Consider the following 72,089-nt stretch of genomic DNA (forward strand, 5'->3'; position numbering starts at 1 on the left):
TCCTTTTTTCTGCCTCCTCCTCCTCTTCCTTCTCTTTTTTTGTCATAAATAGATCCCATTTGTACATTCCTTCCTGTTGTTTCCAGAAGATTCCAAATTTTGTGTATTTTTTATTGGCTAGATTTCCTGTAGACCCATCCATAAAAATATTTTGGAATAATCATCACTTTCTTTGACAGCCATTTACCAAGAGTCATCTGAGAGGTCTGGTGATTTGACAATTAGACAATTAGGATCTGTCCTGTCTAATATGGTGGCCACTAGCCACACTGAGCTGTTGAGCACTTCATGTGAAATGATGAGTTTAGATATATTGGATTATTTAAAACTAATTTTCCTATTTTTTTCCTTTTTAATATGGCTGCCAAAAATTTAAATTATATATATGGTTGATCTTATATTTCTATTGGAAAATGACGACCTACACAGACCAGTTTCTCTACTATCCTTTGGAGTAGCAACAGGAAAGAGTCCCAAACTGAGAGAGGGCAGGGCATGAACACTGCAGTGAGAATTTATGACAGTTTCATTTCTTATTAATTTGGTGATCTTGGGAATGTTAGTTATCTAATCTCACACTTAGTATCTTCCTCTGTAAAATGAGGGTAATTAGAATTCTGATCTTTAACAATTGTTATAAGGATGAAATGAGATGATAGCTATGTATTAATTATTTTGGCATGGAATCTAGCTCTAGATAAGTGCACATTAAAGAAAAAGTATTTTTACATGAGTTATTAAGTTCTGAGATAAGAGTCTTCCTTGTATCCACCAACTGGTTTTAAGAAAACAATAGAAACTCAGCAACATCACTGTTCTGTCTAGACTCGGCTCCACCATGAGACCCTTATCATCAAATGTTCATCTTAGATATCTCATTTCAGGGTCTACCTTTTGAAAGATTTTCTTTACCTGTGAGTTTTGCTGTCTTTTACCTTCTGTCTCCTATCTTCATGCTTTTTAAGAAAAAAAATACAAATTATAAAATTGAGCAATGGCTAGCCAAGTGTCTTAAGGACATTCAATTAAAAACTGATATTTCACTTTCCTTAGTTGATTTGAACATTGATTTGAATATTATGAATTCTCTCTGAAAGAACAAATATAGTGCACTCATAACGTTCTTAGAAAATAAGCAGCAAATATTCAGTAGCTCTGTGTGACTGTATATGCATAATGTATTACACAGCGAATAAACACACGAGGGTACCCATCAACATTGTGCAATATGGCCTTCATTATGAGTCCAGATATATTTTCAGTTTCAAGGATTTGAAGATTTTCGGGATACCCTCCTCCCTGTATCCCACCCATCCACCCAGGTTTCTTGCCGTCTTTAGATGATCTGTGCTTTTAAGTAAGTGAAGCAGGGAAAGGGAACCGGGAATTATCCCTTTTTATACAAGAATTTAATGGATTCACCTACTTTCCAGTTATATTAGAATTTTTTTTTTACAAATAGTTTATTGTCAAATTAGTTTCCACATAACACCCAGTGCTCATCTCCACAAGTGTCCTCCTCCATGCCCATCCCCCCCTACCCCCCACATCCATCAGTCCTCAGTTTGTGTCAGCATTCAAGAGTCTCTCATGCTTTGCCTCCCTCCCTTTCCCCCACCATTTCCCCCCTTCTTCTCCCCCTTGTTCCTCAGTTAACTTCCTCCTAATCCTCCTATACGTGCAAACATATGATATTTGTCCTTCTCTGCCTGACTTACTTCGCTCAGCATAACACCCNTCTTGTTGGGGCCTTGGTTATTTTGTTTTCTTATTCTTGGTGATATTTGGGACTCTCCACCTTGTGTACTCTAGCTTGTTTCTTGAGGTAGCCCTGGATAAGAAAATANACCAGTTGGCGCAAGGGGACCTGGCGTGCAGGTATTTGGAAAGTACGGTCTTTCTGTGCCCCGAGCGGAGGTTTTTCTGTTTCGGACTGTCTCCTTTTCCCCTCTCACTCCCCGTGGAGGGTAAAGGGGGATCGCCTCCCACCCTGGAGTCTCCAATCCCGGCCCAATTTTATCTTCCCCAGTTCGCACTCACGTTAGAAGGCTTTCTCAGTGGATTCGGCGTCCTTTTTCTCTCAATCTCTCAGGTTTTGTAAGGTTTCCAATGGTTTCAGAGCTTTTCCGTGTGATGTATGGGCGCGAGTGCAAGTACGGAGCTCCTTACTTCTCTGCCATCTTGTCCCCTCCCTACATTAGAATTTTTAGGCTCAAGCCAATGGTTGTCATAAGATAACATGTTTGGCAAGCCTAACTATATTTTACACTATAAATAATTCTGCACACGCATACACACATGTGCACATTTAACACGAATTGGCATATTTATGTAACACTAACTTTACATGGGCTACTTCCTTGGTTGGATTCTTCCTTATCTTTTTTCCTCATCAGAAGTGATCTTATCTAAAAAGGTTTATTAAAAAAAACCCTATGCTACATCAAGTCTTCCCAGCTGAGCACTTTGCAGCCAGTATGTTTTTTTTCACTGTAAGAACTGTAGGCAGAAAAGGGCCTCTAAAATCATTCTAAAGTGAGACAGACAGTCAATGTCTGGACAGATATTTTTCAATGGTCTTTCAGCTGCTCAGTGTAACACGCTGAGGTCTTATTAGCATGTTGTCACTGCTTGCTGTATCGTTGTGTCTGGTGGCTTGTAAACAGACCAGGCACACTGAAACTTCAAATTTAATTCCCTTCCAACATTACTTCCTAAGAGGGTTTATAATAGTTTTGACAGTTACTATACCCAAACGGAAACTGTCTGAGGCTCTTCAGAATCATCACATCAGGCAAATTTCACCTGCCGTGGGATTGAATTACCAGCCTTTACCATTTCCCGGGGCACTTGGGTGCAGAGTATTTTGCAGAAGAGTGAAACCTGAAGAGGTAAAGCCTTGACATTTGAAAAACAAGCTGCTTCATCTGGCAAGATGACATTAATCAGTTGCTCCCTTCAGTCACTGTTTCTCTTTCATGCTGGAAATGTCAGCGAGGGGCCAAGAACAGGGTCACGCAGTGAGCTGCGAAGTGGAGCTTGTGTGGTATCAGCAGGAACAGTAGCGGCAGTTACATAATTTTTGCCATTTCCTGGTGATGCTTTCAAATGTCTATCTTCCTAGACGCCACGCAGCAGAAGAGTAGCTTATAAAGTCAGACATCCAAGCGGGGAAAGGATATAACTTGCCATGGAGTAGATGTGGTGGCAAAGATTGGTCAACTGGCTCAACAGAGCCAAATGGCAAAAGGCAGTGGTTGCAGGCAGGAGGTGCATTGCAGAGCCTGGCTCAGTTTGGTGAACAGCAGGCTGACAATGACCTCAAGGAGATGGAATACAGCCACCGTGGAGGGCACCAGGCCGACGAGTTGCCAAGTCAATGAAACTGCCAGCTGTGGCCTGGGCCTTTTGTCTGCCAGGTTCATGCTACCCTGAAAAGCACAGAAGCCCAGGGGGACAAACAGTGAGCTGGCACTAGGAAGATTTCAAAAGCACCATCTTGAGGGAAAGGGGAGAAGAGAGTACGTATTGAAGGAACGATAAAGGATACAGCCCATAGCAGGTACCCGCCTACTTGCAGACAAACAATACATGTTGAAATTATGCAAATGGCAATGACCCCTAATGACAGAGCTAGGCAAACAGACTCTCCAAATGTTTAAGTCTCCACCAGTCTCCTAGTCCAATCTCTCCTTTCTGCTACATTCTAGGAACATGCACTTGCTCAGGGGGTTTTTAGGATTTAGTAGTATAAGCCCTCCCCTCCCTTAACTTCCCTTGCGTGGTTTGAGTTCAGTTTATTTCTACTCCCATTTTTGCTTTTTCATGCTTTTTTTTGGACCACCATCCTAGTTCATCCAATTGAACTCCACATGTGGCCTGTTACCTCTCCTTGGAATTGACACCCTGTATTCTAGCCTCAGCTTGGCCTTTGGGATCCAGAACATTCTTATCTTTCCTTTCTCCACTCATTCTTACCCATTCTTTATTTCTCCATAGATAATGGTTTCTTTATAGTAGAAGCTCCTTACAGTTATTCATTTAAGTTTGGGGAAATTTTTTTAATAACTGTAAAAATCATTGTGAGGAAAGTCAGCTGCATTTTGTTTTATTTTGTCTACTTGGTTTAAGAAAAGCTAATGGCTCTAAAATATTAGTTTTGCCCGTGTTTGGTGAATCCACTAACCTGAAAATTCCATAAAATCATGAGCAGATTATATTTTTTCATCACTATATTTCTGTGCCTACTGGAAAAATTATTTGTTGAATGAATATTTTGCAAAGCAATATGCCCTTATGACAGTAGGCTTGTCTTAAAGAAAACTTTGAGAACAATAGGCTGTGACATAAAGGTATGATATGGTTTTAAAGGAATTTATATTCTAAGTGCTCAGAGCCAAACCATTTAGAGCAGAGAAAACAGTATGTCCTCTTTGGTGTGGTCATTTGACTTTGGACTTGGCACCTGCTACTGATGCCTTAGCAAAGGACATTCAAGGTTATTACTACCAACATGCAACCTTCTTCAGTAAGCAGAACAAATGATTTTGCCATACTTTGGTTGACATTACCATACATTCATTTTTTAATTATCTGATGATAGCCACATCAAACAGCTTTCTCCCTGTTATTTTGTTTGAAATAGTAATACGTGATTGATGATACAAATAAAATGATCACTGAAATTCCATCAGAGCTCCTTAAACTAGTGTCCATGGATGGTCTCTAAAGGTCCTGTAAACACTCTACAAAATATTGAATGTATGTTCCTTACATTTTCCAGAGAGAAAGATTTATGGTGTGAAAGGAGTCCTTGTATTTATGGGTTTGTTTCTGCTTTTGTTTGTTTTGTGTTTTAGATTTCACCCATGAGTAAAAGCATACAGTGGTTGCCAGAAGGGATGGAGGTGGGGGGATGGGCAAAATGGATGAAAAGGAGTGGGAAGTAAAGGTACAGCATAGGGAATGTTGCCAATGGCATTGTAATAGTGTTGTATGGTGACAGGTGGTAGCCTCACTTGCAGTGAGCACAGGAGAACATATAGACTTGTGGAGCCACTATGTTGTACACCTGAAACTAATATGACATTGTGTGTCAACTATACATCAATAAAAAAAAGATTCCCAAAGGAACTTGTGATCCTCAGATAGGTTAAGCATTATTTCTCAATGTAAACTGCTAAGTTGTAATCTTGGTTATTAACTATTTACTAGATGGATGCTGTGATTTAGTATGTCCCACATTTCTGTCACAGTGCTAGATATAATGAGAGATGCTAAGACTTGCAAACCAGTTCATTATAAATTTGATTCATAAAATGATTTCCTGTGGATTTAACCTCCTTCAGGTTAGCTGGCAATTAAATTTCTGGTCTATAAAACAGAAACTTAGTTATCTTGTCCAGAACCAACAAATCCCAAATCCTTCCCACCATCTTCTAGAAGTGTGGGGCATTGCCAAGCCATAGTCCTGGATCCCTGCATATGAGCTGTTTTTTACATGTTCTGATGCTGGTAATAATTGTTTAGCTGTTTTGCCATTTCTTTGAATTAAATTAGATTTACCATCAACAATCCACCATCTCTTCTAGTCATTTGTGGATCATGAACATCCAAGAGCAAGGTGCCTAACCAGGTTTATAAGTAAGGTCAATAGGGGGCGCCTGGGTGGCTTAGTCGGTTAAGCGTCTGACTTTCACTTAGGTCATGATCTCGCGGTTCAAGGGTTCGAGCCCCGCGTCGGGCTCTGTGCTGACTGCCAGCTCAGAGCCTGGAGCCTGTTTCAGAGTCTGTGACTCCCTCTCTCTCTGACCCTCCCCTGCTCACGCTGTCTCTCTCTCTCCTAGAAATAAATAAAAATATTTAATAAAAAAAATAATAAGTAAGGTCAATGGCCATGACCTAGAGAGAAACCAACCAATCCACATAAAATGGAATCTATAGGTTTAACACTCTACAGACATTAAGATAACTGGGTCTTTGATACCCCTGCAGGGTTCCTATAACTCAGTGGGGAATTTTATATAGTTAATACATTTGACCTTCTGTAAAATTGCTAATTGTTTTAATTATCATATTTAAGGACCCAATTCTCTTCTTTTCCTCTATTGCTGAATTATATTTTCATCATCACTTAGTAACAGTGCGTTTATTCCAGTGCAATAGCTACACCACAACAAAGAAATAATTGCAAGTCTTATCTCCTATAGGCAGGAAATACATTTCTCTTATTTTTTCATGCTAAGGAAAGGACTACAAACAAAGATTTTCATCATAATTTCAACAGTTTTCCAACTTTAAGTTTAACCTACTAATATTCAAACCTTAATTTTTCATTCTCTTCTTCTTCCCTGTCACTCTATTCTCCCTTCTTTAGAAGACCCAAACAACAATTCTTAACTATAAGCTTATATAAAAGAATTTCATTTTCTTGTTGCCTTCTTTAGGAACACTATCATCCATCTGATTAAAGTTATGGATTTTTTTTCATGTAAGTTTTCTGTGCTGTAAAAAATAAATAAATAAAAGAACTGACTTGTCACAACTATCTCTTCCCATGAAATCTCTGGTTTCAGTAATTTGCAGCGAAAAAAAAGGGTAAAATAAATAATATGAATTAGTAAGGATGCATCTTGTTTACATTTCTAGTGACACAAAAAGAGACTAGCAAAGAAGTTGGGACTTTTTATGCTCAGCCAACAATTTCCTTTGAAAACTGTTTTTGAATTGAGAAGAACTTAAGGATTTTGTGGACTGCCTCTCTCATAAAATATTGAAGACCCTAAGTTAGTTCACCTTGCACCCCCTGGTGGGTTAGAGACTAGAGAAACACATGATAATTAATACCATTTTGTTGATTTTAAAAAATGTCTATAGATATTTCTGAAAACATTGCTGTGGTTGGTAAAAACTAAAGTCCCAAAACTTCCTTGTAACTGGGTAAAAAAAGTCAAATCTTTAATGTTTACCAAGTTAAAGAATCTGATTATAGAAAAAGAGTCCATTTTTCTGTTTTTTTTAAATACATTTTGTCTAGGAGAATTTTTGCCTAAATATCAGTGAAGTCTCGGTCTCCTATGGAGTAAAAATTCCAGAAAAATTAATGATTCCAGAGCAGGCTGACTGGCTATAACTCTTAGCTGGAGGTAGAGTGATAAAGCAGAAAAATATGGGGTTTGGACCTGAAAGGTTCAATTCAATTTCCAATATTAGTTCCTTGTAGGTACATGAACTTATATAAGTTGCTTATCCCTCTTGAACTTCAATTTTACAGCAAAACAATTTGAACAATAAAATAAACTTCCTTGGATCATTTTTAATGATGAAAGATACCACATGTAAATTGTTTAATATAACATGAAACTCTGTTATGTGCAGGATTGTATCTTTCCCACATTCAAATGTTGAAGCTCTAACCCCCACTGACTCAGAATGTGACTGTTTTGGAGACAGGGCCTCTAAAGAGGTAGCCAAGGTAAAATAAAGTCATTTGGATGGGCTCAAATCAATATGACTGTGTCCTATAAGAAGAGGAGATTAGGACACAGACATGGGTATGCACCAAGGAAAGACCGTGTGAGGGCACAACAAGATGTCCACCTGCAAGAAAAGGAAAGAGTCCTCAGAAGAAACCAACCCTTCAGACAACTTGATCTTGGGATTTTAGTCTCCAAGACTGTGAGAAAATAAATTTCTGTTGTTTAAGCATCTAGTGTGTGATATATTTTATAGCAAACTAGTTCAGGGTCATAATGGACTCTTGACAGATACAAGTTATTGTTGTTAGTTTGTTTGTTTTTTTCACTGAGGTACCAGATATAAGCATCTAACCTGGATGAACAGAGCTGGCTCATAATTGATGTTAAGTGACCGTCCACTAAGTGAATTATAGGCATGCATTGCAAAGTATGAATGATGAAAACGTTCCCAGCCAGCATACCACAGTGCTAGAAATTCCCAGCTTATTCAGGTTAGAACACTAAAGAGTCTTTTTAAGATATACATTAAGCCATTATCATCCATTAACAACTTCAGACAAATAATTTAGAAGATTATCTCTAGTCTTAGAGACATGGATTTTGAGAGCATAATATCCAGAGAAAGTTTATTTTCAAAGGGGAGAAAGAGAAGGAAAGACACAGGCCACTGTGGGTGAGGAAAATGCTCCATAGAGTTGCCAAAGAAATAACAGAGACAATGAGTTTAGAAGAGACACTCAAACCAAATTAAGGTGCTGATAAAGGGATTCTGGAGACAAATTTTCTCATACCATAGTTTGCCTATGAAGGAGAATTGTTTATTCCTAGGAGACAATATCGGGGTGTGTGTGTGGGTGTGGGTGTGTGTGTGCAGGCGCACGCGTACGCCTGCATTCTCATTCAAATTTCTGCTGCAGAATCAGAACAGTCACACAGGACCATGAGTTTAAAGTTAATTCAGATGTCAAAAGTTAAATTACATTGCGGCATGGCTACCATTGAGACACAAATGATGAGAAGAAAGGTAAGTTTGTAGGAGGTGAAGAAGAGAATTGAAGAAGGGAGTGAGGAAATAAAATGGAAATACAAAGACATATGAAGACTAGCCACAAGATAATTTAAACAAAGGAGATCTAAGCACAGAAGAAATATAGACTCAGAAAACTCAAAATACTTCTTTAAAAGCTGTTGTCATTGTTATTCATTTCTTCATCATATTGAACACAAATCCCAATCAGTGCAATTTAAGATCATCTCACCCTGGAGAATACTAGTTAAGGGCTTTCTCTCTTAATAAGTTTTCATGAAGTTTAACCACCTCTGACTTGGAGGAAAACAACAAAACAAAATGAAGAAAAATAGAAAGAAATTAAAGGGGGAGAATCAAATGATCCTACTGAAGGCTGACAACTTCTATTTGACTAGAAGTGAATACCAACGCCAACTAGTTAGTTTGGTTGTCTGGTCAAGAAATATTAAATCTAAAATTTTAAACTAGAAGGGAACTTAGAGAGATATTTATGTCCTCATTTACAAAACGATGGGGTTGGACTACATGAATGTAATATCCATTCCAGCCATATTATTTTTGTGATTTGGCAACACAGCCAATTTCTTTCATTTCTTCTGCTTATATGGCATTAGCAAAGATTGCAATGGACAAGTGAGCATAAAATTAAATGACATGAGGCTCATAATTGTAAATTATCAAAAGGATAAATCAGTGCTGAATCAGATCATTTTCCAGTAAGTTCAGGGTTGGGCATTTGGCTTTTACTTTTCATATGATCAGCCCAGAGTTTAGGTGTGAAGTCATTTCTTGGACAAGGACAACTTTAACGTTTCGTTCACCAAATCTGAGTTTCATTTAAAATTTCTTTGTTGCCCATTGTTTGACAGTTCCAAGTCACTCACCAGCAACACTTTCTTTATCTGGTACAGACTATGGAAACAAAGATGCCAGAACGTGAATAACCATGATTCTTACGACAGAACTTTCCATCCCAGTAAAAGGTCTAAGATGCCATTTTGTAAACTGGTGATAAAAACAAATTCTCAGCTGAATAAATTCTCAGCCTATACATGACTGCAAAATGCCTATGACAAAATATGTCTTGAACACAATAGCTTGCTTTAAAAATTGTTTTTAGGGGCACTTGGGTGGCTCAGTTGGTTGAGTGTCTGACTTCACTCAGGTCCCCATCTCACAGTTCATGAGTTCAAGTCCACATCAGGCTCTGTGCTGACAGCTCAGAGCCTGGAGCCTTCTTCAGATTCTGTGTCTCCTCTCCCTCTTCTCCTCTTCTCCTCCCCCATTCACTCCCTGTTTTCTCTCTGTCTCTGTCTCTCTCTCTTTCCCTCTCTCTCAAAAATAAACATTAAAAAAGTTAAAAAAAATTAAAACTGCTTCAGATCAAAGGGTTAACAAAATAAATCAACACATGAACCAACACATGAACCTGTAAAGTCCATAAGGAGTAAACTTCCAGTTCTCCTTGAGTTTTGTCAGAAATGAAAATCAGAGGGTTCGTGGCTTTAAATTATTGCTTCAGATGACACCAAAAATGAAGATTCTTTTCTCTTTTTTAATGTTTACTTATTATTGAGAGAGAGAGAGAAGAAACAGAGTGTGCGTGTGGTGGGAAGAGTGGACAGGGCTCGATGCAGGGCTCGAACTCACAAACTGTGAGACCATGATCTGAGCCGGAGTCAGCAGCTTAATCAACTGAGCCACCCAGGTGTCCCTAGTTTGCAAGTTTCTTGAGAGCAAGAGCCATTTCCTGTTCATATTTGTACCTTTGATGGCATTTCACTTAATACATAACAGGTATTTTATATACATAAGTAGAATATATAAAACAAAGAGGTACTTTTGTGAACTGAGACAGATTAGAAGCATTAGAAATGCATCCAGCCAGAGCTCATTTATAAAGCATAATTTTCCTTCGGGAGTTCTGGTCTTATACTGGCCTGGAACAGGAACAGCACTAGATCAGGATGAACCAAAAAATGACTTGAAAAAAGATAAATGTAATTCAAATAGCATTAAAAGCTTAATTTTGAGCTTTTTTATGTAGGAGGTATGCTATGAAGTATAAAATAGTTCAGATAAACAACAAGAGTCAGATGCATGCAGATGGAAAACTCATTTGATTTGTTATTACATTTTTGCATATGGAATTATGGAATCATAGGTGATATATCCATAAATAGCTAGTAAAGTTTAACTGAAAGGTGGATAACTTATGTCCTTTTTATGAATGGATTGCCTCACCTGGATTTTCCATTTCATGCCTTGGAGCTTGTTAAATTGAACATAAACATAGAGGTTTGAGGGCTATCATTTGCTAGCTCAGGTTTAGGAAGGAAGTATTCAGGTCAAGTCATAAGTCTTTCAAAGACATTGCAGGCCAGGTATAGATTGAATTATGATTGGTTTTTTGCCACTTTAACCTCGGAGTAACATAGGAATTGGTACTGTTCCTTATTACCATCTTCCAGGAGAGGAAAACATGCAACAAAACAGATGCAAATATTTTTCCAGGGCTCCTGGGGTTTCCAATCTATGTCACTGAAGGGAAATCTACATATTTTACTCTGCTGATATGTTTAGTAATCACAACATTCACAACATGCGTGTTGTATGGTCTGCTTTTGTAACAATGCCCTAGATAATTGAAATCGGCAATCTAGTTTCAAAAAACCCTGCCACTTCATCGATCAAACTAGAATAAGGACTCACTTGGCTTGAGTAATCTAAGCATGACATTTAAATAAGGGTACATTATGAACAGTTTTCCTTCCCTGCTGAGTGGCACGTGCACTTGGAAGAACAGACAGATCTTGTTGCTCCCTGATAAGGTCAGAGAAGCTTAGCTAGAATGTAGTGATGCTTAAAGCTCATTGGTTTTGCCTCTGGAGCACAAGGCTGTTACTATGACTACAAAGCTGTGGTTGCTGCCGTTGCTACGGCATCCACAGCCTTTTCCAGTGTCAAGGCTTCCGGGTGGCCCAGCACAAAAGCTATTACTTTATGCTGTTTTCAAGAAGTCTTTGAATAGTAGTCCAGAGCCAAAATAATTCCAGGTAAACAAGATTTTCTATACTTTCCGATGTAAACAGAAGGCTGGTCTTCAAAGTAGGAGTAAATGATGGGAAACAAATCCATTTCTCCCAATGAGCTCATGAGAGAAATAAATTAGAATTGAAAGGAGGGAAAAAATGTGTGCCACCAGTACTAAAGTACTGCTTTACTTTCCACTTCTAAATGTGGATTTAAAATGTCTGGAGAATTTTTAAATAATCTCACACAAATCTGTAAATTATTTAGATAGGAAAGCCATATCAGCCAACTCAATGTTTGGTAAGAAAGATCAGCAGTGTCACAAAGCAGGAAAACAGAGTCACAGAATGCACCAGAATGGGAAACTCATTCACAATCTTGACTCTAGAATAGCTAGTATCAATTCTTTTTTATTTGTTTGCTCATTTCAGCTTTGTTGAGGTATAATGAACAAATAATCATTGTCAAAAGTGAATGAAAAAATATATAAATCATATATATTGAAGATAGGCAATGTGATGTTTTGATATATGTATACACTGGGAAATGAAGTAATATTTATGATCTACTCTTTTAGCAAAAGTAAAGAGTACAATACACTATTATTAATTATAGTCACCATGCTGTAGACCAGATCTTCAGAATTTATTAATCTTATAACTGAAATTTATTTTTTATGGACACTTTTCCTGACACCCATACCAGATTGCTTCTCTATGTTATAGACTCCTAGAGTGTTCTGTCCTTCGTTCAACTCAACACTCCTGTAACAAATGCCACTCTTTCCTTCTAGACTCTACAAGGGCAAGTATGTTATAGATCCATCACCCAACATAATGCCCATAACAGTGCTCAATAAATACATGCTAACTGGCTTAAAAGAAAATGTAAAGCTTGTTGGGAAAGGCAGAAGTTATCCAGTTTGTTTCAAATATAGCGTTTGTATGACTGAGGCGTTTATATATAATTCAGTAGACAAGGGAAGGCAATCAGTGTAGGATTCTGAGCTAGTGTTGACAAAGTCAATGTGGAGTATATTCACATTGCTTCCTACTTGGAACTGAGACAGCCCGAACAGACAAACACCGTGTTTGTTTGTTTTGAGTCTATTACAAAGTCAGCTTACCAGCGTCACAGCCATTGTTACTTATAAACACAGACTTGGTCATAAGCACATTTGGGATCCAGCACTTCTCCATAATGTGATTTACAAATTCAGTCAATGTTACCTGATAACACAGAGTTATGAAATTTTCACTCCTCTTGATGTCACCAATGTTTTACTACCAACTAGCTCTGAACAAGAAAGACCAATTTAAAAATAACTCCAGGAAATGTGCTAAAAAACACACAGCCCCTCTTGGGCACAGCTTTGATTTTGGATGGGGAGCAAAAGCAGAGCGAAAGCAACATTCGTGTCATTTCCCCTGTTTTTACTTAAAGAAAAAAAAACATTATCTTACAAATGTTGGCTGCTCTGAACATCAGAATCAGAGATGATAGTGTAAATGGGTGTGAAAGCAGAAGGAAGATGATTGTTTTTCCTAGTTTTGTAGCTCCTCTCCTGTGAAGCAAGTAGTTCATTGTCAGTCATCTCGTCCCTAAATGTATCTTTCCTCAGAAAATATAGTCTCCTTGGGACTATGAGTCAGTGATTGTCCATTTGTGTCCACCAAGCTCAAGCAGAACTCCAGACACTTGTATTCTGGACATTGTCTGGTCTTCACCGTGTGGTAAGTATCTGGTTCTATGCCATAAATGCTCAATAAACAATGAGTAATAACAACAATTAATACTATTTTAGAGAGTTTTGTGAAACCAAATAAAATGTATACTAATAGTTAGCTAAATGTATTAGAAAGATTATAATCTAATTTATGGTAATACTGGAATATTCTAGTTAAGATTAGAGCTTTGGAATCTGGAAAGAAATCCTGGCTCTGCCATCTACTAGTTGTGTGACCTTGAACAAATTATTATTGAGTAATTCCACCCAATGTCACACACCTATAAGTACTTACTATGCACCAGCTACTTTACCCTGAAGTATCCCCATTATCATTTTCTCCATTGTTTTCATAAGGGAGACTGAAGCAGGAAGGTTGAGTAACTCATCCAAGGTTACAGCTAATAAATTTTATAACCAGAGTTCTAATTCTAGGAATCTGGTTTCTAGACCTTGCTCTTACACTACAGTCTCTATGCCTTAGTTACTTCTGTAAACCAATTACAGTGAGAGCTGCTCCATACTGTTGTTGAGATTTAAGTGAGAAAATATATGTAAAATGTTTAGCACAATGTCAGACAATAGTGGATTCTCATTAAATGCTAGCTATGATAACTAATAATACATGAGATTTATAATCATGAAGAATATTAACTGCATACTCAATTATCAGGTATCCATATATTTTTTTTCCTTTTTGTGTTGTCCACGATTTAATGTTAGTCTTTCACTGGATTTCCTCTTCTAATGAATATAACTCTGGGGGATTGTCCCTTTCTTTGATTGATCTGTGTTTAAGAAATATTCATATTAGTACAGTGTGGTGTTATATTGCTGTGTGTGTGTGTGACAATGGAACAATGTGGTGTTACCCTAGGTACCAAGACTCAACAGTGAATATTTTCAAGTAAGTAGTTGACTTATTTACTTTTTAGCTATATTTTGAAGGTCCTTAAAGCAATGGTATATATCTAAACTTGTTAAGGGAATAGACGGACATTAATAAAAAGGGGAATTTTTTTAATCAAAAGTTTTGGAGTATTCTGAAACAAACAAAGTTAAGCATACTTCTATTCCAACTAGATACTTTTCAGCTCCATGCAAAAGCTTTTTACTGGTTCATAGAACATGGACCCTTTTAAGCTTCCACCTGGAACTTCCTTCCAGTCCTTGTTGATTATCAGATCACTGAAAAAGGTAGAAATAAAATACATCATTTAGTTTGTGGGCACCCATCCTCCTCTGCTGCATTCAGAATCTCTTAACATGCCATCAATCTGCCCCAAACACTGACTCTATTCTTTGTTAATTTTCTTCCTTTGCATAAAGGCCAAGTGTAGTTTGGATGAGAGTCTGCTTTTAGCAGTTGTCAGGGTGGACAAAATGGGAAAACCGGAAAGATCTCAAACATATGGTTCATTGCCTACATAAGATATTTATTTAATTTTGAAGCTGCACAGGAGGCGAAGGTCCACAGCTTCTGAAATACAGAATGAAGCCTCCTTCATTTTCACAAAACAGTGACCTCTGTAAGAGAATGCGTGAACTGGATAATCTGCAGAATATCAAGGCCAAAGAATCAAAGACCACCAGAATCCTAGAGGCTTATGTGCTGGGAATAGTAATAAACTAGAGCTTACCAAAACTATAACCCAGCCCTGATATAGCTTAGTCCTGTTTGGATCATGGTGATGTATGATCTACTTTTCTGTTTATCAGAGGAGAGGCTGAATTCTATTTGGGGATAATGTCATCTGGAAACACTACAGTTCTTTGTACCCAATAAAATTAAGATACTTGACATGAGATGAAGCAAGACCAAAAGGGAAAATGTAGACAATTGAAGCATACCTGACAGTGATTGAGAACTTGAGGTCAGCAGATAACTGAGACTAATATGTTAAAATAAAAAGAGTAAAGGATGGGGGGAAATACATGAAAATATAAAAAATGTTACAGAATTGAAATCTATGGGAAAACACATTTTAGAACTAAAAAATATTATATCTTCAAAAATCTAGTGAATTCATTTAATAGTATAGTGGATACACTGAAAGATTAAATTAATTAACTGGATAATAATTTATGTTTATTTTTAAGAGAAAGAGAGACAGAGCATGAGCAGGGGAGGGGCAGAGAGAGAGGGAGACACAGAATCTGAAGCAGGCTCCAGGCTCAGAGCTGTCAGCACAGAGCCCAGTGTGGGGCTCGAATTCATGAACTGTGAGATCATGACCTGAACCAAAGTCAGATACTTAACTGAATGAGCCACCCAAGCACCCCTGGATAATAGTTATTAAGTACCCAAAGTAGCACACAAAATACAAAGATGAAAAATGAGCAAAAATGTAATAATCATGTGGAACATGTTCAAAAATTCCAAGGTTTATATAATTGGACTCAAAAAAGGGAAAATATATAGACTGAGACAGAAGCAATTTTTGAACAGATAATGGCAGAGAACTTTCCATAACTGATGAAAGACCTCACTCAAGAATCTTAGAGAATTCCAAGCAGCAAAAGTTCAAAGAAAATCATACAAGACACATCATAGTCAAACTGGCTGAAAATTAAAGACCCAGAGAAAATCTTTCAAGGAACAGAGACAAAAGACACTTAAACTTCGAAGAAACCACAATAATACTGACAGTTGACTTCCCATCAGAAATGATAAGACGAGACTTCTGAGTGACATAGTTAAAGTCCTGAAAGAAAACAATCTCCAAATTTGAATTCTATACCCAGAGAAACCATCCTTATCATAACTTCTGAGTTATTCAACCATCAATAGACTGTCTAAACAAACAAAAACAATGAAAGGAGTTCTCTAGGCAGAAATAAAATGAACCTATATGAAAACAGAAATGTCAGTGGGAGGAAAGAATACAAGGAAGAGTACATTTATAGGTAAATATAAATAAAATTGACCATACAAAACATTATATTTTTATAATACAAATATATAAATACAATACAAAATATTATATTTCCATGGAGTTTAAATTATCCATTGCACTAAACTGCATGAAAATAACAACACAAGGCAAGAAGATGATAAGAAGATTTAAAGTATTCTGTGGTAGACTTATGAGAAAAATGGTAAAAGTAATACTTTACATCATTGTCAAGAATGCATGAGCTCACCTCTGAAATTGTGTTCCCTAACCCCCAGGACAATGGCTTGGTATACTAGGCATTAGCTTCCTTCGATATTACAAGTTCCATTACCAAATTGCCACTTTCTTGCAAGGATACTTCCACTTCCATACCTCCAATTAATTTTCCTTGACCAAAATTAAGACCAGAGTAGACCTCGATCTTATTATTTCCCCTAGCTTTGAGCAATTCACTTTCAGCAAGTCAAGACTTCGTTGGGTCCATTACATTTTAGAAGAGCAGGGCTACAGCTGATGTCCAGACTTTTACCCTATCATGTATGTAAGAGTTTGCTTCTATGATACTCATCACTAAAATCTTTTTTATGGCCGGCCGGCTCGTAGCCATTATGCCCATTAATTCTTACCTCAGAGTGCTTCCTCTCACTTTGCAGATCTATTTCACTTACCTATATTCTCTCCTTCAATTTAATCTGTTTCTTTTGAATGAGGAATAAGTTCCCTTCCAGGGACATGTTATCTACCCATTCCATCAGGTCTATGAGATAGTTATGAGCCTCCACTGATGTTTATTTGTTCATATTTATATTTTATCTCATTTATCATCGATACTTGACTTATGGACCATTTTTTTCTCACTCATCTTCCCATTTGTTTTCTACTATAAATTGCAGCCTATTTCTTTCTTTCTCAATAGTAATATAGAAAAAATACAGACTCTGGAACTATAGTGCCTTGCTTCCAAATCCCAGCCCCGCTGAGGGTCACACTGAGCTATGGGGTGCTTCAGGGGTATCTTCAGGAGTCAGCACGAGGGTGGAAGGCATCAAGACCAAAATCAAGAACTACCAGACTGCCCCTTTTGACTGCGCTTCCCCAACCAGAATCAGACCAGGAACCGCTGGCAGAACTCCCTGTGAGACCTCGAAAGGGGGTGGTGTCACTGTGTGTTAATGGTACCTGTGTGTGTACAAGTCCCTCTGCCCCATATCCTGGGCTTCAGCCTGGGAGGACCAGTGGGCAGAAGGCACTTTTCCTGGGAAGGTCTGAACTGGCTCCACCCACCTTGCCGCTCTCCTCCATCCTTCTCCAAGGGTGGTGAACGGGGATCTGGGTACATTGTGATACCCACTCTGGGATCCTGAATCATGGCCTACCTAATAATAAATACTCATTAGAAAGTATAAAAAAAAATCCCAGCTCCAGTAACTACCATGGACATAGTGTTTTGTTTTTCTTTTACCTTTCTTAACTCCTCTTCTTAAGGATCTTCATCTTTTTTTTTTAAATATTTTTATTTATTTCTATGAGAGAGAGAGAGAGAGACAGCGTGAGCAGGGGAGGGTCAGAGAGAGAGGGAGACACAGACTCTGAAACAGGCTCCAGGCTCTGAGCTGGCAGTCAGCACAGAGCCCGACGCGGGGCTCGAACCCACGAACCGCGAGATCATGACCTAAGCGAAAGCCGGTCGCTTAACGGACTAAGCCACCCAGGCGCCCCAAGGATCTTCATCTTTAAAATGACAATAAGGATAATAGTAGTATTTGCTACTATTTGGAATTTGAGTTTAGTGTGAATTAATATAAATGGGATTCTTTAATGTCTATTTATTTTTGAGAGAGAGAGAGAACTAACAGCTCCTGAGCTGTCAGCATAGAGCCCCATGTGGGCTCAAAGCCATCCACCATGAGATCATGACCTGAGCTGAAGTTAGGCACTCAACCAACAGCCACCCAGGCACTCCTAGAAATGGGATTCTTAATCATTTGTGCTGGACAAATAATAAAATGTTAAATAAACCCTAGCTGCTGTTGTTACTATTCTTTATTTATTTTTTTTTTTTCTTTTTGATGTCCTGGTTTATTGTTTTATGCAATGGTTTTTCTTTATTTCCTTTATTTTTAAGTTTAAAGATATTTCCACTCCGGCTAATTTTAACAACAACAACAAAATCTTTCTTTTTTAAGAAATGTTTTTAAAGTTCATTTCTTTTGAGAGAGAGACAGAGAGAGTGAGCAGAGGAGAGGCAGAGAGAGAGGGAGAGAGAGAATTCCACTTGGGGCTCTAACTAAAGAACCAGGAGATCACAACCTGAGCTGAAACCAAGAATCGGATCCTTAACCGACTGAGCCACCCAAGGTCCCACAACAAAATCTTTCTTGTATTGATCTCAACAGTCCTGTCTCCACGCATCTCTTCCACTAGGTTTGCTGCTCAAGGCTTCAGAAATAGCGCGGTTGCATTTTCCTCGTACAAGCCCTTCCAAAGACAACTGTTTTTATCCCCTGAGTGGTCTCGTCTTTAAACTAAACGTCTTCATTTCACGTCTCCGTTCTGGTAAGAAACATGTTTTCTGTTCTAGCACTTTCTTTACTAGCAGGAAAAGGAAATTGTATCTGCAATACTCATCATTTGAGGACAAAAATACACATGGCACAAATGCACACACTTTGCAGTGGAATGCAGAAGACCTGTGATGTCTTTTGTGTTCTTGAGTTAAGAAACCACAATGTCTTAGATCCACAAGATACCCTGGCCGTGTGCAAGCAGCCTAGCCCTGCTGTTTGTGGAAGGGTTGAAGCTCTGATTAGCCCTGGTTAGCAAAAAGATTAGCCTACACCCTACCCAGCAGCGGTAAGCAGGAGGGAGAGCAGGGAAGGGCAAAGCTTGGGAAGGAAGGGATGGTATGGGCCAGAACAAAGAGAAAACGAAATGAGATAGGACAGGGAAAGCGTGTTGTTTTCTCATATCAGCCAGGATCCATCCTTGGTCCGCACAGCTCCACTGAAAATACAATGGGAGGGGTTGATTGATTTAACGACTAATTCAAAAACTATGTTTGGGGTGTAGTTTGGTCAAGTGAAAGCACTATAACAGAATGCGTGTGCCCCTCACTGTAGGCTTTTGATACTTTCTGTATTTCCCTCACCAACACAGTTTCTTAGAAGAGTCCTTTGATGTTAAGGAGGTCTTTCTATGTGACTCTTGAGAGTATTTTTTTTTTCCTTTTTTTTTCCTGAGAAACAGGAAGTTGTTACTTTGTCTGCAGTAAACAAACCAGAATGCTAAGAGCTTCTTGTTTTCGGTTCACAACTTCAATCCCCCAGGTAAAGCAGACCTATTACTCTTTATCTTCTTCTGTACAGAGTCAGCCATCTCAGAAAACGCCCCGCTGCTTCCTTCTTGCCTCCCCTCCGCTGGCTGTAAGCTACTATTTTAGTTTAATCAGAGCTGGTGTGCTTAGGGACAGACTGAGTTCTTGTTTTGACAAACGATTTAGGAATTATTCAGCTGATTTTCCTCTATCAACTCACTAACTTTCAGTTGCAAAATTAGGTAACTTCTGAACCATGATAACATAAAGCAATAGTGTTTCTACACATACATATACATGCACACACGTGCACACACATACACTTATTTTGTATGCTAGAAAGTAGCTAAGTGTTCTTTAATTTTTTTCCTTTTTAATGTTTATTTGTTGAGAGTAAGAGAGAGACGGAGAGCAAATAGGGGCCAGGGGGCAGAGGTAGAGAGAGACACAGAATCCAAAGCAGGCTTTGAGCTGTAAGCACAGAGCCCGATGTGGGGCTTGAACTCATGAAATGTGAGATCATGCCCCGAGCTGAAGGGAGATGCTCAACTGACTGAACCACCCAAGTGCCGCCGTATTCTTTCATCTTTAATATCCATGTGAGGCGGAGGCTTCATGGAGAAATTTATTCATATTCTTTATTTTAAATGTCTGAACATGCAGCTAGCTGGGGAGAGGGTGCATAGTAACATCAGATTCTCAGAAGCATCTTTGAAATGTTATTAGACAGGATAAGCCAGCAATGCTTAAAATGAAACCTGGAATATCAGTGACTTAGCATCTCAAAGTCTTATTTATTGCTCATTCAGTTTGATTAGGGGGAGGAACAAGAGGCTCTCTCTGTTTCTCACACAGTTGCTCAGGGCTCCAGGCTCATACAAGGTTCACCTTCTTATTGCTACACCATATGGACTATGGCCGACTTGGGTGCTATGGCAGGGAGAAAAAGCATGGAGACTTCACCTCTGCTCTTTGCTTCTACCCAGAAGGGACCCACCTCACTTCCACTTACTTTAGTCCATTGGCAACAGCCAGTCACATGGCTTTACTTATGTAATAGGGCTAGGGAGTGTACATTTTTTTAAAGTTTATTTATTTTTGAGAGACAGAGTATGAGTGGGGGAGGGGCAGAGAGAGAGAGTCACAGAATCCAAAGCAGGCACCAGGCTTTGAGCTGTCGGCACAGAGCCAGATGTTGGGCTCAAACTCACAAACCTTGAGATCATGACCTGAGCCAAAGTCAGACACTTACCCAACTGAGCCACCCAGGTGCCCCAAAGTATTTTTTTTTTTTTTTATGTGTAAGAGGAGAGAAAAAGCAGATATTGGTTCTGCAAGAGAAATTTCTATTGTGGACCCTAAAGAGTCCTGGGTTATACTAGATGTTTATCAAGTACTCTTACTTTTTAAGGCCTCTGTTTGGTAGTAGGGACTCTGGAAGACAGAGGCAACATTACCCAAATATGATTGAGAAACAATTATGTAAGGGATTTGAAACATAATCGCAGGGCTTTCGGAGTTTTCTTTCCTAATAATATTTGGACTTGGAAATGAGAAGAGAGAACAAAACATGTAAGTGCAGGACGGGAAGCACTAACAATTATGTCTTTGGTAACATAATTCCGTTGAGGATGGCATGAAAGCTTTCAACAATTTACAGCATTTAAATATAAAAAACCCTCATTTCTTAAAATGAAAGGCTTTAAATGATTTGAATCTTTGAATCACAGTAGAAATAAGTTGTTAGCATGTGGAACTATTTAATATCATTTTGGAATTAAAGCAGAGTTGAGTGCTCTAGGAGAAGGAATTTTCAGGTCCACACAACAGGGCATTTAGCTTTGTTTTCCTCAGGGTTCATTCTCCACACAAGCCCCACAGTTACCTGTCTCCTTGTGTCTCTGAACTGCTCGAAGCCTTTCAGCACCCCCGTCAAGCTCAGAATACAGTGCAAATTTCTGAGCATGTATTACAAGGTCAATACCTTCAACATGGAGCCCCTACCTGCTTCTTTGGTTTAAACCTCTACAATGACCTGTCTCTTACTCCATTCTTTTGGGACCTCAAACTTCTTCACACAGGCTGTGATCTGCTGGCCTCAGATATTCGATACATATTCAGTAACCATGTGGAGGAAAATGGTTAGCAAAAGCAATTAGAATATTCTCATTACAGCCTTGCTGTCCAAGATAAACTTTAACAGCAGTATGTTTTCTTATTTTAAGTAGAAAGAGACAAAAATCATCCTTGAGTTTTCACAGATGCATTTGGATTTCACATTCCATTTTTCGAAAGCAGAGATGTAGACTTACTGATACCAGTAGTCAAAGTGCGTCTTTTGTAAGATTTTTTTTCAGTTTCAAATGTTATACATGCTAATAATGACAAATGAAATCCAAAAGGATGTTAATAATAATAATGTTATTACATATAGTAACATTATACTAATAATATCATTGGTAATACTTGAATAAGCCTCTCTCAACTCCCTCCATTTCTACCCCTTTAGGTAAGCAGTACAAATAATCTGTCTTCCTATTATTTCACAACTTTCTGGTTCAAGTTACCAAAATGTATCAATAAAGACTTTTTTTTTTTTTTTTTTAACAAGTGACAGAAAACCCAGCCCAAACTCATTTGGATTAAAGAGCTGGGGTAGCTCCAAGGTGTAGCTCAGATGATATCTTCAGGATTCAGTTTCTCTGGTCTCTCAGCCCCTTTGTGGGCGGGCTTCATCATGGGGGCTGGTGGAGGCCGCCCTCTGGTCCAAGTCCTGCAGGAAAGCCCTGCCTCACCTGCTATCACCCAGCACTCCTAGGGATCTCAGAACAAAGTGTTTAACTACATTTGATGGGCACTGATCGTACTGACTTTGTGCTCTGGAGCTCCCCATGTTGGCCTGAGATCATATACTCTACCCTGAACTGGGAATGAAAACCCACAGGATGCATAACAGCTGAGATGGGAGCAGTAGAGCCTTGCATGAGATTCAAGTGCCATTGTTCAAGCCGCAGTTGATGAACAGTGGGCACATAAGTAATATAGACCATGGTTTTTTATGGGTCTCCTCAAAGTCAGAAACTATAGCTCCTTCTTTCTAAGAGTTTAATAATTACATTTTGTGGCATAGAATTATCATAATTTTTAAACTACTAGTGGGCATTCAGAATTTTTCTTATATTCTATATACTACAAACAATCTGCAATAAACTTTCTTATATATTGCTGCTTTTATTGTTATTTGCTACATTTTGAAAGTAGGTTTTCTTCATGAATGGCTATGACTACGAATATACACATATGTATATCTTTTTAAAATTTGCTAAAACTTGCCAGGTTGTTTTTCAAAAAGATTCTGACAATTCACACTCAATATTTGAGGGTGTCCATTTCCTTACATATGCATGAGAACTGGATATTTTTTTCTTTTAAATTTTTTAAGCATATTTCTTTTGAGAGAGAGAAAGAGCATGCACACATGCACAAATGCAAGTGGGAGAGGGGCAGGAAGCAAGGGAATCCCAAGCAGGTTCCACACTGTCACTGTTGCACATGAATTTAGCCTCAGTCCTTCCATCTTGACTCAGTTTACCTTCTGGGCCTGCATCCTGCAGGAAAAAACAAATAAGAAAACAAGGGTTAATGTTCCCTGTTAATGGTTATTTATGATACAGTTGTCATACTTTGTCCTTGAGATAATGGCTATTCCCTTCAAACTCCCCAAAACCCTAAGCCAGGCCTTCAGAATGACAAACGTTGTCCTACACACCAGGATGAGGGCTGCTCTCTTTAGCACTTTGTAGCGTTTTTACAGTAACTGTTCAATTTTGCTTCTGTACGGCCCGCTTGCCTGCTTATTATAAAAAGCCCTAAGTCCTTGGACTCGGGGCCGCACATCTAGAGTTCTGTGTTAACTCTGTGTGGTCCCGGCTGGTAATAAAGACTTCCTTAATTCAGCCTCAGTGGTCTCGGTTGGTCTCTGTCTCTCGGCATAACATCACCAGAGAGGCTAATGTGGGGGCTTAATCTCACACACTGTGAAATCAGGACCTGAGCCAAAATCAGGGAGTCTGACAACTGACTGAGCTACCCATGTGCCCCTGTTCTCTTAATTTTTGAGATGAAAATGCCATCTCATTTTTTTCTTTTTTCTACAAATAATGAAACTGATCATCTTTCCAACCATTTATTCAAATAGATTCACATATTTATTTAATTTTCTTTAATTTTCTATTGGCGTGTGTGTGTGTGTGTTAGTGCCTTTAACCAGTTTGTAAACACACTTTTTATTATACAAAAATCAAATATGTGACAGATTTATGTGCTGCAAGCATTTTCTTTTGAAAAGTAGAATGCTACTTTTCCCCCATGGGAAAATTTAAACTTTATGTCGTCAGATATAACTATCTTTACATTTTCTTCTATCTGCAGATCGTGCCCACTGCTGGACTCCTTCACCCGTACTCTACCTACTTGCCTCTAAGTAGCCTCTGCTGCTGCACTTCATGTTCTTGCTGCTGCTTTCAGTACTGCACAAACTGCCTTATACATTGTCCTCTTTTCCAGTGGCATTAATTGTCCTCAAAGCATCTCCACATAGCTACATAAAGCCATCTCTGCCTCAGACTAGACGTCCAGTTTCAAGTCTGGCCCCTCCCATTCTGTGCCTTCTGGACAATCTAACTAGACCCTGCCCAGCCATGTCCAGGATTGTTAACACTAGTACTTTTAGCATGCGTAAGGTCCTCACTTCTCTTTAGAGGCAGAGATTGTGTCTTACCCATTTCTGTATATCTCTTGACCTCCCCTGTGTTGGTTAATTTTATGTGTCAACTTGACTGGATCCTGGGGATGCCCAGATATATGACTAACATTACTCCTGGGTGTGTCTAGGAGGGTGTTTCCTGATGAAATTAACATTTGAATGGGCAGGTTGCCGAGAACAGATTGCTATCACCAGTGTGGGAAGCACATCTAATCCCCTAAGGGCCTGAACAGAACAAAGCGGCAAAGGAAGGTTGGACATGCTCTCTCTGCCTGTTTGGGATGAGACATTGGTCACCAGTTTTCTGGGCCATCCACCACGAAGCTCCTGGTTCATCAGCAAGAAGGCACACACACACAATTACATACACACACATTCATGCACACACTGCTCTAGGAATGACTCTTACGGTTTCTGTTGCCTCTCTCTCTCTCTCTCTACTGCCCCCACATAATGGAAAAACAAACACTTTGGAAAAAATATGAATTTGAAGTCTACACTTTATAAGAATTGTTATAAGTCACCATGTTTTAAAGATTCCTATTGCAATGTGCATGAAAGGTGTAAAGAAGAATCAAATATGTGATACAGATTGCATTTTCAAATTGAGGCAAATATCCAGTTGCTCAAGGGCTGATTTGGTTGTCCAATTTATTTTCTTTCAGGCAGTAGGTTTACGAGCCCATGTTGAGATTCTTGCCCATGTTACAGACAGCTCAGACTCTCCGTCTTTGACCAGGGCGACACAGCCTGCAAGTCTTTGTTCTCTAAGGGCAGGATATTGCATTGCACTCATTATCCAGAAGCTAAGGGCAAAGGTTAGACACAATTATGTTTTGCAAGAAAGTTTCCAAGTCGAACTGTGTAAATTATCTAGACACTTTGTTTAGGTAGAGAATATATTTTGCCCCCGCAGAGCAAATTGCCTTTTCGCTCTTGACTTTTTTCCCCCATTTGTTTACTTTTACTTGGTTTTGTTTATGTCTTTGCCTGCTTAATTTTTGAATAGCTATCAAATTCATATAGGTCAAAAATGTAAAAGCATACGTGCAATGAAACAACTCTTCAATCTCCGAGCTCCAGCTACCCCGCCCCCACCAAAGGTCAAACAGGGGAGCATTATTGTTACTTTCTAGTGTATCCTTCTGCAGGCTTTTGATGCATACACAAAGAAATGTGAACCTGCATTCTAATTTCTTTTTCTTTTTTTTTTTGAGAGAAATAAAGGGGCTAGGCTTACAGGGCCCACCATTGCCTGGTAGTCCAGAACCCAGCATTAGCACTGAAAGTCCCATGTCCTGGGGAAACTTCTTATGCCCGGACAAACCACGGTGGTTGGCCCCTCCAGCTCTTCTCTACACTGTCCGGCATTCATATATTTTGGGGATGATTTCATATCTGTACCAAGATCATTCTCATTCTTTTTTTTAAATAAATGCATAAGTTTTTGGAGGTATCATTCTTCTAGTTCAGCCTTTCTCTGTTGATGGGTATTTGAGGCTTTTCTTTTGTTTTCCTTGATTATGTGTCTGCAGAACGAATCCTAGAAACAAAACAGAAGATAAAAACCAGCTATAACCTATAACTTCACCGCTAAAAGGGGGTCACGAAAAAAGGGGGTGGTATTTTTTCTTTCAGTCCTTTTCCATGCATTTGTTCATCAGTCACTGGCTGACCAACACTATTATATGAGGTAGTAATTCCTCAGTGAAAAAAAAAAAAAACCCAGCTACATGATTGCGTGTTATATTGCATGTGTTTGGGGGGAGGGCATGGAGAACTATAAACAGTAAACATTTAAACAAAAAGATAAGGAAGATTTCGATGTTAACAAGTGGTGTGTGAAATTGAAATAAGTGTTGGCCCCTGGTGGTAGAGGTGAGGGGCAGAACTTTGCCTTCACTAGTGGGCTCATGAAAACACACACACACACACACACGGAATTACAAATATAAATGAAGTATACTAGTGAATGTTTATTTAGAATGGAAAGGAAAATACAGCAATAAGTACCACAGACATCACAAAATCAGAAAAATTTACTTCGTATTTTTATTAATTAGCTGCCAGACACACTCTATATTACTTTTCCCTCTTTGTTTTCTTTCCTACATGCTCTTGACTACTTCTTTCTATAGTATTTTCTATAGCATGAATAGATTTTAAAATATTGTCTACAGAGAAGAAAAAGACAGTGTGGTTTCTTCTAGCATTCTTATTAGCAACTGCTCCTTACTATTTTTCATCCACACAGAAGTTGACCAGCAATGTGATATGAATGTCAAATTTAGAGAAGCCTCTGTTACATGAGCTGTAAGATTTCAGGACATTTCAAATTTGCTTTTGTGTTAGACCCTTGTGAATTAATGACATTCGTTAACCAGTTTCTTGCCAATGTCTTCCTCGCTGTGGCATGAGTTTTATGTTATCTTCATCCAAGACTGCATTTCATGTCAAATCAGCAAACCCCTTAAATAAAGAAACACAATGAATGATTACTATGATTGCATACTCTGTATTATTGAGTAATTCCTTATAGGAAAACATTTCCTCTTTGACCTGGCATTACATCGCAGTATAGTGTCTTACTTATTTTTAAATTTTATGGTACTTAGATTTGTGCAAATTTCTCATGGCAGCATATGTGGGAATTTTTAAAACATAAGCCGACAACTTTTGTCCTTTCCCAGAGCACTTCATTCACATACAGTTACAATAGAAACATATGGTGTTACTCTGTTCTACCTCTCTTTGCTTTTTTGTTTGTGTTACAATGCCTTTGTTTCTCTTTATGTGGCGGTGAGGATGGAAAATAACTAGTATTCTATTCTCTTGTAGTTGCCCTTAATGTCACAACTACAAGATTAAACCACGCTTATATTTCCATAATTCTCAGTAGACAGTAACTTTGCATTTTTCCTTTGTAAGCAACAGGGAGTTTGGCACAAATTTTCTTCGCTCTGTTTTCTCTACCTTCTTCATTTCCTAGTATTACCTGTTTTATCTGGAGCTGTGAGTCAGCTTACATGCTGCATATTTTTTTCACCATCGTATCTTCTTTAAGAATTGGTTGTGGCTGCTTGCATCTGGTGAGTGTTCTTTGTGACCGCAGACATCCCTCATACCTTCCCCCCTGCAGTGTGCTCTTGCTGAGAACTACTTACTTCTGTGCCCTGAAGCTGCCAGGGAGCTCTGTTCTGCCTCCAGGGTGGAAGTGGGGCTACAGTTCTCTAGCTCTGAACCAATGATGGGTGGACATTGATGGGTGGACTGGCTTGCCTTCTTTTCATCTCTCACTCTTCTACACATTTCCTGCCATTCCAAATAAAATACTTGCTCTCAAATCCATGTGTTGGGGCCTATTTCCGGGGAAATTCAAATCTAAACAGAGATATAGAAAAAATTATTTATATTTAACTCTATATTTTGAAATTAAATTTTTTTGATGTTTATTTATGTTTGAGAGAGAGAGACAGAGTGCGAGCGGAGGAGGGGCAGAGAGAGAGGGAGACACAGAATCTGAAGCAGGCTCCAGGCTATGAGCTGTCAGCACAGAGCCCAAAGGGGGCTCAAACTCATAGATGGTGATATCATGACCTGAGAGCCAAAGTCAAAAGCTCAACCGACTGAGCCACCCAGGCACCCCAATATTTTGAAATTTTAATATATGCAAAAGACGTTAAATAAAACAGTTTTCATATTCTTTTTAAAAAATTTTTAAATGTTTTATTTATTTATTTTTGGAAGAGAGGGAGAGCACAAGCAGGAGGAGGGGCAGAGAGAGTGAGGGAGAGGGAGACACAGAATCGGAAGCAGGCTCCAGGCCCTGAGCTGTCAGCCCAGAGCCCGATGCGGGGCTCAAACCCACAAAACACGAGACCATGACCTGAATTGAAGTCAGACACTTAAGTGACTGAGCCACCCAGGTGCCCCAGTTTTCATTTTCTTGATAATGTTGATTAATTTCATAGTCAGAGTACAGTTCAAATAGTTCTTCCCAACTACCACCCTTTACCCCCTCCCACCAAAGAATATATGAATGGCATTTTATTTTGTTACTTGAGGATATTTGAATGGGTTTCTCTTGCTTTGGTAGACAACAATTTGACTAGGGATAGAAGCCCCCACATTCCCCCATTAATGTCCACAAACCAGGTTCTTGAATAATCTTCCATCTTTTAGCACTAATGGGCATCTAAGTAAGGTCAGGATGATTTTTGTTTGTTTGTGGCAATTTTTAAGAAAATTTATATTTTTGTACCTGGATAGGTATAGAATTTTTCTTTATCCTTAAAATAAAAACATTTCCAGTATATATCTAAGTATGATTCTATTTTCATTCACTTTTTATAGAACTGTGTGAACTTCCTTTTTTTTTTTAATCTTAAAAAAATTTTTTACATGGACAGTGAAGTTCCTGGTAACTTCTACTCTGCTTCTCTCTCTCTTTCCCTCTTGATTCCCTAATTTTTTTTTTTTTTTGTGGGAGGATGGTGATGTTTATATCTATTTCAGTGAGAATTTGGAGATCTTTCAGGACTGGCTGATTAGCCACAGTGCTGGCTACATGGTATATGACCATGTGGATACATGGGGCCCACTCTGAGAGGGGCCCCATGCACAGGGTGTAAGCTCCTTCCAGAAAATCTTAATGATATTATCTTTGATTTTGTGTTTTGTAAGTGAAGTCCAGGGGGTCAATGGAGCATGTGCCACTGGCTTGAAACCTCAGCTCACTTATGGCCTTGCCTCTTACGGCCTTACCTGAGAGCATCGTGGCCCCACTCCCCTGGGATCCTGAGCTCCAGGTCAGGGAGGTGGGTTGGGCACATGCACTTTGTGTGCTGTGTCACAGCACAGGGCCCTGGCACCCAGGAGGGTCTGGAGTTGCCCACAATAGTTCTGTGCCTGAGAAAACACAACATTAACAACAGATAAAAAATACGATGACAAGTAGGGAGAGAGGGAGAACGGCAGAAGAAAGGAAAATACATTTTGTCCTTTTTCTTTTTTTAACAAGGAGCCCCATCCCCCCCCCCCCTTTTTCATTTCACACAGGGTGCTGCAAATTACGCTGGTAAGGCCATCACACAATCACAGAAGTTGTCCCTCCAATCCTAAATTGATTTCCACAGAAACTATTCTCTGGATCTTACCCACTGACTGCACTGGCTTGCTCCTCTCACTTGGTATCAATGTTCTGTTTACACATTTGACCAGTTTTCTAATAATTTTCTTTGTGGTCGCTAGTGTGAGATTGTGTGAACTGAATATGTTCTTCCTTTTCTTTTTTTCTCTCCACCTGCTCTCACATGTCCATGTGCAAAAGACACTCTCACTAACCAAAGAGGGAAGGAATAAATAATGGGATGGGTGAAGGAAGAAATGAAAGAAGCAGACAAGATTCTCTTTGTCAGTGGTATTGTTTTGGGCGTGTTATTTATCGTTTGGCAGTGTTTATGATGGCTTTTTCCAGGATGCCCGGGATGTGTAGGTAGCATGCCTTCTAAAAGTGTCTTGGATGAGAAATTTGCTTCCTCAACATGGACTATTTCTACAGAAAATGATTCATCTATTAAGATTTTGATGAAAGCCTTCTTTGCCCAGAACCATATTTGATAGGACAGTGTTCCCAGACATTTTGTTAAACACTTTCAGTGAATAGATTCCTAGTCACTCTTTAAACTTTAAATTGGTGGCCATCCATAGTTCATAAGTATGCAAAGTGTTTTGTAGTCCCAAACCAAAAGTATTTGTTTTTGCCTTCACAAAAGTTTCCATTTCTATAGTGCCCCTATAATTTTTTAAAGTTATTGCCAAGTAAGATTCCATTGTACAACTATATCACATCTTCTTTATCCATTCCTCAGGTGTTGGATACTGGGGCTCTTTCCATATACTTTGGCTATTGTCGATAGTGCTGCTGTAAACATTGGGGTATATGTGTCCCTTTGAATAAGCACTCCTATATCCTTTGGATACATACTTAGTGGCGTAATTGCTGGATTGTATGCTAGTTCTATATATTTAATTTTTTGAGGAACCTCCGCACTGTTTTCCAGACTAGCTGCACCAGTTTGCATTCCCACAAGCAGTACAAAAGAGATTCTCTTTCTCCACATCCTCGCCAAGATCTGTTGTTGCCTGAGTTGTTAATGTTAGACAGGTGTGAGGTGGTATCTCAGTGAGGTTTTGATTTGTATTTCCCTGATGATGAGTGACGTTAAGCATGTTTTCATGTGTCTGTTAGCCATCTGGATGTCTTTGGAAAAGTGTCTATTCATGTCTTCTGCCCATTTCTTCACTGAATTATTTGTTTTTTAGATGTCGAGTTTGATAAGTTCTTTATGGATTTGGAGTACTAACCCTTTATCTGATAGGCCCTTTGCAAATATCTTCTCCCATCCAGTCAGTTGCCTTTTAGTTTTGCCGATTGTTTCCTTCACTGTGCAGAAACATTTTATTTTGATGAAGTTCCAATAGTTCATTTTTGTTTTTGCTTCCCTTGCTCTTGAGACATGTCAAGTAAGAAGTTGCTGTGGCTGAGGTCAAAGAGGTTGCCTGTTTTCTCCTCAAGGATTTTGATGGTTTTCTATATTACATCTAGGTCTTTCATCCATGTTGAGTTTGTTTTTGTGTTTAGTATAAAAAAGTGGTCCAGGTTCATTCTTCTGCATGTTGCTGTCCAGTTTTTCCAACACCATTTGCTGAAGAGACTCTTTTTTCCATTGGATATTCTTTGCTGCTTTGTCAAAAATTAATTGGCCATATGTTTGTGGGTCCATTTCTGGGTTCTCTATTCTGTTCCATTGATCTATGTGTCTGTTTTGTGCCAGTACCATATTGTCTTAATGATTACAGCTTTGTAACACAGCTTGAAGTCCAGAACTATGATGCCTCCAGTTCTGGTCTTCTTTTTTTTAACATTACTTTGGCTATTTGGGGTCTTTTTGGGTTCCATACAAATTTTAGGATTGCTTGTTCAGCTCTGGGAAGAATGGTGGTATTATTTTAATAAGGATTGCATTGAATGTGTAGATTGCTTTGGGTAGCATTGACATTTTAACAATATTTGTTCTTCCAATCCAGGAGCATGGAATCGTTTTCCTTTGTGTGTGTGTGCGTGTGTGTGTGTGTGTTTTCTTCAATTTCTTTCATGAACTTTCTATAGTTTTCAGTGTATAAATTTTTTTTACCTCATTGTTTATTCCTAGGTTTATCACCTAGGTTTATTCCTAGGTTTTTGTATTCCTTGATTTCTCTTTCTGCTGCTTCATTATTGATGTATAGAAATACTACCAGTTTCTGAACATTGATTTTTTTTATCCTGTAGTTTTGCTGAACTAATGGATCAGTTCTAGCAGTTTTTTGGTGGAGTCTTTTGGGTTTTCCAAATAGAGTATCATGTTGTCTACAAAGAGTGAACATTTGACCTCCTCCTGGCTGATTTAGATGCCTTTTATTTCTTTGTGTTGTCTGGTTGCTGAGGCTAGGATACTATGTTGAATAATGAAATCTTGCCATTTGCAACAACGTGGATGAAACTAAAGTGTATTATGCAACCAAAATAAGTCAATCAGAGAAAGACAAACATCATGACTTCACTCATATGTGGAATTTAAGGTACAAAAGAGATGAACATAAAGGAAGGAGGCAAAAATAACATAAAAGCAAGGAAAGAGACAAACCACAAGAGACTCTTAAAAATAGAGAACAAACTGAGGGTTCCTGGAGGGGTGTTGGGTGGGGGGATGGGCTAAATGGGCAAGGGGCATTAAGGAGGGCACTTGATGGCATTAGCCCTGAGTGTTACCTGTAAGTGATGAATCACTAACTTCTATTCTTAAAATCATTATTATACTCTATGTTAAGTAACTTAGATGTACATTTTAAAAAATAATAAAATAAATAAAGTTCCACTTTAAAGATATGCATCCATACTTAAAAGATACATAGCCTTACTACTTATTAATAATTAAGAAATGGCCAGTTAATTTTTCCAATGTGAACCTGGGTATGTAACTTCAAAGACTGGTAGAGTAAATTATCAGGCTCTGCTTTAAATTTTATTCTGAAATAGTGTAAATTTTTCTGTAGACAAATGTTCTAAAGCTTATTTCTCTGTTATAAATTAAAAAGAAACTTGATTCATTTAGCTGAATGGATGATCTGTTAGCACTATGATTAAACTTTCACTTGATGGCATTTTTATGTGCAGCTTCAAATGTGCTGGTCATTTGAAATTAAGAAGCTCTCACTCCTTACATAATTGCTGAAGCAATATAACACATTATTATCTGAGAAGCTCTCATACTAAGTGGATTTCAATGTATTTGTGTATTATCTATGGAAGAGGGCAGAGAGGTGACCAGAAAGTGATCTGAGTGCCTACATTATTCTGACTGAATTCGATAGTATTACTTTGGCTTATTTCAATCTTTTTCCAGTGGAATTTTCCAACACCTCAGAACTGGCAGATGCAGAGAACAATGACTGTCACAGGAGAGGATCTTTGTGATTTGAAGGATCTGGGTAAGACTTCAAATATATTTATGCTTATTAAACATTCCTCTAGTGCTTTAAAATATTTAAAAATCATTACTTTACACAATCATCCAGTAATATTAACAACAATTTACAAGAAGGATCTCTGACCCTTAACAAGATTTCGCTGTCTAGCAGAGGAAGACAAACACGTCAACAGATCATTTTAACTCAGTGTTGTAAGTGCAATGACAGAAATGCACATAATGTGGCATCAGAATGCAGAGGAGGTTTTAAAATTGCTACCAGGGCTTTCTTCCCAAAGCGCAGCTTCGATCTTAGAATCCTTCAATGGTTTCCACCTGTTTACAGCAGGGTTCATGAATACAAATACTGTGGAAGTCCAGCAGGTACAAACTTTTGTGGAAAAGGTATCATACAATAAGGAGTGGTGGGGAGTTTGGAAACTGCGGTGGCGTGGAAAGGTCACGTGTAGCTGCAACGGTCAGTTGCTACTCACCATTTGTGGTCAAGTGAGGCCCAGTGCGGCCATCTCTCACCTTTTTTTCCCCTAAGAGAAGCTGGAAGTCTAGAATCTTATGTTAGGTCTCCCAATTTTTTTTTCTTTTTTTTAAAAATTTTTAATGTTTTATTTATTTCTAGGAGAGAGAGAGTAAGAGAGAGAGACAGCGTGAGCAGGGGTGGGTCAGAGAGAGAGGGAGTCACAGACTCTGAAACAGGCTCCAGGCTCTGAGCTGGCAGTCAGCACAGAGCCCGACGCGGGGCTCAAACCCACGAACAGCGAGATCATGACCTAAGCGAAAGTCGGATGCTTAACCGACTAAGCCACCCAGGCACCCCAGGTCTCCCAATTTTTAAAATATTTTTAATCTTGTAATTTAAATTGTAAACAAACCAAAAACCCAAACACACACACACACAAACACACACACACACACACACACACACACACACACACACACACACACTGTGAGAGCCAACTGAAACATATCTGCAGGCCTCTGGTTTGTGACCTTCAGCCTATAAGAGAGTCAAAACTCCTTAGGAAGACATCCAAGACTTTGCATAATCGGGACCCAGTCTACTTTACTTTAAACTTCTAGGTCACCCCACGCCAAGCACACTGTGGTTTCTGGAACACACTTTCCACTCTCATGCCAAATATCTTTGATTTTCGTCTACAATGCCCTTCTGCTTTCCTTTATGAACCTCGTGAAATTCCATTCCCCGCTGTGGGCTAATTTACGTGCCAACCACCACATAGGTCTCCCTTGCATACTGAAGGTACAACTAACTTCTTCTTTGTTATCCTGGAACATTTTATTCCCACTACTGGTAGGATGCTTGTATCTGGTTCAAAATCCCACCAGTTATGCATTTTTCTTCTCTGACTTAAAATTACTTATTTCTCTCCAATAGATTTTTACTTTCCTATCATCAAAGTTCAGTTATATACATTTTTATAATATTTTATGCAGAATGCAGAGTGAGTGGTGTGAAGCTGAGCTGGATTACCGCAGACCACCCTGTGGCTACAATCTAATTTTTTCCCCAAGTATTGATATTCTGTATCGTCCTGATAGCATTTCTATCAGTTTCTAATTGATGCTATAGCAAATTATCTCAAACGTCATGGCTTTAAAAACTCACAAATTTATTAATTTTAAGATTAGATGTTTAAGGGGGTACTTGGGTGGCTCAGTCTGTTAAGCATCCAACTTTGGCTTTGGTCATAATCTCATGGTTTGTGGGTTTGAGGCCCACAATGAACTCTATGCTGACAGCTCAGAGCCTGGAGCCTGCTTCGGAATTGGTGTCTCCCTCTCTGCCCCTCCCCCACTCTTGTTTTCTCTCTCTCTCTCTCTCAAAAATAAATACACATTTAAAAAAGATTCAAAGTTCCACATTGGTTTTAATGGGCTAAAATAAAATTGTCAGTAGGGCTGCATTCCCTTCTGGAAATTCTGCCACCTGCATTCTCAAATCATGACCTCCTTCCTCTTGCGTTCAGAGCCAACAATGGGGGCTTGAGAAGTTCTCACAAAACTACTTACTTCCTTTTTTGCTTCCCTTTCCACTTTTAAGGGCCCCTGTGATTGCATTTGGCCCACCCAAATAATCCAGGATACCCTCATTTGAAGGTCAGCTGATGAACAATTATAATTCCATCTATATCCTTTAACTCCCCTTTGGCATGTGTACTAACACTGCCACCACTTCCGAAGATTAGAACATAGACAACTTTGAGGGGCCATTATTCTGCCTCCCACGTCCTCTAATGGCAACTTATTCTCACAGCATGGAAAGCACATTAAAGCAAAGGCAACTCAACATCCTATCTTTATAAGCTTAAATCCGTAAACTGAGGGAAAAAAAATTACTTGTTTCCCAATTGACCTTTGCTGGACCTTCAAACTAGGCATGTATAGAAAAACCCATAAGTCTATGTATGCATCTATGAGACCAAATATATTTCAGTTCAATCAACTGACATAATCATACCTAATTTTAAAAATTTGCTTATTTCCCACTTTGAAAGGTGACCAAATAACTTTCCTCTATCAACCTATAGATAGAAAATTTTAGTCAAATGTGAAGACTTTTTTATTGAATAAAATAAATTTTTATTTTTGTTTGTATTAATCTCCAAATGAAATGACATACAAACCATTTTCTTGTATTTTAAGGAAACATCACTGTCCTCAGTGATGATCAGATTTTTTTTCACATGGTGTATCTGTGTGTCCTTTGCCAAAGCCTCCAGGCCACAGCATACCTACGTTATAATAACTTGTTTATATCTAAATGGAGTTCTGCCATCTTGTCCGGCTTCTGTGAGACTGTCCTTCAATTATCAACAGCTGCCAACATATAGTCCTTTCCATGCTGTGTACCACATATCTTCAGTAGACAGGTTAACGTGAGGCATTTCTATAAAAAACTGGAGCAAGAATTTATGTAAATTGAGCTAAGCCATAATACTAAGGCACTAACTTTCGCTCCAGTGATTGCCATTGTCGAAATCAAAAACAAAGGTTAGGTCAGCTACTCTGAACCCATGGAGATGGAAAGAACAGTCGTACTAAAGTTTCTATCTTCCATCTACATTTTGCTTGCTTCTCATAGAAAGAACCAAAATGATTTTCATGGGTCTTTCAGAGATTCAGATGATGTCTGGGCTACAGGACTGCAGTTCTGTCAGCCGACATTGACTGCTATGATTGAATGGAAGCTTCCAGAATGCTAGTGAACAATCTTCTAACTGATCATATACTTTTAAGATCTAAACTTAGCCCATTAGAACATACCATTTGGATGCCAGCCTAACAAAAACAAAACAGCAGATAAAGTGCTACAGATATGATAAAACCAAGGTTTAGAAGGAGTTAAAAAATCTTGTATGAGCAGTTTTCCTTGACGTTGGTTATTGAGGTCATATGTGGTTTTGGCATCATTATGTGAATGTTTCAAACACACAAGGACATGAACAGTTTCAGGACTCTCATGAGAACTTTGAATTACTCCTACCCACAAGGTTTTATGATTTATTTTTGAAGTTAAAAGGCCTAATTCTTTAAGAAGGCTAATCTTTTTAAAATAACTAGAGAAGGCTGGTTTGGCCTGGGCTCCAGAGAGAGAGGGGGAAAGAGGAGGAAAAAAGCAATCAAAATCAATTAAAGTATTCCTTGAAAAGGACCCTCAAATTGTTACAATAAGCAAGGACTTCAGCACATCTTCACTGAGTATAAACGTCATGTAATGAAAGTCATCCCAGCTCTGGCTTACTGACCACCCGGGGCAGCTCCGAGGCGAGGGTGGTAGAGGCTTCCCAAGTGTGAGGCTCATCTTGTGTGTATTTGCAAATCTTCTTGGTCATGACATTTATGGAATTAGGAGTAAATGGCACTGAATGGACAGTGATATTTTCTCTTAAATTTTTGGATTGTTTTCATTGTTCATTGTTGTTTTGAGATTTTTTTTTTGCAGCATTTCCCAGAAAAAGAAGACTATTCTTCCCCACCCTGGCCTTGGCCTCCCCCATATCCTACTTCTTGGCCATATTTTCTCCTCGAACTTTCCTCCTTCCACACCCCCTGCCAACATAAATCTCTATATAATTGTCCAGGTGCTCCACTCAAACCCTTTTACTTCTAGTTCTTGTCTCCTTACGCAGAAATTTATCTCCTTTCCAAATTTTAGAGGCCTTCAAGGGTGCTCCTTGTGTGCTCCTCTGGGCTTAGTGATAGCGGCGCTATGGGCTAGAAAGGCCTGGCGGCACTCACCTGGGCCCCAGGGAGCTTCCCACAGATCTCCCCTTCCCACACCAACATTAGGTGGGAAGTCAACCCAGTTGCAAGATGCCTTTCAGCAACAACCATCAGAAAGCTTCAAGAAATAAAGACTTATTTACTTACAAGACCTGGAAACTACACAGCACCCCTGAGGCCACACAGTAACATTGTGGTTAGAGAGCACTCTGGCTGGGGATTCTGTTTCATTGGGATTGAGGGTGATGGCTCACGCTTTATTGACGAATTTTAAGCATAAAGCTGGAATTTAAGCATGGGAAGAGAAAAAGCGAGCAGCCCAAATGGTCAGTTATGGAAATCAACCAAGATCTCTAAAACAAAGAGGCCTCAGTCTGAGAAAGCAGCCTGACTCTTCATCTGGTCTGTGGCTACTGATGCATTTGTCAGCCACCTTTGATATGGATGCCCCAGGATCAAAATTTAAGCCAGGCCCTGGCATGAAGACAGGAGAAAAGAAACCACTGTCATGGTTTTACACTGTAGTCCTTTAGAGATGATCTGATGAATGCCAGTGTCATAGGCAGCACTGCATATACGCTACTGCAGGCAGAGGAAGAGCTATTCTGTTCTGAACAATCTACAGAGAAGGCAATTCTAGACCTGGACCATGTCAACATTCCAGATGTTACCCTTCATTCTCTTCCTCTTCATTCTGGCTAGGAGGGAGGAGTCCCAGGGTGACCCTGGAGACCACTTGTTGATGAGGACAGAGCTGCCATCAACCTGCATCTCTGAATGGTTGTGTGAAAGAGGGTCAGCCGACCTCTGCTTGCCGACCTAGTAAACATAAGTAAGAAATTTGTTTATCTTACTCTTGGGCTATTAGACATTTTTTTTTTTTTTTTTGCTACAGAAACTAGCACTATCCTAAATATACCTCATTCTATGAACATGTATATTATTTCATTCCAGTGACCCACATTAATGAAACCAATGCCTTCTTTTTGATATGCCCTGGATGCTTTTGCTGAAAGTATAAAAGGTTTTGTGACTTTCTTTGTTGCTATACTCACTTCACTTCTGTTTTACATATGTGATTTAATGTCTGTCTGGAATCCGTTATCTGCTATTGGACTCCCCTTTCACTATTTATTTTAATGCCACCATCATTATTTCCTTTTAAGAAATTTTCAGCAGTGTTTAAATTTGTTATACATAATTAAATTGTCTGTTTTCCCATTTGTATGATAAGGCAGGGTAAGAGAAGTGTGAAGAGTATTTTTTTTTTCACATGAAACCTCAAGTGTATAGGTGCTACATGACTTTCCATGGAAAAATTTGCCCACTTTCTTACTCTGCCAAGATAGTACAAACAGCATTTGATTGTATACAATATCGTGTTTCAAAAATTACAGCATTATATCTTCCTTTCCAGATGTAGTATTTGTACTTCTAGACTGCTTTCTTCTACCCTCTGTCAGCAGGGGTACCTTAGGAATATGTCATCACTTTCAATGTTTTATCATAAAGGTGAGATATTAAAATATTTGATATACAGGATTCAAACAAGATAGAATTCAATCAAGTAGAAGTGAAATTTGACTTCCTCTGCTGAGACTGAGTTCATGGAGAGTCCGATTCTTCCTGCTTAAAAACTGCCAGATAACATGTACCAGAGATGTTGAGGTAAGATGTGGTAAATGGCGATAAAGCCCAATGAAAACAGAGCTTCAGCATTCAAGGACAACTTGAAGAAAATCTGATTCTCAGTGTGAAACCAGAGGTTTGCACACAAGCATAAGAGGCACTAATAGGTCAGGATGCTCTTGGCCAAGAATGATGTAAGAGGAGAACCAGGAGAGAAAATGGGGGTTTTGTTTGGGGGAAGGGGTATTAACAGACAAAGGACTTACTTGTGATGCCTGTGGTATCTATACGAAGGGGATTCGCAGCCTTGCTTCGTGGCAGGAGATCACTAAGGCAAACATAGTGTTAAGTCTGGAACAACGGTTATGAGGATGCCTCCTGAGATTCCTCATTCCTGAAAGGGAAGGCAGATAGATTTCACACTGATAAAGGACTTTACTTCCATTTCGACCTCAGTTTGTACTTTTTAACGCATTACGATCTTCTCTCTAGCTTCTCTCTTAATTCAGGCAAAAGACCTGGCAGGCAAAGCCTGTCATGGTGGGAACTGAAACCACCCCTTCAAGCAAGAATGACATTCCTGACACTGGCAAGAACCCACATGATTGATCCCATGACAATGATCCACCTGACCTTCACTGCCCAGCAGCATGTACCTGCTAACGTTTGTCCCACAGTTTCCTCACATAAACCTAGAAGTATTTGCAGCACTTTGGAGACAGCCTTTGGGACACTAGTCCTTGTCTTACTGGTATAAGCTTCACTGAAATAAATTCTTTTCCTGCTTCACCACCACTATTTCTCTGTGTTTGGATTTCGTTAGCAACAAGTGGCCAACCAAACATGGTCTACTTGGGACCCTTAGAGCTCAGGTGCCCTTGGGCCCTGGACTCTGATTACAACTTGAACCTGAAGACCCAAAACTAGGCTGCATGTTTATTGGGGTCTTTCCATAATGGACAAAGAGATGTAACAGAGGAGTGTAGGTGTGACGCAGTCATTGGGGGTCACATGGAATATGGGACTTGGTCTCAGAGATTCAACCAGTACCTGGGGATTTGGGATTATATTTTGTGACCCGGGCCTGTGGAGCCTCTCTCTCCTGAGATCTAGGCCAAGTTTTAGGTCAACATTGATGATCAACAGAAATAGAACAGTAAATTCATGACCACCGACATGAGAGTTTACATAAAAGACAGAAATTGTAGCACAGAAGAAGACAGTCAACTTGCCGTGGACTGTCCTCCTCCCACACCACCCACAAACTATTAATCAGATGAGAGTCAGGAGTGAGCAACAGGAGACCAAGATCCTTACATGTCAGCCCCACACCCCCGCACAATCTTGATAGCAGTGGAGCCACACCTTTAGCCTTGAAGGGAAGGGCAGTGCTGTGCCTCTCTGGAGGGTGTGTGTGTGTGTGTGTGTGTGTGTGTGTGTGTGTGATTTGTAGTGTTTGATTATCACCACGGTGTAAATATCCCATCAGGGCCAATTTGCAGTTTCAACGAGACATCACTGAACTCTGAGTTGGGAAGAGATGTGCACTCTTATGAGCTGGCAAGAGCCTCGAGTACAATGTAAGATTATATTTCTACAATGGAAAACACTCACAATTGGCCAAGATGAGATTGTTTTACTAATTGAAAAGTGATAGCCTCAGATTGAGGAGTTGCCTGGTAGATACCCAGTGGGAAAGAGGACTGAAGAAGATACAATTGGTAGCGAGTGCTTAAAAAAGTAAGAATGATTTCATGTTTATAACTTAAAGAGTAAGGATTTGCGAAGAACGCAATCTTAGAATTCTTGAATGCACAGTCAAGAAGTAACCAAGACAGAATTCCCAAACAAAGAGGGATCTCAAAGGAAGCATAGTTACTCGGAGTTATCTGAAAGAATTGAACAGTAATTGGAAAGTAGCTTTAATGACTGCTTCTAGTTGGGTAGGGGGTATCTCTCATGAATGGCATTGGGAGGGTTCCAGACACAAATCCTTTGCATGTAGAACTATTGAGTCTGAAACCAACCATCTCTGATTCTGTGAATGCCTGTCCTATTACTAGAAAACGGTGATAGAAGAATGCCCCTCACGCTAGCCATCATCTTGAAGGCTTTGCAAGAAAAAGAGAAACCCATGAAAAAGAATTTGTAAGTTTGGGCTTTTTGTATAAAAACTAATATGTAACTGGTATATTCTTGGAAGCTAGATGAGGCAAAGCAAAAACAATTGTAGAGAAAAATATTCACAGCCCAAGAACATGAACTTCCACCAAATGCAAGTCTCCTTAGAGAGGCTGATCTCACAGACACAACAAGCCACACAAGGAAATGCATCACTCTGAAGAATAAATAGCAGCTGAAAAAAATGTGAGGACTTGCACCCCAAGAACTAAAACATTTAAACAAAACAAAAATGTGTTTGATACAATGAAGGAAGGTATAGAATAGACAAGAAGAAAATACAGGAAAATAAATTCAGGTTTTATAATGAATTAAATAGAAATTCTGGAAACAAAAGTATAATTACTACATTAACATAAATTAAAAACTCAATGAGTATGCTAAATAGTACATTAGACAGAGGTGGCTATGAAATTGGATAGATTTGAGACAAGCATCCAGAATACAGCAGAAAAAGCAATAAATGGAAAATGCAAAAGGTCCAGAGCCTTATAGTACAGAGTAAGATCTGATTAGCATCACACAGAAAATCAAATGTATGAAGATAGAGGAGGGGGCAGCTATCAAAGAGCAGAACAAACAAGTCATGGTCAAGGGTAAGTGGTCTTTTTTTTTTTTTTTTTTACAAATAGTTTATTGTCAAGTTGGTAAGGGTAAGTGGTCTTATGCCTAAAAGCTTGATATCATCCTTTTTCCGTTCTCTGCTTCTTCTCCTATGGTGACTGCATTTATTCCCACAGCTGTAACTACTATCCATATGGTGATGCCTCAAAAATTTATACCCCTGATTCAGACCTCACTTTTGAAGTCCATACTTGTATATCCACCTAATTATATCCATTTATATATTTCACATGCATCTATAAATAAGATTGGTGAGGGGTGCATGGGTGGCTTAATTGGTTAAGCAACCAAATCTATTTTGGCTCAGGTCATGATCTCACGGTTCATGAGTTTGAGCCCCATGCCGGGCTCTGTGATGATGGTGTGGAGACTGCCTGGGATCTTCTCTCTCCCTCTCTCTCTGCCCCTCTCCCTTGCTCATTCTCTCTCTCTCTCAAAATAAACAAACTTAAAAAAATAAGCTTGATGAAACTTCAATGTTTTATCTTCTTTAAACCAATGTTTTCCACATCAGTTAAATCCCTGGCTCCATTTACTCAGATGTGAAAGCAAGATACCTGGGAATCATTTTCCAAACCTTCCTTTCTCTTTTTCTCAGATCTAGTCGTTAATTGTCCTGCTGATTAAACCACCAAATATCTCTTGTACCACCACCTCGGCCCCTTTGCTACTGTTCCTTGCCTGAATTTTTGCAATAGTTTCCCAATTAACCTCCCCATTTCCATTTTTGTCCTCCTCAAATGATTCATTATAAGCAGCCATCTTTTAAGAACACACATTAGATCCTATAATTTTTCAGTTTAAAATTTCTCATTTGCCTGTAGCTCTTGGAAAAATCCAAACTCCTTTACATGGTTGTGATAGAAGGAAGACTGCTCCCCTGACAAAGGGTTCAAATTCTTTTATTTTTTTTTTAAAGAGGATCTTAAATTTTTTAAAATGTTTTATTTATTTCTAGGAGAGAGAGAGAGAGAGAGAGAGACAGCGTGAGCAGGGGAGGGTCAGAGAGAGAGGGAGTCACAGGCTGAAACAGGCTCCAGGCTCTGAGCTGGCAGTCAGCACAGAGCCCGACGCGGGGCTCGAACCCACGAACTGTGAGATCATGACCTAAGCGAAAGTCGGCCGGCCGCTTAACCGACTAAGCCACCCAGGCGCCCCCGAAGGGTTCAAATTCTAATCCCCAGAGCAGTAGTTACACAAGACTACAAGGCAAATTGAGGCTGCAGATGGAATTAATGTTGGGAATCAGCTGACCTCAAAATGGGAGGTTAGCCTGCAATATGCACGTGTGCCCAATGTAATGACAAGCATCCTTGTAAATGAAAAAGGGAAGAAGAGAGAGTCAGTGATGACGTTTAAAGTCTCAACAGACTGACCTCTGCTGCTTGGAAGGTAGAACTGGACATGAACCAAAGAAGGAAGGCAGAAAAGGCTTTTTCTTCTAGAGCCTCCGGAGAGGAACACAGCTTTGCCATTTCTCTGATTTTAGCTCCGTGAGACCCATTTTGCTCCTCTGGCTCCCGCACCTGAATATAGGACAATAACAGTGTTTTCAGCCACGAAGTGAATGCTAAGTTGTTCCCACAGCAATAGGAAGCTCTACAAGAGCTCTTGGGAATCCGCATGATTTGGCCACGGCCCCCTTCTACTTGGGCACGTCCCCTACTCTCTGTGCCCTGGTCACCCTGCCCTCCTCCATGGCCAGCCCCAGGGCCTTCCTAGCACCCCTCCTCTCTGCACTTTAGCTGGTGTCTTAGCTTAGGTTCTTGAGAATCAAACCCTGAGATGAGTCTTGAATCCAAGTCCTATATTTGGGTGGTTGTCCCAGGAAACACAGGTAAGGGGCCTGGAGACCGAGACAAACGAGGACAAATAACCGGGAAGGGTACAGTAGTGAGTGGCCACTCACACGGCCACTATTGGGGAAACTTGGAGCTTCTTTCCACCGGGTGACTCTGGAAAACGACTTGGAACAGACACGTCAGAATTCTCCCAGTCAGGGGACTGAAAGCGGAGGGATTTACTCAACTCCCAACAGATGTTACTTCAGTCCTACTCTGGGGGGGGCGCTAACTCCCCAGCACTCTTCCACGCTGCCCCGGGGCCGTTATGGACACCGGCTCCCTGCGAAAGCCCGTAGGGAAAGACACACAGGTGCTGGCAGATGGGAGCCAGGGCCCTGGCACTGAAACTAATATGAAGGCGCAGACCCAGAGCACTGATGCATTTGCTTCCTGTGGCTAAGTGTTGTTTATCCTTGAGTCTTTGGCTTAAATGTTTCTCAGAAAGATCTTTCCTCCTGACCCTCACAGAAAAGTAGGGCCTTTGCATTGTTCCCATCCACTGCTTCCTTCCTCATCATGTCAGTCATTTCTCCCATAACACAAGTCAGAGTTTTTAACTACATTTTCTTCTGGTTGAATGGGTATCTTGCCTGCATGGATACCATGAAAGCTCTGTGAGGCTAGGAGCAAACCTATGTGGGAAATTATTGCACACACTGCACATAGTAAGCACTTAATATTTTTTTGAATTTTTTTAAACATTTCATTTATTTTTGAGAGAGAGACAGCGTGAGAAGGGGAGGGTCAGAGAGAGGGAGATACAGAATCCAAAACAGGCTCCAGGCTCTGAGCTAGCTGTCAGCACAGAGCCTGACACGGGGCTCGAACCGACGAACTGTGAGATCATGACGTGAACCAAAGTTGGCCGCCCGACCGACTGAGCCACTCAGGCACCCCACACTTAATAAATATTAATGCAATGAACAGAGAGTAAATGAATGAATGATCTAGTACATAAATAGTGCTTACTATGTCCTACCTGGCAGGTAACAACCCCTGATAAATTTCAGCTCTTTCTTTTATTTGCAGTTTTGTGAAATCAGAGGTTCTCTTTTCCCTCTGTATATTGTAAGGCTTCAAAGCCCTGTGCTCTTCTTACCTTCATGCTACACTCAACGCCATGCCTCCAACTAAATCCATAATGTTCACTACAAGAACAGAAGGGCGGGGTCCTCTCAAGAACAATGACAGGAAAGGAAGTGGGGTCCTCTCCCACTGCCTGGGGAGTTTGCAGTACACACATAGAGGTGGGCAAGTGGGCATATACTAAACTAGAGGCAAGGGATGTATGGTTTTTTTTTAAGTTTATTTATTTTTGAGAGAGAGCGCGCGCGCACACACACACATGCGCACACGCACAAGTGGGGGAGGGGCAGAGACACAGGGTCAGGAAATCTGAAGAGGGCTCTGCGCTGACAGCCGAGAGCCCAGTGTGGGGCTTGAACAATGAACCGTGAGATCATGACCTGAGCTGAAGTTGGATGCTCAACCGACTGAGCCCCCCAGGCACCCCAAGGGATATACAATAAACATTTGATGGAAAAGTTCCTTGAATGATTTTAATATGTGCCTTCTCCTTACAACATTGATGTGAGGTGAGTTAAATCATTCCCAAAGTTTTATGATTCACTTAAGAATCATTGCTTTTATTTTACTTTTTTTTAGTAATCACCTCTTCCAAGTGTAAAGCACTTCATGTCACCTTTCCACTTCTGAATTCTCTTGTTTTGCATCATGTAAGCTTCTGGTCTTTTGAAAGTATTGATTTATTCTTGTCTCTCAGAAGCATCTTATTGAAATTATGAGCCAAAGTGTTAAAGTGTTCATCTCTTACAAATCTCAGGGATACAGCCTGGCTTATGGCTTTTGCTCGCAGAATGTTCACGTAATGGTTCAAGCATTTGTTCTACATGTGCTAGGCGTGCCCAGAATATTAAATCACAGAAATATCAAATAATATTACGGAAATGAGGATCTATTCCATGTTTTAATTGTATACGTAACTGGAGTGTGTGTGTGTGTGTGTGTGTGTGTGTGTGTGTGTGTGTTCAGGAAAAAGTGTTCTCACCTGCCTCTACTTCTGTTTAGTTACCATTCTTTTAGATGATCCCCATCTCTTTCCCTGAGAAAGATGCAGGTATAAATTGTTTAGGAACCAAGGCTCCTTCTCAGACTCTCATCTCTACGTAGAGTTTCAGTCTTTGTGAGCAGAGGCAGCAGCAGCTTGGAGACATGCAGGCAGGCTGAAGGGAGATGGTGATGGGGGAGAAGGGACTTGGGCAAGAAGCTACAAGACTGTGTTTCTCATCACAGCTCTGCCATGTGACCCAGCAAGTCCCATTTGTTCTGTCAATGTGAGCACCTGCTATGCACTAGGCACCGGCCTCAGTTTCCTCGTCTGGGTAATCAAACAGTTTCCATAAGATGATCTTTATGGTCTCCATTATGCTACAAGTCTTCGAAAAAAATAAATCAAATATAAACTAGAAGAAATAAAGACTCAAACTCAAATCACTTCTGAGTCTAGGGCACTATCGAAGCTATCTATCACTGGGTATATAAAAATAAACCATGATTTATGAAATACCAGGAAAGAATGTTTCCGTGGGTGAGATCAAGGATCATCAGGATGATGGGACAATGTTTCTTTCAGACCTTAATGAAGCCAGGGTGTGGCACTCAGTGCTGGAATATCAGATGGGAAATCTCCACACCTATTAAGCACAAGGAACTTCTTGGGATTGAGTGTCTACCCAACCGAATTCACACATGGCATTGTTTACTTACCAACTTTCTCCTTCACTTGAACACAAAATTTAACTCAATTAGTTTCAAGACCTAGAGACAAAATTCCCTAACTAGGAAGGTGGAGACCCAGCTTGTGCCACAAAACCGGAGAGTCTAGTAAGTCTATATGCTGACGTGGTCAGTCTCCAGATATTGTTGCCTTTACCTAATACTTTTGCCATTTCAGGATGTTCCTGTGGGATTAATCTGCTAAAGGAGTATACCTTTCTTCTTCTGTGGTTACAACATCCAAAGAAGAAGGAGCAGGAGAAAGAGAAGCTATCTAACCTGGTGAATAGATAAAAGAGAAACTTTTCTGATACGGTTGATACGAAAGACAGCTGTCATTGAAGACCAACATCCCAGGTATGTATTTACAGTCTTTAGGAATATGCTATTGAGCCCATTCTTGGCTCTCTGGTTGCAAGAAGTAAACTCTAGCAGTTCTGGGCTTCTTTTAGACTTGACTCCGACACCTATTAACATGTGCTGTGGGGTTAATTTACTATTTTTGGACTTTAATTTTCTCATCTAAAGATGAAGAAGGTTGGACTCGGTCAGTGATTTTCCAATTTGTTGCCACTGCATTTTTAGCTTTGCTAAAATAAAACTTGTAAAATGGGATGCCTATAGCATTCACCCCCTAGGGTCTCTTTAAAGACTAAATGAGATGACAAACACAAAGTTCTACTTGGCGCAGAGGAATTGCTTGATGATGGTAAGGCCACTGGGTTGGGCTTGCTTCTCCCCAGTGCCCTCAGTGCCATCATCTCACGCTTTCTTTCACATTCTAGATGAGCGTTTTCATCCCCCATCTGAAGTTCAGTGAGAAACAATATCTTGTTTGGATTACTGGCTAGGAGAGAAGCAAGAGCAGTGAGTCAACCCTGGGCATTTATTTCTCATCAAATTTCTCATCAACTTTTCTGGTCTCTGTGGAGTGTGTCTCTGCTCTGTATCTCCACTTCAGCCGCTGCCACCCTGCGAGCTTGTGAATTTGCCCCAGAATGGAAACGGCACCCATGGCCCTCTTTGCACACCCACGTAACACACACACGCTCCCTGTCTTTCTTTCCCTGAGTTTCATTCATGCAAAGCAATGGCATGAAGCTGACTTTTACTGAAGGTTCAGGCTAATGGAGGGAAATTACTGCATACAATAGCAGTGCCGCGGAGGCAATAATTTAAATGGGACATTAATACAGGTCTAAAATCCTTAGCCTTTCTCTGTCACTGAGAATTTCACCCAGGCTCTGAAACTCAAAATCACCTTCCCAGAACGTTCTCTCCCTCACCACCTTCAGCAGCCCTCAAATTTCCAACCTTTCTCATGAAGATCAGTTTCATTTTTTACCCTCTACCCAGAGCGAGAGTCAATGCTCTGCTACACAAGGATCCACAACTGAGTGTGTCTACAGCACAGAACGCAGGCTGAAGCTTTGAAATTACAGTTTCTCCTTCAACTTGGTCACGTGTTTTAGGCTGCGCTTCCGTCCCTGGAGACAGGTTGGAGATAGAGGGAATTATTAAAGATATAAAAGCAGTATATTTTCTCCCTCTGTTTAGAGAGACTCAGGCATATGACTTTCTTTTTTTCCTTTCCAAAGTAAATATTATCATTGTAATTTTCATTGTAACCATCATCTGTCTTGCTGACACCCGATATTTAAAATAGATTAATAGCATGCTGCTTTTCCAAAGCATAGAGGACCCACAGCTCCATATAGTGGTCCCTTTAATCGACCTTCATGTGCCCCAGATGCCCCGGAGGTTTCTCAGCACGTACTCAAACTCTGAGTACAAGGACTATTAAAACAACAACAACAAATTCCAATTTCTCAAGGACTGACAAGTTTGTATAATGAAATCAGGGTAAATGACCAGAAAATAAAATTAAAATAAAAGACTTTAACAATTTAATCCCCAGATTTTTATGAGGTACAACAGATGTAAAATAACTGTCAAATTGCCGTACAGGTTTCTAAATGCATACTCTCAATTTCAGTATTTATCTTGATGCAGCTCAGGTAAACAATGGTTCATGGTAGCATCTGATTTCTAAGTTGATGTTTAGCTCAGAGACTATAAAACTTTCCTATAAAATCTTTTTAAAAAATTTTTAAAAATGTTTTATTTATTTCTGAGAGAGAGAGAGAGAGACAGTGTGTGCAGGGAAGGGTCAGAGAGAGAGGGAGACACAGAATCCGAAGCACACTCCAGGCTCTGAGCTAGCTGTCAGCACAGAGCCCGACGGGGAGCTCAAACCCATGAACGGCGAGATCATGACCAGAGCCGAAGTCAGACGCTCAACCGACTGAGCCACCCAGGCGCCCCTCCTTTAAAATCTTAACACGACACATCTAACACGTGAACAGTGCCACATCAGATGTGTGGAGCTCGCAAGCCCATTCTAAAGGAAATTTAGTTGTGAAATGTCTGTCCAGCCTGCTAAGTTATAATGATTTTATCCTATAATAGGCTTCTTTACCTGAAACAGGAAACATAAACTGGGTCTGTTGTTCCTCACAACTCTTGGTTTTTAGTATTCCCCCAGAGAGATTTTGATGATGCAGGTCAGGTTCAAGGACAATCCCACTTCCTTGGGGAATTTAGTTCCGGCAGTTAAGCGGGTCTGCAGATTTACCGGGTGCTAGGGTGCTGTGTTAGACACTGCCAATATAAATTTGCATAAGATATAGTTTCTTCCCTTGAGAAGCTCGTGGAGCTCAATCTGTTTGTTGATTTTAGTAATTCAAGTTTCTATTCATGCCTGTAGAATAGATGTAAGTAATAGTATCCAAAAATCTGATTGTGTTTTTCTCATTATTACTCGTTGCTATTTTTGCTTCTTTTCACTAAGTGCCTTGAAATGTCAGAAGTTAAAATCATTTTATCCCTTGGGGCACCTGGGTGGCTCAGTTAGTTAAGCATCCAACTCTTGATTTCTGCTCAGGTCATGATCTCTCTGTTTTTGAGTTCAAGCCCCACAATGGGCTTGCTGCAGTCAGCTCGGGGCCTGGAGCCTTCTTCAGATTCTATTTCTCCCTCTCTCTCTCTGTCCTTCTCCCACCCACATCCTGTCTCTGTCTCTCTCTCAAAAATAAACATTAAAAATTTAAAAAAATTATTTTATCCCTTCTAAGACACATTTCCTATCCTCCAGACTGGGCTAGACATTCCTCCTATTTATACTTGAAGCATTGTGCTTACATATCACATAGCACTGTGGCACACCTTTGTAAACTACCTATTTCTACGGATTCCTCACTAGATTTTGAGCTTTCTGAAGGCGGGTCATGTTTCTCAGCCACCACTGGATTTTTAGAACCTAGACCATTTCCTGGCATTGCAGTAAGGATCTATAAATGAGTATTGAATTGTTAGATAAATAAAGGAAAGAAAAGCCTCCACTTATTTCTCCTTTAAATTGCTCATAATTAAGCTGCTATAAAAATAGGACATGCAGAAAGTTTGTCTCTCTTCACTTTCACGCAACCCCTCAGAGTTCCACATTGATTTGTTAACATGAAGGGCTAGAGAGCTCAAGACCAGCATCTCACAGAAGTCACCATTAATGTGGGCTTTCTGGCTGTGAATGTATGACTACGGCCCTGTGGCTGAGACAAAAGGGATATAGCATTAATAAGAGGCCACTGAGTCCCCTACCTCCACCCCAGTTCACAGAGGCGGTTTCCTGTTGTAATTGAGACAGAGAATGTTTAGAATGATACCTTTTGACTCTCCCATGTATTAGCTGTACGACCTTGGGCAAGGAGTGTTGCACATAAATTTAGCCTCAATCCTTCCATCCTGATTCAGAGTTTACCTTTTGGGTCTACACTTGGAGGGCTACATAACTATCCTCAGGTGTAAGAAAAAAACCCAAACAAGTAAAAAGATAAGGGTTAATGGTCCCTGTCCATGGTTATTTAAGACACAGCTGTCATACTCTGTCCTTGAGTTAATAACTATTCCTTGGAGTCCCCCCAACGACCCTGAACCTTACCTTCAGAAAGACAAATGTTGTCCTACACACCAGGATGGGGGCTGCTCTCTTGATCACTTTGTAGCATTTTTACAATAACCTCTCAATTCTGCTTCTGTACTGCCTGCTTGCTCATTATAAAAAGGCCTAAGTCCTTGGACTGGGGGCCGCACATTTAGAGTTCTGTGTTAACTTTGTGGGGTCCCGGCCAGTAATTCGGCTTCAGTGGTCTCGGTTGGTCTCTGTGTCTCTCAGCATAACAGAGGCAAGCATTTTGAGCCAAGTTATCTCATTTGCAAAATGAGGTAACAATAGATACCTCCTGGTGCTGTTGTAATAAAAAGGTTAGTGTTTATAAAGTGCTTAGGACAAAGGTTTGCTGTGCTAAATAAATGCTCAATTAATGTTAGCCAGGCATGAAAGAAAGTGTTGACATTTCTTTTAAAAAGCATTCATTTGCAATTACTAAATGTCAAAGGTCATGCTTTCTGAAATTTGTCTTTCATTTACATAGGTCAATACGTATTGTCAATAACTGCAAATCTCTGTAGCCCAGCTGTATATTCTTGAAGGGAAATATAACTGCAAATTTCTGTATGCTGCTAAGGGTGGCAACGAGGAGTGTTTTTCCTTAGGGAACAGAGTAACTTCAGTCAATATCTGGTAATTACATTTGAATCAACCACATTTCATTGAGAATACAAGTCGCCTGAAGCTTCCTAAATAGCATTATTGCAAACAAAGAAAGCTCTCTCTGCTGCCCCCTACAGGCCATAGTCTAATTTCCTTTAGTCCTCATGCTCTGACTTATATTTCCTTCTGTTTTTCTAAGGTGTGTTAACACAATTCATTTTGGATTAAACCAAGAAGCCTGGCAAGAGCTAAAGGAGTATTAGATTGGCTGGATTATATTTATCTTTAACTTGAATTTTCTAAAATACTTCACTGCTTATTATCCAGTAAAAGATTGAGAGTTTCCTAGATTGATTTAATATCATCGAACATATAATTATTTGACAGTATTGAGAAATATTATATGCGTCTTGATTCAAAAGTAGGCTAGGGGCGCCTGGGTGGCTCAGGTCATGATGTCACAGTTCGTGGGTTCGAGCCCCGCGTCGGGCTCTGTGCTGACAGCTAGCTCAGAGCCTGGAGCGTGTTTTGGATTCTGTGTCTCCCTCTCTCTGACCCTCCCCTTCTCACACTGTCTCTCTCTCTCTCAGAAGTAAAAAACATTTTTTTAAAAAGTAGGCTAAGTGTCATAGAGGAACACTTGCCTTTGCAAAAATATACAATACAAAATTGTAAGTGAATTGCTTGTGTGTTCTCAACCAAAACAGATTTATTTCACTTGCTATAAACATTTAAGCTTTCATGTTTGCAAGTTACTGCATTTTGGGGAAAATACTTGCTGTTATTTCGTCACATTTCCTATTGAGTTCAAATGTGCTTTCAACTAATTTTTTTAAAGCAAAGTCACTAAGTTACCATAACTATACCAGCAACACTAAAGAACACACAATGGCAAATTGTCCTAAAATATGGCTCTTCATAGCAGAACATTTCAATTACCATAATTCTGGTGCTCTAATCTTCTAACAGTAACTGTCTTCCAGAAAAAAATCTTTGTAAAGGAGAAATGCATTTGTATTTTATCTTATTTTTTAATTCTTTTAATGTTTATTTTTGAGAGAAAGAGAGAGAACAAGTGGGGGAGGGGCAGAGAGGGAGACACACAATCTGAAGCAGGTTCCAGGCTACCAGTGGTCAGCACAGAGCCCATCGGGGGGCTTGAACCCACAAACCATGAGACCATGACCTGAGCTGAAGTCAGACGCGTACAGGACTGAGCCACCTAGGTGCCCCAGGAGAAATACATTTTTTTTTTTGAGAAATGCATTTTTAAGAACATCTACTTCATGGGGATTCACAACAAATGAAGCTGCCACTCATATGATGTGTGGGCACATGTTCTCATTTCCTATTTAAATTAGCTTGAGTTTTCCCTGAAGCAGGTTTTACTGAAATCTTGCCTTCCTTCTACCCTCAACCTCCACGAGCGAAGTAAGGAAATTTTTGGATTACTCCTTCTAGATTTTAGTTCTTCAGATTGATAGATGCTGGACAGTTTTCCTTTTTGTTTGCTAGAAAGGTCTACAATTTCATTTTCTTTAAAGTATTATGTGCCTTTTTTTTTTTTTTTTGATTACATTGAAATATCCCTCTCCAATCTCTGATATGGTTAATAGGATCATGGACCCATTTGTATGCTGTTTGTTTTTAGCACTAGAAAATGCACTGCTTTCTGTAAGTTCCTCAGTGACCACAAGACTTGTGAAGACGCAGAAATGCAGTGATACAGGCAGCAAGCCAGTAACAGCATAGGAAAGACTCCCAGTTAGAGCAGAGCAGAGCATTTGTGCAAATCTGAGGTCTTCGTTGCCTGTTTTTTCTTCTAAAAAATGGAAGTCATTTTAGCTACTATATGTGTACTGCTAAACCTGTGAACAGAAAGGTTGTCATGAGGTTGTCATGAGGACTGTTATTTTTCAGAAGGATTTTTAATATTTAAAATCGAAATAATGGTCAGTATGACTTAGAGGACATTAATGCCATAGTGATAACCTATCTACTACAGTACTGGGATCGGGAAGTCTGCAAGGAAAAGTACAAAAGCTCTCAGCTTGGAATAGTGGTAAAAGAACTATTACAAACAATATAATTTGTTTCTAAAACGGGTCCTGTGTTAGTTTCCTATTGCTGCTGCAACAAGTTATTACAACCTTGGTGGCTTAAAACAGAACAAATTTATGCTCACCATTGTATGGGTTGGAAGTCTGAGGCTGGTCTCCCTGGGCTAAAATCAAGGTGTCAACACACTCCGTTACTTTCTGGAGGCTCTCTAGTAGAATCCATCTTCTTGCCGTTTCTAGCTTCTACCCACATTTCTTGGCTTGTGGCTTCCTTTCTTCACCTAAAAGCCAGCAACACTGGCTCCCTCTGACCATCCTTTCATGGTAGCATCTCCCTCTTGTTGCAAGCAGAAAAACTCAGCTTTGAAGGACCCAAGTGATTAAGTCTGGCCCACCAGGAATCCTAGATAATTTTCCATTTCAATTGCCTTGACTTAATCACATTTGCAAAATTCTTTTTGCTATGTAAGGCAACACATTCGCCGGATCCAGGGACTGAGACATAGATATCTTTGCGGAGCCATTATTCTGTCTATCACAGATACAATTTTCAAAACTAGCAAGAGTTGACACAGCTGTGGTCTGTGATGTAAATAACCTACTATTTCCATAGACTTTCACCAAACTCTCAATTTCATAGTTTTCTTTCCACTGAAATATAGCAGAACAGCACTGCATGTTATAATTACTCAGATTCAGGGGTCTCCTGGGTGGCTCAATCGGTTAAGCGGCCAACTCTTGGTTTCAACTCAGGTCATGATCTCATGGTTTGTGGGTTCAAGCCTCACATTTGGCTCTGCACTGGCAGTGCAGAGCCTGCTTGGGATTATCTCTCTGCCTCTCTCTGCCTCTTCCCTGCTCGTTCATGCTCTCTCAAAATAAATAAACATTAAAAAAAGAAAATTACTTTGATACAAATTAAAGAATTTAAAATTAAAATAACGATGATTGGTGTGTGTGTGTGTGTGTGTGTGTGTCTTTGTGTGTGTTTTCTTTCTTACAAAATATCTTTCCCTGGTTGTACTCTTCATCAGATGAGTCTGATTCAAATTATCCTATACTGGAGGGTGGTACCTGATTTGCTTTTCTTCTGACGCCAACTACCCCACCACGATAACCGTCACATCCTACTTGTCTTTAGCACGGAAGGCCTCCTGTCATTCCCACATAAGTGCATTCTGACAGCTCTAAGAAATGACTGTGAGACAACAGACCACATTCAGAAATGATGGCTGATTGAAGGCTTTATATATGGCAGCTAGGCTGGGTTCCTCTGCATAGGCACATAGACCCTGGTGGCACATCGTCTATTCTCCCTCCGTCTGCCACCCCCACACAGAGAAAGATGCCATGAAAACCTGAAGAAAGGAAAACATTTACCAGTTCCTAATATCAGTCAGGCTGACCTCCAAGAATCATTAAGGCATGTACCTCACCTTGGCTGCCATCAGTCTCATCGTCTGCACAGGACCTTGATTTTAAGTAATCCTCACAAAAAATTGATATTGTTTTATTTCCCCTTGTTCTGGAGATGAGGTGACTGGAGTTCAGAGTGGCTGAGCAAAGCATCTAAGGTCTTACAGGTAAAAAGCATTGGGGTTTACTGGTTTTCAAAGAAATGATGAAACATGCTAAAAGGCAAGAAAAAAACGATAGCCTGAAGAGCCAAATCATCAAACCAAACTCGGATATGTTATAGATTTTAGAATTATACGACAAGGGATTTGAAATAATGGTGATAAATACGTTAAAGTTTCTATTGGAAAAGTAGACAACATATCAGAACAGACGGGTAATGTAAGCAGAAAGATGGGCGCTTTAAAAAACAATGTAAAGAAAATGCTAGGAAGCAACAACACAGTAACAGAAATGAAGAATGTATTTGATATGTTCATCAATATACTGCCTTGGCCATGGGGAATAAAATCAGTGAGTTTGAAGATAGATCAAAAGAAACTTCCCAAAGTGAAATGCAAATTAAAAAACAAAACAAAACAGCAAATATAATAGAACATAAAGGAACAGTAGTACACGGAGTGCTTGGGTGGCTCAGTTGGTTAAGCGTCTAACTCGATTTTGGCTCAGGTCATGATCACAAACTTCATGGATTTGAGCCCCGTGTCCAGCTCTGCACTTTCAGTGCAGAGCCTGCTTGGGATTCTCTCTCACTTTCTTTTTCTGCCTCTCCCCAGCTCATGCTTTCTCTCTTTCTCTTGAAAGAAATAAATAAACTTAAAAACAAACAAACAAAAGAATGGTGGGGCAATTTCTAAAGATATAACATGCACACAATTGGAATAGGAGATAGAGGAGAAAGAAAGACTGAAGAAAGAGACATATGTGAAGTAGTAATGGTCAAGAACCTTCCAACATTAATACCAGACCCCAAGCCACAAATTCAGGAAGCTCAGGTTATACAAAGGAGGATAAATATAACTGAAAGAAAGAAGAGAATGAGTGAAAAATTTAAAGTGTTGAAAGAAAAAAACCCAACTTCGAATTCCATTCTATCAAAATTATCCTTCAAAAGTAAACAAGAAATGAGGACTTTCTCAGACCAACAAAAACAGGGAATTCATCACCAGCAGACCTGCCTGGAATAAATGCTGGATGTTGTTTTTTAGGCAGAAGGAAAATGATAAAGATCAGAGACTTAGATCTACCTACAGTGCAAGTGGGGAAGGGGCAGAGAGAGAGAGAGAGAGAGAGAGAGAGAGAATCCCAAGCAGACTATATGCTGCCTGTGCATGGGGCTGGAACTAAAGAAATCATGAGACCATGACCTGACCTGAAACCAAGAGTCAGAGGCTTAACTGACTGAGCCACCCAGGTGCCCCTAATTTTCTCATTCTTAATGAATCTAGACTATATCTGTTTGTTTAAAGAGTAATAGTAAAAAATGTATTGGGTGATCAACACTCCATTTCATGGAGAAATGAAATGAATGATAATGCTACAGTAGACAGAAAGAGGAATTAAGAATAATACACACTTGTAGAAGGGTTAAAATCCAAAACATCAATAATACCAATTGCTGGTGAAGATGTGGAACAGCGTTCATCATTGCTGGGGACACAAAAAGGTGGAGCATCTTGGAAGACAGTTGGACACGTTCTTACAGAGTGATATAGTCTTACCATAAATTTGGCAATTCTCATGTTAGATATTTACCCAGCTGACCTGAAAACATAAGTGTACAGGAAAACCTGAATGTGAATGTTTATGGCAGTTTTATTTATGAATCTTAAATGGATATTAATAAATGAAATAAGGCAATGCTCATAGGGTATATACATTCTAAGATTCAATTTGTATGACCTCATTTAAATAGTTCTTTTTCTCCCTCCAAACTTACTAAAAAAGTTCTTTTTGGTATTCTCCCTTTTGCAATATTTCTAGGTCGAAATTGAAAAAGAGAACTTTCATACTGGCCCTAAGATATTTCACAAATATTTCATCAATAATCACCTTATAAAAATTCTATTTAGACTTCAAAGTATTTACCAATTTTTTATTTCCCTTTTGACATTCCCATGTTCCAAAATTGCTTTCCAAATCTACCTAAGAAAATAAAAATTTCTCTTTACACTTTTTTTTAACCAACATAGACTGTAAGGAGGAAAGTACATTAAAAATAATAGAGAAGAGAGACAGATTTATTACACTTAAAAATGAAACTTAGCATGATTTAAGTTCCTTGAAATGTGAGATACTGTCAATTTATGGCTTCAATATACCTTTATAAATGCAAAAGAACACGCGAGCCAAAGGGTAGGAAAAAGTCAGAGAAAAGTACTAGATGGTTAAGGGACAATGTAGCTCAAGGGATAGATCAGCCTTTCCTAGCCTCAGTGGTACTGACTTTTTGGGAAGAGAATTCTTCATTGGGGGGTTGAGGGTAGCTGTCTTGTGGTTTGTATGATGTTGAGCAGCAGTCCTGACCTAATACATCCAGTGATGCCATCCACACATCTATGATAACCAGAAATGTCCCCAGACACTGCCACATGTCCTCTGGGGAACAAAATTACCCAATGCTGAAAATAACCAGGATACAGCAAGGGACTGACAGGCCAAAGGTTAGGATTCAGTTCAACTTCTCCCCGTTATTAGCTGAATCATCTTAGAGAAATCACTCAACTTCTTTGACCTTTGGCCTCACACTGTGCTGAAATAGGCTGAGACTATTTTATTGGATTTCTATGAAGTTCAAGTGGGTTAATATATGAAAAATGAATTGTAAATGAAATATTATTATTGAGTGACACAAATACAAATTGTGGATTGGAATTGAGACATAAAGAGATCAAGACTATAATATAAAGCTCTTAGTAACTAGGGATACTTTTGCCAGTCAGGGTACATTTGGCAAATTCTGAACACATCTGTCGGAGCCTGACAGTGACCACAAGAAAGCGTGGTTAGGGACGCGGGGATGTGNCACCCTTAAGATCCCAAAAAGCCTATGGAGTCTGACTGCCTGTCTGCAATTTTGTGGTAAACAGCATATGGTCTATGGTGGCATCGGAATAGTTTCCAAAGCTGAGCCCACTACACCTAAGCATCCCTTAAGTTCTTTTGGGACACGACCAAACTGACATCTNTTGTGCATCGGAGGACATGCCTTTTGCCTCTCTACAAGGAAGCATAATCATTACTCTTTTAATACCTGGGGAGTAACATATAATAATTATCATCCTGCTGTCTTTACTGTACTTGTTTCCACCAGGGGATTCAACACCTCTACGACGCCGATGAGTCACCATCCTGATACCTTTATACCATTATGCCCTTCTAATTTTTTTATTCCTTCTCTAGAATCTTTGGAATGGGAAAACTGCCGAGGTCATCGGCCCTTTAAGGTCATGAACTATTCTGGATTTGNAATTGTTCCTCCGGCCGGAGTTGTGTCTGTCTTTTGTGTGTGTCTTGTCCTTTGTGTCATTTCGTCCGCAACAACATCTTTAGTTGTCACAATTCAGGGAGGGGTACTACTGGCATCTAAAGGGTAGACAGGCCAGGGATGCTGCTAAATAACTCTCTCACAATGAGCAGTGCTCCACCATAAAGAATTACCCAGGTCCAAATACCAAGAGTGCTGAGACTGAGGAATCTTGATTATAAAGCCATACCTTTTTAATACTGTGATGGCATTTTTTTTTAGAGTGACTCTATCAGGTCAGGTCCTGGCAGGAAACAAAAGGCTTATTCGGCTGGACTCTTGGAAGTGAACAGGGAAACTACTTACAAAGCTATAGGCAGCCTTAGGAGACCAGCAAGTGATCTGGAGTCTCCCAGGGTTAGCAGTAGCAGAAGCTGTTGCCTCCTCCAGGTATGAAGAATCCAAGATATAGAGACTGGATTTCACGAGCCTGGTGAGAACTGGGGCTATGGCTAGGATCTAGGGCAACCTGACAGAAAATGTCACAGGTACAAACAGAACTTCGTGCTGAAGGAGGAAGGAAACAGGGGGAACTACCCCAGTCTGTCTCCTTCTTCCCTCACACCTCCCCCCACAACCAATGGGAAGCCAGAGGATAAATACATCCAGGGATTGCAGGTTTCCAGGGTCATGCCTCATAGGGCACAAAGCAAGACAGAGAAGAGCTGACTTATTTGCAGGGATGGGGATTGGGTAGAAGAACGACACACACAGAATGACCAGCAGAATAACGTTTCTTCTTTTTCCCTTAGTAAGCATCTCAGATATCTATAATCACTGAAAGGCATGGAGACGGAGACTAGAATCCACAGTGTCAATATCTGTGTGCCAAGTTAAGTACTATTTCCCAGGGTGGTCAGCTCATCTCCCAAGCCATTGTCATTCTTAGCAGTTCTAAGCAGAATACAAACTGATGTTCCAGTCTGATAGTTCGTAAAGAACTCATGCCACATGGTCACCTACTGCTGATTTAGAGGCCAGAATCAGTAGTGTGGCTACTTATAGAGACAGGTTCATTGATGAGGCTGTAGGATAGAGGGAGGATCGTGTTGTAGCCAAAGAGTCCGTGTTTGAACCTAGCTGCATTCCCCACTAACTGTGGGGAAATCCTCAGATTTTCTACTTGCAAGATGGAGGAGCTACATGGAACTAAAAGCACAGCTGCCTGGGACTGGGGTCATCTAGTTCCATGGGAACAGTCTAAGGCCCCAAGGGTGAAGAGAAAACATTGTTTATTCCAGCTGGAACATTACCAGCAACTGTGGCAAGAGCAAATCAAAACCACCCAAAGCCCAAAGCAAACACTTTGTAGCTGCTGAGATTCTTTGTGGGGGAGAGGGGTGTCAAAAAGAGGCATTGCACAATCTGACCAACCAAATTATTAAATTTCATTTTTCTGTCTGCATAAATATTTATTGGTGCTGATTGTATTTCAGGATTAGGACAGGCAGCTGAGCAACCAAAGATGTCACAGATAAGTTCTCTCTCTCTCTCTCTCTCTCTTTTGAGAGAGGGACAGAGAGCACAAGCAGGGGGGAAGCAGAGAGAGAGGAAGAGAGAGAATTTAAGCAGGCTCCATGCCCCAAAACAGGGCTTGATCTCACTACTATGAAATAATGACCTAAGCTGAAATCAAGAGTGGTTGCTCTATTGACTGAACCACCGAGGTGCCCCTCATGTTCTCTCTTTTAAGGAATTTCTCAGCCACTGAAGGAATTGTTTTCTTCAGATGCACTATCAAGGATGTTTCTGTTTCATTTGTATTGTTTAATCAATACAACAAGCTTGACTATTTAAAGGCTGCCATTTATGAATATCTGTCCAAGACCCCTCAAGACAAGCATTCTCCCCCTAGACGAGTAACCTTCTGTGAGGGACTATGAGCACTGTGTTGTGAAGGTCTTAGCCCATTGGTTGTTGGGATATTCTCTTGTGTTTTCTCCAGCTACTCTCCATGGGCTCTCTTCTTAGCTGTTTTCAAAGTTCTCCATCTGTGCATAGCATCCATCTGGTATCACTCCTTTTCGCCAGAGCCCGTATACTCCCATTCTCTCCACCTGCTCTGGAAGTCTTTCCTCCTGGCAACTGCATGTGTTACAGTCTTCCCATGTTTCAGGTAATGGCTACCTTCTTCTGCAATGCCTTGAGTCTTCTCCAAATGTATGCCTCTTTCAGTGAGAGACTACTCCAGTCTAAAATAAGTCCTTTTTTTAAATTTTTTTTGCCTTTGCACTCTCGTTCTACAATTTCCTCTCTTTGATTCTTCACTGCATATCTCCTCAGCCACCCACATGCCCTATTGTGCCTGCAGCCGTGGCCTGGCCTGGCTCCCCAAACCATGCACAGCAGCTCAGCAAGAGTGCTGCCTAGGACATGAAGTGAGGGCCAAGGGCTTTGCCGTGAACTTGAAATGGACTGGCCTTCTTTATTCTTAGGCCATGACTCAACCGCTTATGTTGCTCTTCTCAGCCATTTCCAGAGTGATGTTGTTAAATATTTACCATCTCAATGGCCCTTTTACCTCTGAATTACCCAGTGATGTGGCTGGAAATTTAGGGCACTCAAGCAAAAAGTTTTGGAACACATTATGTTTAATTGCAGAGCAAAAATTTCTAGTCTCCTTGAAATTCAGCTGCCATTTAAATGGTGTTCATAACCATAGAGAGTAGAGTGGAGTAACCAGCAAGATGTTGTTGGTTCCTTTCATCACTAGAATCAAGTTACTAAGATGGGATTGGGACGATGCCTCACAATCCCCATATTTTCCATTTTTTCTCTTTTGCTACTTGGGCTCTAGCATCATGAAGGGGGTCTGGGAGGGCTCTGGTCAGAAGCAAATTTTTTTTTTCCAACTGAGATTGTGGAGAGTATTACATTACATGTTTATATTAGCAGTTATGTGTTGCTGCACAAAGTATTTCCCCAAAAAATAGTGTCTTAACACCATAAATATGTATTATCTCATGCAATTTCTGTGAGTCAGGAATTAGGGAGCACCTTTACTGAGGAGACCTACCATAGACTCTCTCCTGAGTTTGCAGTCAAGACGGAAGCCAGAACTTCAGATCTTGAAGGTCCTGGGGGTGGGAAGACCCCACTTCCAATGCAGCTCATTCACATGGCTGGCAAGTTAATGGTTCTTGTTGGCAGGAGGCCTCAGTTCCTGGGCTTCTCCAGAGGGTTGTTTGAATGTGCTTATATCATGGCTTTCCCCAGAGTGATCCAAGAGAGCAAGGCAGATGCTACAGTGTTTTTAATGACCTGGTCTTGGAGGTCATACACCATCATTTCCACAATATCCGTAAATCCCAGGAGCCAGAGTTCATTGGAAGCCATCCTGCAGCCATCATGGAGAGCATCTGGGGCTCAGCAGACATTAACCAATGTTTTCAATAAAATATACATATAGTTGAAGAATCAGTTAACGTCTTAGTAATGAAAACCATGCTGGAATACCATGTATGACTCTTAAAGAATTGACTTCATTACTACTTTCTAAGGATTGTGAGGCGACACCAAAGTCTAACCAAACTGTATGTTCTTGCAATTTTCTTTTTCTCATGTAGGTAACAGAGTTTCTAGAAAACTTGTGTCTCACGTGTAACCTTGAAGTTGTTATGTATGCTTGTGGCTCAGTGTTAAATTTCTATCAGCAACATGCTGAAAGATTAAGGCACCTGGGTGGCTCAATTGGGTAAGCATCCGACTTCGGCTCAGGTCATGACCTCACAGTTCATGAGTTAGAGTCCTGCACTGGGCTCTGCTGACAGCACAGAGCCTGCTTTGGATCCTCTGTTGCCCTCTCTGTCTGCCCCTCCCCTGCTTACACTTTTTCTCTCTCTCTCAAAAATAGACATTTAAAAAATACATTTTAAAAAAGATTAAGAACATCTTCCTTTTTCAAAAAGCTATAAAAATCTACACAGATTGTAGTTCCTGGGAAGCAACTTCAACGGCAGCTGTGTTTTTGTTCATGCTGCTTTTAATTTGTTGAAATGAGTTTGCTTACATGACACAGAACACACAACCTGCATTTCCAGTTCACATCTATATGTGTGCTATCACATTTCGGTCTGAATGTAGTCTTCCCAATAATTAAAAAGAGTTTCTATTTTATGGAAGTCCTATATCTACTTTCTTTTTAGAATATATGGGATTTCTTTTTCTAACGTTTATTTATTTATTTTGAGAGAAAAAGAGCATGAGCAGGGGAGGGGCAGAGAGTGAGGGAGAGAGAGAATCCCAAGCAGGCTCTGCACTGTCAGGGAGCCTGATGTGGGACTCAGTCTTAAAAACCAGAAGATCAGGACCTGAGTTGAAATCCAGAGTCAGACGCTTAACTGACCAAGCCACCCAGGTGTCCCAGTTAAATATGGGATTTCTAAGGTGATAGCATTCCAGGTACAACTGGACTACAAAGAGCCTTTCCCTGTTCCACTAGGAAGATCAGTGTAATGGGCTTTCAGTATATGTGGTTCAATGCAGCCTTTGGGAATAATGAGCCAGGTGGGAAAGGATAGTGTCTTGTGAGCTGCAGAATTACAAGCTGGTTGAGATTCATTTTCATCAGTGGCATCCTGATGCTTTGATGCCAGGTTACCAGATCTGCTGCCTTCGTTTTCCATGTACCCTGACTACTCCACATCATTAGAACCTAAATTTTCGATCTTTCTGTGACTTATTACTCTCACGGGGTGTTTATTTGGTATCTTCAAATCATCCAGCCACAACAAGACATTCAGAATGTCCGGAAGTTGGGCCATATCTATTTTCATTTACCACCAAAAAAAAAATTTTTTGGGGGGGGGAGGAGTTATTTTATTTTATTATTATTTTTTTTTGATGTTGGCTTATTTTTTAATGTTTGTTTCTTTTTATTTTTTCTTTTTTTTTTTTTACAAATAGTTTATTGTCAAATTAGTTTCCACATAACACTCAGTGCTCATCCCCACAAGTGTCCTCCTCCATGCCCATCCCCCCTCCCCCCCACATCCATCAGTCCTCAGTTTTTGTCAGCATTCAAGAGTCTCTCATGGTTTGCCTCTCTCCCTTTCCCCCACCATTTCCCCCCTTCTTCTCCCCCTTGTTCCTCCGTCAAGTTCCTCCTAATCCTCCTATACGTGCAAACATATGATATTTGTCCTTCTCTGCCTGACTTATTTCACTCAGCATAACACCCTCAAGGTCCATCCATGTTGCTACACATGGCCAGATTTCATTGTTTCTCATTGCCATGTAGTATTCCATGGTATAGATAAACCACATCTTCTTGATCCATTCATCTGTTGATGGACACTTAGGCTCTTTCCATGTTTTAGCTATTGTGGAGAGTGCTGCTATGAACATTGGGGTACATGTGCTCCTATGCCTCAGCATTTCTGTATCCCTTGGGTAAATTCCTAGCAGTGCTATTGCTGGGTCATAGGGGAGTTCTATTGTTAGTTTCCTGAGGAACCTCCACACTGTTTTCCAGAGGGGCTGTACCAGTTTACATTCCCACCAACAGTGTAGGAGGGTGCCCGTTTCTCCACATCCTCGCCAGCATCTAGAGTTCTCTGATTTGCTCATTTTAGCCACTCTGACTGGCGTGAGGTGGTATCTCAGTGTGGTTTTGATTTGTATTTCCCTGATGAGGAGGGATGCTGAGCATCGTTTCATGTGTCTGTTGGCCATCTGGATGTCCTCTTTGGAGAAGTGTCTGTTCATATCTTCTGCCCATTTCTTCACTGGGTTGTTTGTTTTTCGGGCGTGTAGTTTGGTGAGTTCCTTATAGATTCTGGATATTAACCCTTTATCTGATATGTCATTTGCAACTATCTTTTCCCATTCCGTTGGTTGCCTATTAATTTTCTGGGTTGTTTCCTTGGCTGTGCAGAAGCTTTTAATCTTGATGAGGTCCCAATCATTTATTTTTGCTCTTGATTCCCTTGCTTTTGGGGATGTGTCAAGTAAGAAGTTGCTGCGGTGGAGGTCAAGGAGGTTGTTTCCTGCTTTCTCCTCTAGGGTGTTGATAGTTTCCTGTCTCACGTTCAGGTCCTTTATCCATTTTGAGTTTATTTTTGTGCATTACCACCAAAAATATTATTGCACTATTTTTGACATCAATTTTTTGAACTCTGTCTTTAAGAGCTTTGGCTCTAGAGTATAGAGGATGCAACTTCATAGGAAACTCAATGGAAAGATATGATCTTGGAATCTAAATGAAGTAGCACTTATAATCTGAAGGGCTTTCTTTGTCTGTCATAAATGGATGCCCTGGCACCAATACTGAAGAAATAAGCCCTAATTGATGTCATGGCAAGAAGCCAAGTCAAAGGCTTGTAAGTACTGAGCAACACTCTTTTTTTTTTTTTAATGTTTTATTTATTTTTGAGATAGAGACAGCATGAGCAGGGGAGGGTCAGAGAGAGAGGGAGACACAGAATCTGAAACAGGCTCCAGGCTCTGAACTCTTTCTCTGCACAGAGCCAGGTGCGGGGCTTGAACCCATGAACCGTGAGATCATGACCTGAGCTGAAATCGGACGCTTAACCGACTGAGCCACCCAGGTGCCCCAGCAATGCTCTTAACCACCAGGAAGAGGTTCATACTGGCATGGTATAAAAGGTTAACACAGCCTTCCAAGCAAACAGGGTCATACTCATAAAAACTTAGAATCACATGAAATGGCATTGATCACAGCATTCAGTACAATAAGTGAACTAAACATTGTCATCTAGAGAAAAGCACCTAAAGAATTACATCTGTATGTATTTAATTGGGTAGTTTGAGGATTCTAAAAAAAAAATCCTAAATATGGTGCGTTTTCCTTGGAGAAGTAGAATCAAAATGATCACTCAGTGGAAATCATAAATAGTATTACTAAACAAACTGTGTTTTTTTAATTACAGAGCTTGACCACCATTTTATAAGGAAAAATAAAAAGAAATGGCCCAGAGACAAGCAAACCAATTATTAGCAAATATACCAATGAGAAATGCTTAAAGTCTATGAAATTTACATGCTTTGATCAAATATTGTTAAATTTTAATAAGAAACAAACTAGTGTGTGATGTAATACTTCAAGTTCATTTTAATTGATGTTTTCTGCAGGAAAGTAAAGTTAGAATTTATGTGAAATTAAGCAATTTAAACTATTTAGCTGGATTTCAAAGGTTTTTTTAAAAAAATAAATAGATAATTAATTGGGAGGTGATGTGTTTTTATAGACCGAATATACTGGGTAAATGAAGTAAAGTAGTTTACTTAAGTAATAGAAAAACACACTGGAAAAAAAGGATTGGCCTAATTACATCAGGGATTTCCCTGAGTATTTTACAATCACATATAGTCTGTTCCACTGAAGCCTTAATCAAGTGAAAACTCTGAGTGATTAAGGGGAAGGAAGGTGGTGGAAGACTCTAGTCTGATTAATTAAAATATATCGATTATGGAATAGTTTTTTTATGTTTATTTATATTTTAGGAAAGAAACAGCACAAGTAGGGGAGGGGCCGAGAGAGAGGGGGACAGAGGATCTGAAGCAGGCTCTGTGCTGAAAGCAATGAGCCCTGTGCAGGGCTTAAACTCACGAACCAGGAGATCATGACCTGAGCCAAAGTCAGACGCCCAACCGAGTGAGCCACCCAGGTACCCTGGATTATGGAATAATTTTTAAGGCATGTTATGTGGTGAGAGATAATATGTTTCCCAGAGAGCAGATTAGGAGCAAAAATATCTGGAATTTAGACGTGGTTTCAGTGTGTATTAGCTTTTGACCTTGGACAGATCACATGCTTTTAAACTTGGATTTTTGTTCTACAGAGTTGATTTAAAAATAATTATTTTGTCCATTTCACAGGGCTCATGTAATGACCAAAGGAGATCATGTACATGGAACTACTTTGCAAACTCTTAAGGGCTAGATATATGTAGTATATTTGTGTTGTATGTAAGTATCTGTAAACAGCAACCTAAACTAATGAGCGGTTGCTTGAAACTGAGCTTCTGAGAATTTACTTTAATGAACACTTGACTATAATTGAAGTGAACACATCAACTTTGTATATATAATCACTGCTTCTTGAATACTCAAAAGCTGAACGGGCCACCCTTTCATGGTCTTTTATTTATTGTAACAAAAATAACCATCCCTTTTGCAATAGAAGTACAAAGGAAATCCAGGACCTGTCCCTTCTGTACTTTCAATGGATTTATGAAGTGAATGGTCACTGTGTGCTAAGTCTGTGGGAGAGAATCTGATTTGTCTTTCACTAAAAAAACTCTTCACCCATACGGACATAAGCTATGATGACACAGAACTATAATACAAAGCAGGTGAAAAAATATATCTATAAGAATGACCCAAACTGCTGTTGATACTCTAGGAGGAAATTTTATTTCTAGAGAGAGAGATTTAAAAAGTTTTATAGAGTTGGTTAAATAGCATTTTCTAGGTAAACAAAGCACTGAGGTAAAGCGGTCTGAGCTAGCTCGAAGGTACTTCACACAGGGGAAGTAGAGGTAGAGGGTACTAGGTGACTGAAAAGATAGGCTGAAGCCACATCAGGCAGGGATTGAAAGGCAAAACAGGCAGAACAAAGGGACAAAAATAGAGGAGACTTTTTTTCTTTTTTGGAGACTGTGTCATAACTGTTCATATGACAGAAACCATATGTTTCTGTTTAGAGGATGTCCTCACAAAATGACACAAATAAGCAGAAGGTGAAAATGAAGTCACTTTAGTCTCACAGTGACTCTGTTGTGTTGTAAGCTACATTTTACAAATTGAGAAATTCAGCCTAGAGACGGTAAATATTGCCAGGTGCATTGCTATGGACTGAATTGTGTCCCTCAGAAAATTTGTCCGTGCATGCCACACCCCCCAGTGTGGTGGTACATGGAGGTGGGGCCTCTGGGAGGTAGGCTTAGCTGAGGTCACGGGAGTGGGGTCTGGGTCTGATGGGATTACTGCTCTTCTAAGAAGAGACATCAGAAAACTTAGTATCTCTCTGTGTCTCTGCATCTGTCTCTGTGTCTGTCTGTCTGTCTGTCTCTCTCTCGGAGCTCTTACAAAGAAGATACCATGTGAGCACGTAGCAAGAAGGTAGTCATCTACAAGCCAGGAGGAGAGATCTCATGGGAAACCAACCATGCTGGCACCCTGAGCTTGGAGTTCCAGCTTCTAAAACTGTGAGAAAATAAATGTCTATTGCTTAAGCCTTCTGAATCTGTTTGGGTTGTCCCAGCCCAAGCTAGGTAATACATTCATGAGGCTGATAAGTCCAGATTAAAACTCAGGCTCACACTGTTAACCTCAAGATTAAGTAAAATAATATAATCTACCCTCCCAAACTAAGACAAATCATAATAACTGTAGTAATAATATGAATAATAGCTAAACTGTTCTAAATACATATATTAACTCATTAAATCCTTACTATTAAACTTATTAAGTTAGTTCTATTATTATCCCTTAATATACTAAAAAAATAATTTAAGAATACATATAAAAGTAAAATTCAAACCTCAAAATAAATAATAGGGAGTGGCTAATAACCTAAGGTATTAATAATGATAGATAGTATTCAATATACACACACAACTCTAAGTGAAGGGTTTTGTTGGTTTGTTTGTCTATAATTAATTCTTAGGCTGACAATGTCCCTGGATCAAAATTTTTGTAATTACATGCTTCAGATATTCATGGTGAAAAATTATAAGGGTCTGGAAATAGAAGAATCTGGAATGTGTGACAAGCATATACACATGGGACACAAATATGAAGGCTGACTGGCTCTTAGAAATGTTTATCTGTTTAGAAACCTGAACTTGAAGTTTTGTAAGAAACCTGACCATCTGAGTATTCTGAAGCAAACACAGCTATCACACATCACTAATGATCTGCTAGTGAATACATTATCTTATTTAAATAAATACCTGTCATAATAAAAAATTTGCCACAGGGGAAAGATAGACACATATTCATCAACTTGGGAGGATTACCTAAAAAGTATAAGTAGTGACAATAGAAAATACAATTATATGAGGGAATGTGTGAAAGAGCAGTTCTTATATAAGTACTACTGTTTTGTGCCCCATTATGAGGGATTAGTTGAAGTAGAATTAACTGAGATTTATTTGATAAATCTACTTCTCTCTTCAAAGTTTCCTCTCCCTGCCCAGAAATCTTGTGAATTCTCTCATTTTAAGATGTTTTCTATGTTTTTTATTTTGTTTCAGAAAAGCAGCATTTTGATTTTAGAGAAGAAAAATCTCATACCAGTCTCTTTCCCCAATCCTACAAAAATAATTTTTAAAAGTCAAACAATTACAATCATAGTTCTTGTACAAAATTCAGAGCTGATCTGTCTTTTGATAATGTAATAATGAACGCTTTAACCAAATACCTTACGCACTTAGGAAACAATTCCTTGTTCAATAGGATTAATTAACAAGGTGGATCTCTCACATCCATAAATACATATCCAACAAATGCATCTATTCTTGCATTAGAGCAAGATCAGATTAATCATAAAATAAAATTAACACAATGATATGAATTATATTTATGGAAATGTCTTCAGGTAATGGATACAATAAAGGACATTTCATTTCCCAACGTAAGTTCTAGATTAATTGAGATAAGACAAAAGGATCAGCAGTGAGAGACAAAAATAACTCCTTTGTAACAGAGATCTGCAAGCCTTTGGATTTCTCATCCTGAACGCCAAGATTAGACAGACTTAAAAATCAACATGGGACTAAAAATAACTTTCAACCTGCAGGGATGGGGCCCTTCCCTAGATGAGCAGAGTCAAGACTGATTCTGCACAGGCAGTTAGATCTTAAGAAAAAAGGCAAAGGAAGGATGGCAGTGACCCATGCCTCCTTCCTCCATTCATGACATCAGTTATGCCTGACAGTGTACAGAATGGCTTACAGTGTTAGGTCATGTGAAGTTCCTTTGCATGGAAGGAAACCCCAGAAACTAGGAAAATGTGTTTCCCTGCTCACCATATATACCACAATAAGTTCTGAAATGTAATGTCACCAAAGGATACTTGAATTACCAACTCAAAGAGTTCATCTGGTCCAGGTCCCTAGAACCTCCTACATCATGCAAAAGATAGTTATCCTAGTTAGTGGAATTCCAAGAACAAATCTTCAGTGATACCACAGATGTAATAAAAACTAATCAGACCACTCCTCACTCACTAGGATGGCTTTAACAAAAACTACAAAAAAATAACATGAGTTGGAGGGAGTGTGAAGAAATTCAACCATTGAGCTTGCTGCATTGCTAGTGGGAATGCAAAATGGTGCAGCTATTGTGGAAAACAATTTGACAGTGTGATGTTGTGGTTTATAATAAGAAATGCGTATTTGGTCTTTGTTCCATTTCTGGCACAGAGCTCCTAAAGCTCTCGGAATTTCCTAAATGTGGAGAACAACAAAGCTGTCTCTTGTTATGTTAATGAGATGAATTTTGGATTCTATCCAAAATAGGGCTCCTTGCCAGGAGAACCAATTGTGTGGTTAGAGGGTTGGAACTCTCAATCCCATCATCCAACCCCCAGTGAGAGGAAAGAGCCTTAAGGTTGAATTAATCACCAATGTAATGAAACCTCCATAAAGCCCCCAAAAGACAGGGTTTGGGAGTGCTTGCAGGTTAGTGAACACATGGATGTGTTGGCAGAGTGGCACACCCAGACAGGGCCCAGGAGCTCTGCACTCCTTTGCCCATATCTTGCCCTATGCATCTCTTCCATCTGACTCCTCTTGAGTAATATCCTCTTGTAATAAATCAGTGATCTACTAAGGAAAATGTTTCTGCTCTAGCAAATTAATTGAACCAGAAGAGAGGGCTGTGGGACCCTCTGATTTACAGCCAGTTTATCAGGAGAGGAAACATCCTGGACTTGTGAGTGGTGTCCGAAGTGGCCATGGCAGACAGTCTTGTAGACCTGAACCCTTTATGCTGTGTCTGATAATATCTCTGGGTAGGTAGTGTCAGAATTGAGCTAAATTCTTGGACACCCTACTGGTGTCTGAGAATTATTTGGTCGTGTGGGGAGCCGCACCGCCTCATGTTGGAAACTGGGTCCCAGAACCTACAAAGGCAGCAGTTCCTCAAAAAGTGAAACGAGATTACTGTACGACCCACCAATTCTATTCCTAAGTATAAATGATGGCTAATTTTATGTGTCAACTTGGCTAGGGTACGGTGCTCAGTTATTTAGCCAAACACCAGCCTAGATGCTGCTGTGAAGGTGTTTTTCAAATGTAATTCACACTTAAAGCATCAAACTTGAGTAAAACAGCTTATCCTTCATAAGGGGAGTGGACCCCATTCAATCATTTGAAGGTCTTAAGAGCATTCCCATAGAAGGATTCCCATAGAAGAATTGTCCTCAAGTACGCAACATAGAAATGGGCCTTGCCTGAGTTTCCAGTCTGTCAACCTGCAAAACTTAGACTCAAAACTCCAGTTCTTACCTGAACTGCCAACCTCCTGGTCTGGCCCTCAAATTTCAGACTTCTCAGCTCCCAAAATCATCTGGGCCAGTTCCTTAAAATAAATCTCTCTCTATATATGTCTACATGGAAAGAAAACCTATTGGTTTGATATCTCTGGAGACTGCTAAGACAGTGTATTCTCAAAAGAATTGAAAACAGACACTCAAACGAATACTTGTACATGAATGTTCTTTGCAGCACTATTTATGGTAGACTAAAGGTAGAAACAACTCAAGTGCTCATCAACAGATGAATGGAGGCACATAATATGGTAATCCATGCAATGGAGTATCGTTTAGCCATGAAAAGGTATCAATACTGATATGCGCTATGACACGGATGAACTTTAAAAATGTGTGCTAAGTGAAAGAAACCAGATGCAAAATGTCTTATACTGTATGACTCCATTTGTCTAAAGTATCCAGATTAGATAAATCCATAGAGACAAGAAGCAGATTAGTCGTGACCAGGGACCAGGGATGAGGGGAATGGAGGTGACTGTTTAATGGGTACGTGGATTCTCTTTGGGGTGAAGAGAGTGTTTTGGAGCTTGATAAAGGTGGTGGCTACACAACACTGTGAATGGACTAAATGCTACTGAATTGTATGCTTTAAAAATGGTTCATTTAATGTTATATAAATTTCACTTCAATTTCATAAAAGCAGTAGAATTTGCTGATGAATTAGACATAGAAGGGCAGAGGACAGGGTGAAGTAGAAGATGAAGCCAAGGTTGGTTTCAGGCTGAGTACATGGGCGGCTGATGATATCGTGAATAACCCCAGTGGATGTGAGTTTAGAGAAAGGGGGTGGGGATGCAGTTTTATACTTTTCGATATTGAGGTAATGAAGCATTTAAGTGGAGTGTTGCTGAAGGTGTTTGGAAAAATTGAAGCACAAGGTAGATGACAGATTAGCAAGAGTTGTAACTAGAAGGCCAACAGCCCTGTGAGTAGAACTTTGGCTCCAGACTTTCCTCCCTCGGTCGTCTCATTACTCTGGGATTCTTCAAAAAGGACACCTCTGGCTTTACAATGATTTCTGACTAAAGTTACTACTGTGATGGGCACTATAACCACAAAAATATTGACTAAAGCATTTAAAACAGTAGCAATAGTACTTACATATATATGTGTGTGTGTATATATGTATGTATATTTTTTTCTTTTGAGAGAGAGAGTAAGGGAGAGGTGGAGTGAGGTAGAGAATCCCAAGTATGTCCCATGCTTAGTGCAGAGCCTGATGTGGGGCTTGATCCCACAACCATGAGATCATGACCTGAGCCCAAACCAAGAATCAGATGCTCAAAAAACTGAGTCACCCAGGTGCCCCACATTTATATTATACTAAGTAGAATAGTGTATACTATTCATTAGTATAATATATACTTATCTGATTAGTATAATAATAGCAATCATATTACATTTATTACATGAATGCTTTTTAGAATGGTTTTCTATTCAGTGTTTCATCTTAGGTGGGGGTATGAGAAATTTGAGACTCAAAGTGATGTCTTATCCTAGATTGTGCTGGTAGTAAGTGGCAGTCTGGCCTTCTCTCCTTCTGGCCCCCATGCTCCTCATTCTTTTACTTTGTTTTTAATTTTTTAAATTTAAATTAAGTTAAATTTTTAAAATGTTTTTATTTATTTTTGAGAGAGAGACAGCATGAGTGGGGGAGAGTCAGAGAGCAAGAAAGAGACACAAAATCTGAAGCAGGTTTGAGGCTCTGAGCTGTCAGCACAGAGCCCGATGTGGGGCTCAAACTCATGAACCACAAGATCATGACCTAAGCCAAAATCTGATGTTTAACCAACTGAGCCACCCAGGCGCCCCTCCTCTTTCTTTTAGAACAGAATTCATTTTTTGATCTGTCTTGTGTGTTCATTCAAG

The 72,089-nt window shown here is 39.7% G+C and overlaps 1 long non-coding RNA gene across 1 annotated transcript; it reads left to right on the forward strand.

Annotated features, from left to right (window-relative positions):
- The first annotated feature begins 11,464 nt into the window (after positions 1–11,464).
- Positions 11,465–39,427, forward strand: LOC144228401 (uncharacterized). The gene is made up of 6 exons (XR_013334180.1): positions 11,465–11,564; positions 13,163–13,274; positions 32,690–32,774; positions 37,718–37,847; positions 38,556–38,683; positions 39,137–39,427. It is a non-coding gene; the product is annotated as an uncharacterized LOC144228401 (long non-coding RNA).
- The last annotated feature ends 32,662 nt before the right edge of the window (positions 39,428–72,089 follow it).

This window comes from Crocuta crocuta, unplaced genomic scaffold (assembly GCF_008692635.1).
Source record: "Crocuta crocuta isolate KB4526 unplaced genomic scaffold, BGI_CrCroc_1.0 scaffold150, whole genome shotgun sequence".
NCBI classification, from domain to species: Eukaryota; Metazoa; Chordata; class Mammalia; order Carnivora; family Hyaenidae; genus Crocuta; species Crocuta crocuta.